Genomic DNA, 72,089 nt, shown 5'->3' on the forward strand with positions numbered 1-72,089 from the left:
AGCCTCTGAACACCAGGGGCGGTGTCAGGAACATTATGCCATGTGTTTTACAAGAACAGCGTCCTTATTGGTCTACAGTACGGGCTATCTGCCCATCGCCAAGGGATACGTTTCGGATTGGCTGAATCGGCTACCTCAGATTCACCCTTGCGCGTGCACAATTCTCAGATTCTCTATAGTGGTTTATTTGCGTAACCCTGTCGCCACGCGCATCTACACATAAAACCAAGGCTCACAATTTACGCAAATAGCGTTACAAAGGTCCGTAGTGACAAAGACAGCGAGCTGAGGAGGAAGGAATAAAGAAGAATTTCAGGCTTGGACTGCCACTTCCCGAAGAACGAAACGCACAGGGTTTCCTCAATACCCGATACTAGAAGAACCGTATTTGGACGTCGCCGTGTATGTAGTTGGGACAAATTTGAAGGGCCGTAGAAACCGTTCACATATTGATTGGGCAACTGGCAGATTTTTCCGTTTGAATTGTCCGTAGGGTAGGAGAGCGAGCAGCCATGGCGGTCGGGTCATTGAGTCTTCACATCGGAATATAAAGAGGAACTGCATGGCCCTGCATCTATAGGAATATACAGCAACCATTCCCCATGTCTGATCGTCTCACTTTTGTCGTTTTGTGTTCAACTGTGACCACGTAAGAGAAATCAAACCAGCAGTGCAGTGGGTTTATTGCGGAGGCCAGCTTCATGATTATTTTAGTTGGAAGACGTCTCTCCAAGGCCTAGCAACTGAAGGAAAACGAGGGCTCAAAGGGAAATAGGATGCTTTGAATTACTGTTAGTGGACGAAAAAGGGTGATTGATAGACTAAATAACGGCTGCCAAGGCTCGTGGACAGAGGAGTTGATTTAAATATCATATTGTGAATAATCAAACATTCAGATTAAGGAACTGTTATTCTTTGGATGCAAAGGTTTAGAAAGATAAACCTACCAAGACATCTACACTCACGTAGTCTACAGTATTTGATTCGGGGATTGCCATGTCTGGTCGGCCCAGAACCACCTCCTTCGCAGAGAGCTGCAAACCAGTGCCGCAGCCCTCGGCTTTTGGCTCTATGAAAGTCAGCAGTAAGTCTACCATTTTTAATCATCTAACTAACTTGCCAGCCTTTTGAATAAAACCAATTTTAAACTAACCTAGCATTCTCATTGTTAAGCACATTGACTCGATGCTAGGTCTGAAAGGACAGGCAGGCTTTTCCTTCTGTGTCCTTGCTGAGATTCTCAGGCATAGAGTGACACCCTGGTTTCTGTGGGGAGGGACCACTGTGACGTGGGGGAGAGGGGCAGGGCTGGCAGCCACCCAAACCAGCATCGTGGCAAGTGGGTCAATCTGATTTGCTTCATCATTTGCAGATTTTTCAAAGTGTCTAGTCCATCAGATCACCAGATTTATGCTAATCTCCAGATCGACCCAGCGCCAGGATAAAGTCACTAAGGGGGCAGTTGAAATTGCAAATGTGTTTCTAGGATTTGAAGATATTTGGTGCTTAGCCCAAAGCCGGTAGGGGGGTCCGGGGGCAATCTCCCCCGTCAAAAAAGAAAAGGGAATTTCATCAGTAAAATGCATGAATGTGGTGCACTTTGAGATTAACATTGGGAAGAGAAATTACAACAATGAGAGATTTGATATTTTTCAGGTAACTTGCACCTTCCCACCTGCCGCAGCAGACACTGCCAGTACTCAGTTATAATAGCTACTGTGGGTCTCTCTTCTCTGGAACACATACATATACAGTGTATTGCCAAAAACCACTCAACAACTTCAGACAGACTCTGACCTGTCCCTCTGAGCCAAACTGATTAAATAATCCCACCGTACCCAAACACCCTCTCTCACACACACTGTGCAGTAATTAGAATCCATAGAGCAGATTTAAGTTATGGTCTACTGTGTGCTCACCCCTCCTCTGCCTCTCTCCATCACTTTCTCTGTGTTGTCTGTTGCTGTCTCTTGTCTACCCTCCTCTCTCCTCTTGACCTTGTAAAAGTAAACAATTGTTTTAATAGTAATTTCACAGGCCTTTTCACCTCACCTTCAAATTCTTTGTAATCCATGTTTTATATTTTCACAGTCTGTATTTCACCTGTTATAAATTGTATAAATAAATACAACTAATTTAGAATATATAGAGCAGCTTGAAGTGATAGTCTACTATGTGTTCTGTTCACTCTCCATCTGCCCCCTTCTTTTTCTGTGTCTTGTCTGTTGCTGTTTCAGGTTCTTGTTTGCTACTGTCTCCTTTGTCTATCCTCTTTTGTTTGTTATGGCCTGTTCTGTTCTTCTGGTGTCCCTCCATCATATTCTATTCATCTTTTGCGGTCTCTGTCTTGTCTGGTGTCTCTCCATCTACTCTTCTGTCTCTGTCTTTTTATGTCTTTTTAGTTTTGCAATCCTAAACGTTCAAGGGGATACTGGGGTAGCTTAACTTGTTTTGGGCCGGTGTCTGGGTCACCTAAATCATCCTCTACCCTACCAGTTGCCCCTGGCTGATGATTAAAAAAAAAAAAAAAATCACCTTTATTTAACCAGGTAGGCCAGTTGAGAACAAGTTCTCATTTACAACTGCGACCTGGCCAAGATAAAGCAAAGCAGTGCGACACAAACAACAACACAGAGTTACACATATAGAAAAAGTTCATACACAGTGTGTGCAAGTGACGTGAGGATGTAAGGCAATAAATAGGCTATAGTAGCCAAGTAATTACAATTTAGCAAATGAACACTGGAGTGATAGATGTGCAGATGATGATGTGCAAGCAAAAGTACTGGTGTGTAAAAGAGCAAAAAAGTAAATAAAAATAATATGGGGATGAGGTAGGTAGATTGGATAGGCTATTTACAGATGGGCTGTGTACAGCTTCAGCGATCGGTAAGCTGGTCAGATAACTGATGCTTAAAGTTAGTGAGGGAGATATAAGTCTCCAACTTCAGCGATTTTTGCAGTTAGTTCCAGTCATTGGCAGCAGAGAACTGGAAGGAAAAGCAGCCAAAGCAGGTGTTGGCTTTGGGGATGACCAGTGAGATATACCTGCTGGAGTGTGTGCTACAGTTGGGTGTTGTTATGGTGACCAGTGAGCTGAGATAAGGCGGAGCTTTACCTAGCAAAGACTTATCGATGACCTGGAGCCAGTGGGTCTGGCGACTAATATGTAGCAAGAGCCAGCCGACGAGAGCATACAGGTCGCAGTGGTGGGTGGTTATGGGGCTTTGGTGACAAAACGGATGGCACTGTGATAGACTGCATCCAGTTTGCTGAGTAGAGTGTTGGAGGCTATTTTGTAAATGACATTGTCGAGGATTGGGCAAGTACTGGCGGGGGGTAAGGAGCTGTTGGCCGGGGTTTGGGGTAGCCAGGAGGAAAGCATGGCCAGCCGTAGAGAAATGCTTATTGAAATTCTTGATTATCGTGGATTTATCGGTGGTGACCGTGTTTCCTAGCCTCAGTGCAGTGGGCAGCTGGGAGGAGGTGCTCTTATTCTCTATGGACTTTAGTGCCTCAACTTTTTGGAGTTAGAGCTACAGGATGCAAATTTCTGTTTGACAAAGCTAGCCTTTGCTTTCCTAACTGACTGCGTGTATTGGTTCCTGACTTCCCTGAAAAGTTGAATATCGCGGGGACTATTCGATGCTAGTGCAGTCCGCCACAGGATGTTTTTGTGCTGGTCGAGGGCAGTCATGTCTGGAGTGAACCAAGGGCTATATCTGTTCTTAGTTCTACATTTTTTGAAAGAAGCATGCTTATTTAAGATGGTGAGGAAATTACTTTTAAAGAACGACAAGGCATCCTTTACTGACGGGATGAGGTCAATATCCTTCCAGGATACCCGGGCCAGGTCGATTTCAAAGGCCTGCTCGCAGAAGTGTTTTAGAGAGCGTTAGACAGTGATGAGGAATGTTTGTTTAACCACGGACCCATAGCAGATGCAGGCAATGAGGCAGTGATCGCTGAGATCCTGATTGAAAACAGCAGAGGTGTATTTGGAGGGCAAGTTGGTCAGGATAATATCTGAGGGTGCCCATGTTTACGGATTTAGGGTTGTACCTGGTGGGTTCCTTGATCATTTGTGTGAGATTGAGGGCATCTAGTTTAGATTGTAGGACTGCCGGGGTGTTAACCATATCCCAGTTTAGGTCACCTAACAGAACGAACTCTGAAGATAGATGGGGGAAAATCAATTCACATATGGTGTACAGGGCTCGAACTATTTGGGCATAGACCTGGAAAATATGACAGAACTTTGCAGGCTAACTCCTCCCCCTTTGGCAGTTCTATCTTGACGGAAAATGTTGTAGTTGGGGATGGAAATCTCAGAATTTTTGGTGGCCTTTCTAAGCCAGGATTCAGACACGGCAAGGACTTCAGAGTTGGCGGAGTGTGCTAAAGCAGTGAGTAAAATGAACTTAGGGAGGAGGCTTCTGATGTTAACATGCATGAAACCAAGGCTTTTACGGTTACAGAAGTCAACAAATGAGAGTGCCTGGGGAGACGCAGGGCCTGGGTTAACCTTTCTAGGACACACGTTCCGCTAGCGACAACATTCCGCTGAAAAGGCAGCACGGGAAATTCAAAAATATTTTTTAGAAACATGTAACTTTCACACATTAACAAGTCCAATACAGCAAATGAAAGATAAACATATTGTTAATCTACCCATCGTGTCCGATTTAAAAAAAAAATAATAATAATAAAAATAAAAAAAAATATTACAGCGAAAACACAACATATATTTATGTTAGATCACCGCCAAGTCCAAAAAACACACAGCCATTTTTCCCAGCCAAAGATAGGGGTCACAAAAAGCAGAAATAGAGATATAAAATTAATCACTAACCTTTGATGATCTTCATCAGATGACACTCATAGGACATCATGTTACACAATACATGTATGTTTTGTTAATAATGTGCATATTTATATCCACAAATCTCAGTTTACATTGGCGCCATGTTCAGAAATTCCTCCGAAATTGCAGAGCGCCACATCAAATAACGGGAAATACTCATCATAAACTTTGATGAAAGATACATGTTTTACTTAGAATTAAAGATACACTTGTTCTTAATGCAACCGCTGTGTCAGATTTAAAAAAAACTTTACGGAAAAAGCACACCATGCAATAATCTGAGACGGCGCTCAGATATACACAACATTTCTCCGCCATGTTGGAGTCAACAGAAATACGAAATTACATCATAAATATTCCCTTACCTTTGATGATCTTCATCAGAATGCACTCCCAGGAATCCTAGTTCCACAATAAATTGTTGTTTTGTTCGATAATGTCAAATATTTATGTCCAAGTAGCTACTTTTGCTAGCACGTTTAGTTCACATGTCCAAACGCTGGCGCCGGTCCAGGCGAACTCGGACGAAAACTTCAAAAAGTTATATTACAGGTCGAATAAACTGGTCAAACTAAGTAGAGAATCAATCTTCAGGATGTTGTTATCATATATATCCAATAACGTTCCAACCGGAGCATTCCTTTGTGTCTACAGAAGCAATGGAACGCAAGGCGATATCATGAGGAATGCGCGTGACCAGGAACTGGCATTCTGCCAGACCACTGACTCAAATAGCTGCCATCCGGCCCCACATCACACTAGAGGCTTCATTCAACGTTCTACATACTGTTGACATCTAGTGGAAGGTGTAGGAAGTGCGAACAGATCCATATCTTACTGGGATGTGAATAGGCAATGAGTTGAAAATCAACCAGCCTCAGAATTTCCACTTCCTGTTTGGAAGTTTGCCTGCCATATGAGTTCTGTTGTACTCACAGACATAATTCAAACAGTTTTAGAAACGTCAGAGTGTTTTATATCCAATACTAATATGCATATATTAGCATCTGGGACAGAGGAGGCAGTTCACTATGGGCACGCTATTCATCCAAAGTGAAAATGTTGCCCCCTATCCCTAAATTTTTTTAACCTCCACTTCACCCGAGGAACAGAGTAGGATGAGGGTACGGCTAAAGGCTATCAAAACAGGTTGTCTAGTGCGTTGGGGACAGAGAATAAAAGGAGCAGATTTCTGGGCGTGGTAGGATAGATTCAGGGCTTAATGTACAGACAGGGGTATGGTAGGGTGCGGGTACAGTGGAGGTAAACCTAGGCATTGAGTGACGATAAGAGAGATTGCATCTCTGGATGCACTAGTTATGCTGGGTGAGGTCACCGCATGTGTGGGAGGTGGGACAAAAGAGGTATCTGAGGCATGTTGAGTGGGACTAGGGGCTCCCCAGTAAACTAAAACAATGATAACTATCCTAAACAACAGTATACAAGGCAATTGGCAATAGAGAGAGACATAAAGCGAGGCATAAAGCAATCACAGGTGTTGATTGGGAGAGCTAGCTAAGACAATAACAGGTAAGACAACAACAGCTAATCAGCTAAGACAACAACAACAGGTAAAATGGCGATGAATGGGCAGAGAGGGTCAGTTAACTACACACAGGGCCTGAGTTCGAGCCTGCGGCCGACAGATAAACAAAATAAACAGTCCAGCAGGCATCAGCTATGTAGCCAAGTGATCATAGGGTCCAGTGAACAGCAATAGATGAAACGGGGAAGCCGCTAGGTAGTCGTTACTACGCTAGCAAGCGGGAGACACGGCGTTCAGAAATTGCTGTTCTAAGTGCTCCATTGACCTGCTGTTCTCATGTGGCCTCCTCCTGGCTCTTTTAAAGGTAGCACGTTGGAGGTGCAACATGTCATTAGTTTGTTTTTAAAGGGCAACTGCACTTCCTGATATGGCCTCGTTTTAGGTTTGGTTCATTACGAAATGCTAGCGGCCATGACTGACAAGAGTTGTTTTTGTGGTGTGGTTTGATGTGCGTGTCTCGTCTGTGTTCGCAGGTGGGAAGTGTTAGCCAAATGATTTAGCCAATTTCCTTCAGTCTGCTGGCGTGCGACCTGACATTGACTATGGATAGCCTATCTCCGGGTCTAGTTAGGGACCGTCAATAAATTACACAATGTAAATGAGACAATATTTTCATGTTGCATGCTTTCAATATTTGTATATGAATGTCTACAGTTTATATTTGGTTTGGAGCTATAGTATTTTAACATATTGTCCCATGTACATTGTGTAATTTACAGATGGTCCCTATCCACAGGGATATCCAAAGTCAACACAAATTTACGATACGCATTGCGATCAGGTCGTATGCAGCTGCACTCCGAATTGATGATTACTTGTGTTTTGTGGGCAGGATTGAAACAAACACAGCCTTCATTTACATTGTGATGCACATGGGGACAAAGATCGTACTTTTTGGAGAATTTTCCTCTGCTCTGATGAAACAAAAATAGAACTGTTTGGCCATAATGACCATTGTTATGTCATTATGGTCAGTCAGGAAGTTAAAGCTTGGTCGCAAATGGGTCTTCCAAATGGACAGTGACCCCAAGCATACTTCCAAAGTTGTGGCAAAATGTCTTAAGGACAACAAAGTCAAGGTATTGGAGTGGCCATCACAAAGCCCTGACCTCAATCCTATAGAAAATTTGTGGGCAGAACTGAAAAAGTGTGTGCGAGCAAGGAGGCCTACAAACCTGACTCAGTTACACAAGCTCTGTCAGGAGGAATGGGCCACAATTCACCCAACTTATTGTAGGAAGGTTATGGAAGGCTACCCGAAACATTTGACCCAAGTTAAACAATTTAAAGGCAATGCTACCAAATACTAATTGAGTGTATGTAAACTTCTGACCCACTGGGAATGTGATGAAAGAAATAAAAGCTGATATAAATTATTCTCTACTATTATTCTGACATTTCACATTCTTAAAAAAGAGTGGTGATCCTAACTGACCTAAGACAGGGATTTTTTACAAGGATTAAATCAGGAGTTGTGAAAAACTGAGTTTAAATGTATTTGGCTAAGGTGTATGTAAACTTCCGACTTCAACTGTATTGACCAACATGTTATGTCCATTTGGTGAATATATTGGCGGAGAAAATAAAGGAACATCATAGCAGTTTCCCCGAGGCAGATGAACACTTTGCCCCTAAACACTGTCCACTAACCTTTTGGCGATGCAGGGGCACAAACTTCCCCGCATGGGCCTTTGTTGAAGCAGGTAGGGGAGCATTCTCTCCCCCGAACAATGCAGTGGACACTGGGGTTGTATCCAGACCCCCCAGCAGTGACACACCTTCTGTGCCACATCCAGGAACATTTAGCTGTGCAGTCATTTTCTCTCCAAGTCCGGGGAAAGTGTCAGAGCACATCCTCTCCAGGCTCTGGAGAAAGCTCGTTCATAATCAATTCAGTGTCAGTCAATGTCAGGATGAATACCTCACACACCTCATCATAGGGCAGACACTCCTGCAGAGCACCCACAATAGCAACAGTAGACGAGTAGTAAGGAGGCCTCTAACACAGCGTCCTCACCAGGGCCTGACTGGTAAACTTGACCCTGCCCTAATAAATCAAATATTACAGGCGAAGACGTATCACGTTATTCACTCACGTAAAAAAAAATGTCTCCCTCTTGTTATGGGAAACCCAAAGGAGTCGTACTTAACCGCCTCAGTGGCTTTCCATAGCCCCCCCTAGACACACTGCGGCACGCTCTGTCAATTGTGCTGACGCAGCGGAGACACAGATTTTATCTTGCGCCAACCTGTCACTCAATCATTTGAACTTTTTTGCTATTTTTATATAGGGACATAAAACCGAGGCATTCTGCCTTATCCCAAAGGGTTCTCAGCTATAAGCACCGCTTACTGGTGGGACAATATGGACTACAATCCTGAGTTTTAATGTTGAGAAATGTCAATCACCGCTTGCAATACGGTTTTCGAAACATATGGGACTTATCTTTCATATCAGCGAGAAATAATATGTCAAATAAAAAATATACTTACTGTAGGAGGTTTGCACAGATGCGTACGGCCTTGAGCCTCCAGCCGACGAGCCACACTTCCTCTACACTTCCTCCCCAGTTACACTAACACATGTTGGAGCATGCTAGATTGAGGCGACCACCTGTGCTAATTAGCTGTCTTCCATCACAAACGATGTGTGTTACGAGCGTTGGGGCACTAAACAAAACTCCCACGGCCAGAAGATACCTTCATGAATAGACACTAAAGGTAGTTTGCGTCTATGAATGGGCTCAATTGGAGTAGGCCTATGTGTCACAATGTATAAGACTGAAGATGCTGCAATACATAGTTCAACCCCAGCCTTGCTCTACATACAGTACCATTAGGCCTGTCACCTTCTGCACTTCTGTAAGTCTGTGTGTGGGCTACTCAGAGAGAGGTGGGGGGCTCATGCTGTGGCAGTGGTGACGGATCTCAGATACTGTTTCACGATGCAAGTTTCCCTTTCACTGGATGATGTATGGAAAGTGTATGGTTGAGTGTATGGTTGAGAGCGTGCAGATGGGAGTTGGGATTAGAAAGCATTATTTAGCACTTACAGCGTTGCAGAAGAATGCCTTTCCCTCCCCTCTCCCCATCTCACGCTCCCTCTTTGTGCTCACACACCTGTGTTATGAATAGTGATGCGTGTTATTGGGGCGAGGCTGCAGGCTGAGACTCCTTTTAAGTCTCATCACAGAAAATTACCCACCGGACCATCAAGATTACACACAGCCAGACACCAGGCCTCTCTCTCTTTCTCCCCCCCAGGCACGTGCGCCAGTGTGTGTGACTAACTTGGCCGATGTTCTGAAGCAGCTATAGCCAGAGTGTATGGTCCTTGAGTGAACGTTTTCCCCCCCCCCCCCCAGCAGCTGGCCAAGAAAAATTAGCAGCTTGTTTAGCATTTCAAAGCTCTTTCTTTTTCTCTTTCTCATTCTCTCTTACTCTATTTCCTTCGGTCTCAATGAAGACCTGAACAAATTGAACATGATGTTCAATTTAAGCTGCCGGTTAATGTGCAAAAAAGGGCAGAGCGTGTTAAACCAACTGAAGAACAAACAGAAAGAAACAGACAGACTGAGCATCAGAGAACTGAGAAGAAAGAGCGAAAGGGAGAGAGGGATGTTAAATATTGGGTCTGTTATTACTCTAATGTAATAGTTATTACCTACACACTGACAACCCTTCTACTCCTCCCATTAAGGGCTGTGTTGATATCTAGGGTTGGGCCAATATATGATTAAATCGAATATTGTGATATTTGACATTGATGAAATTTCATTACGTTCAAGATGATATATCGTGAAGACTACTCTATTTTAACCTTTACAAATCAAAACGATTCAGTTTTATCAGTTAGGCTGTATCAGTATGTTGAAAATTAAGTCAAAATGTATTAACTAAACCTTATTTTTTTTCTCCATAATAATATTATTTAAAGTGAATGTGACTATAATATCATAAATAAGCACAAAAGTTGCACAGGCTGGATTTATCTAGTCGATAACAGCGCAAAATGATTATTTGGGATATCGTGATATTTGGAGTAGCATATCGTAGAAGAGGCCCAAATATTGCCCAACCCTAGTGATATCCAGATGTCAGATGTCTCTGCCTTAGGCCACACCCATTAGATAGTACTGCTCCACGGGTCTTCTTTAGGGGAGAGAGAGATTTGGATTAATTCAGAAAGTCTGCCTGCTTCCCAGACAGCCATACACTGGAGACTGTTGACCCGCTCCCACACCACTACAGTGAGTGTATGCTGTGTGTGTTTCAGGATTTTCATTAGGAAAATGTGACGCCGGACAACATGACCGGGAAGATTAACATTTACCGTCCATTTGAGAAATTTACCACACCCAATGATTGTCTGATTGTCTTAACTCACCACATCCACCACTAATAAGCTTAGCTTCTGTCATTTATTTTCTTCACCTCACACAGTGTCAACAAAGTCAGTTTTTTTAACGTCCATTGTGAATGATAAATATTTCCAACAATCTCTGCCTCTAATTACCAAGTCTTAGTGTGAAAGACTAAAATATCGATATCTGATGATCCCATATATCCAGTGGAAACATCATAAAATAACTGAACATTTTACCTTTGTGCAAAAACAGCTTGTCTGTCCCGAGCTCACTGATGCGGGAAACTCTGAGGCCCCAGAATAGGCTAGTTGATACAATGTTACAAGTACACTAGTGACAGCTTCTGGCCGGACCCACACTGAAAAAATATAAATTCAATTTAATATTGTGTTTTAATTAACTACATTTTAATAATATTTATTGTGGGTAATTCAACACTTTCTGCTACTTTTACACAACATTATCTGCAAGTATATTTATATATTAGTATTAAGTAGTTTGTTGTGCTATGAGGTATAATGGATCTTATTGAACGTATATCAAAACTGTCGTTCAACGATGAGACCACCAATTCCCACCATCAACAAGGTCACGTGCACAACTGCTTGCAACCCTTAATGCTAGAGGCACATACAGCATCATACAATGCTTGCAGTTCTACCTCCACTGACTGCTAGTGAAATGAGCACTGTGTTCAGCAATGCCTGCTAAAGTGGGTTAAAATGGCAAAGAATAGAAGACATAATTTTTTGGGGAACATTAAGACATGCTCACCCAAAGTAACTGATCAAGAGTATTATAATAACAGTTTTGGGTTTGACACAATTCTGTTGGATCTAAGCCGTCTTTTAGATTTTGGACCTAGTATATTAGTACAGTGCTCCAACCCTGTTCCTGGAGACCTCCCGTCCTGTAGGTTTTGGAGTGAAAACCTTCAGGAGGGTAGCTTTCCAGGATCAGGGTTGGAGAGCCCTGTATTACTGTTTGTGAAACACAAGGTATACCTCTTAAGGATCCACCCCCTTTTTAAGATTTTCGCCTAAAATGACCCAAATCTAACTGCCTGTAGCTCAGTCCCTGAAGCAAGGATATGTATATTCTTGGTACCATTTGAAAGGAAACACTTTGAAGTTGGTGAAAATGTGAATGGAATGTAGGAGAATATAACATGCTGCCTATGAAGTCTTTATGAAAGAATTGCCTCCACGTTTCAATAGTCTGATTTTGCCTAGGCTACTTTGAAGCAAGGTAAGACATGCTTCATAATATGTTTTCAAACAATTAGGCCTAAGTATGTTTTCAAAATGCATAGCTCACATTGTAAAGTGGTGGGTGATGTGCTGACAGCCTGCCTATCGTTGCCTTCACTTGAATGGGAGGCGTGCTTCAATTACCAAATAAAAATAGTAGCTCTTTTTAATCGTGGCCATCAAAACAGTTTTTAACACTTGATTGCATTTAGAATTGTTGCGCAATGACATGTGCGACATGTGCGCAAAGCACATGTTTCACCCAGCAGCAACCAGCTGAGGAGCTGCAGCAGAAATCCCGCTCAAATAGTCTCTGTAGGCCTATGCTGTGTGCGTGTGATAGTTGTATTGGATAAATGATACATGACGACTAACAAAAATACACATGCCAATTTAATTCCATAAAATTATGCAAATGGCCCAGTAGACCGATAAGAATGATGGTCAAACGTATGTGTGATTTGTGTCTCGTCTGTCTGTTTGTCTGTGTGAATGAACAGTGTGAAAGACTTCTCTGTGTAGTCTGTCATTTCCTGCTCTTGAATATGTGTGTGTGTGTGTGTGTGTGTTTGTGTGTGTGTGCTGCACTGTGATGATATTCCTACTTGGCACTAACACTATCTGCATAGATGGAAGTAGTGTGCTGAGTCGTACATTGTCCAAGTGAAAGTTGGGTCAACATGGCATCCCTCTTAGCAGAAATGTAGAAATAGGAGATGTGGGGGAAAGGGAGGATACCTAGTCAGTTGTACAACTGAATGCATTCAACTCAAATGTGTCTTCCGCATTTAACCCAACCCCTCTGAATCAGATAGGTGCGTGCGGGGGCTACCTTAATCAACATCCATGTCATCGGTTGCTGGCCCAACGCTCCTACCCGCCAGGCTACCTACCCGCCCCTAAGGGCTAAGGTCATGTGTTTGTGTGTGTGGCTGATGTGTACGTTTCTCACGGTTTCAGGAAGTGAAGAGGCGTTCATGAAACGATCCTGCTGGATTGTGTAGACAGTTCTATTCTCTCTCTCTCTCTCTGAGGGAGGGCGATACAGCGTGCATTAGTGTGTGTGTTTCTGCAGGTCTAGTTGCTAAGTGTGTGAGACTGCATCAAGGCTGCTGGAATAATTACTGCTGTTTAACCTTTCCTCTGACACACAAACAATTGACCAAGTGAGTGTACTCCTTTTTCAGCATAACATTCATCCACTGTCTCATTTTGACAGGTTCAGAACCAGCAGGCGTTTGGTATAGAGAGTCTGTCTGTTAGTGTTGGCTCAGCAGCATTAACACACCACAGACTCATCCAGCTGATGTTTTCATTGCCCGCCAGCCTTTCAGCACTGCAGCTACACTCACCACAGAAGCAGCTGACAGTAGTCCATGTCTTGCAGTAGAGTGAATTCTGCTTTGATAGTTAGAACAACTCTGTCATGTACTGTCTCCCAAGCAGGTTGGACAATGATCCAGACTAATATGGAAGTGTTATTTTATTTTTTATTTTTTTTAATCTTTATTTAACTAGGCAAGTCAGTTAAGAACAAATTCTTATTTACAATGACGGCCTACCCCGGACGACGCTGGGCCAATTGTGCACCGCCCTATGGGACTCCCAATCATGGCCATTTGTGATACAGCCTGGAATCAAACCAGTTTACACATTTAGCAAATGTGTAACCTCGTTTCCCTGGGTCTTGTGTAAGGGATGGGTCATGTTAATGGCATGTGACTGTCTGTGAGGGAACTATAGGCTATAGGAACCAAGGGTTTAGGTGGCTAGGGAGAGTCAATCGGTTTATGGATGTGAGTGGGATCGAGATTGAGTATCTATGTCATTGTAAGTGTGAGTGAGAGTCAGGAAATATGGACTGATTTTGGATTTTTTACTTTAATTTATTATCTTGGTTTTGACACCCATGGATGATAATAATATGAACAGATTTCACTCCTAGCTAAATGTGTGTTTGGTAGCAGGGGCTGAGGGTGGTGGTATGACTACGGCATGCACCACGGCACGCGACACCCACCACGGCACGCGACACCCACGGCACGCTAGGCAGGTCTGGTTATCCTTTAACAAGGAGTTAACACAGACTTTAACCCTGTCACAGACACACACACACACACACACACTCCAGCGCACTTCAGTTTAAACCCACTTAAACAGGAGTAGGCCTCCCAATAATCCCAAGGGAATGGGCTGCTGTGCAATTTACTGTAGAGGAAGGAAAGTGAGGAGAGGGGGAAGGGCAGAGGAGGAGAGTTATATGTGAATCTGTCTCTATTCCAGTTTATGGATCCTGACTGTACCAATCGTCTTGAATAATCTAATTCATGCAAGTCACTGGCTGAGATTCAAACCCAGTCCCACTGATGTTTAGTAATGTATGACTGTTATGTGTGTATCATATCTTAGTAATATGATCGTGTAATAACGTGTGTGTCAGGCTTAGTAAAATGACCCTAACAGTGTGATCATCTGAGTGTGTCGTATCTAGTCTCACTTAGTTCAGTGACCGTAGGGGAAATCAGTATCTCCCCTCCTCCTCTCTTTGTCCTCCCTCCAGGGGACAAGGATGGCAGTAAGGTGACGACGGTGGTGGCCACCCCAGGCCAAGGGCCCGACAGGCCCCAAGAGGTCAGCTATACAGACACCAAGGTGATTGGGAACGGCTCCTTTGGAGTGGTCTACCAGGCCAAGCTGTGTGACTCTGGAGAACTGCTGGCGATCAAGAAGGTTCTGCAGGACAAGCGGTTTAAGGTGAGCGAAACTGCAGTCACAGACACACACACACAGTTTCTCTGATCTCTCATGAAACTGTAACATCCTTCAATCATCTTTCAATCTTTTTCTTCTACCTTTTCTTTGTAACGGATGACTTTCATTCAGAGAGTGTGTGAGTGTGTTCATCTGTGAAGCATGACTCCATCAGTTCACACTACTGTTGTCTTGCCTTTTGTGAATGGGTCACAGGCACCACGTTAGCAGAGCAGAGCGAGACAAACACACACACTAAGTGTCAGTCAGTTCACCACCACTCTCACTGACTACTACAGAAACAAACCCCTAAATCCAAATCTGTTCATATCTGCTCAGTTGTATCAGTGAATGCAATGATGGCTGCTCTGCGTAGCATTGTGTGTGTGTGTGTCAAGTTCAGGATTGTCGCCATAGTAACCGAATTTCTCCTAGGCCTCAGGATACCATCACTATCCCCATGTAGGTCTGTGAATAGGATTGACTGATGTGTTGTTGTTGTTGTCCCTTAGAGGAGGGAACATGTCCCAGCTCCTTGTTGTGTTGACAGCCAGGCCTGTTGGTGATGTCACCATTAGAATGGTGGCACTGGCCAGTGTCCTGCTGCTAGCTGAGAGCCTGAGGACAAAGACACAGACAGACAGTCCTAGAGAGAGAGAGAGAGAGTCTTCTTTTGTCTGTTTACATTAGCATTAGTTACTAGCTTGGGATTTTCATTAAAGTCACTAGCTTTGGAGTGTCATTGTCAGGTCATTAGCTTTGGCTTTGGTGCAGTAGATGTACTGAACAGTTGGACAGAAGTGATATGTTGGTTTGAGGTATTGTCTTTTTCAGAGTTCAACATAGGCTAAGATTAGCAGCCTAGCTAGCAGTCTCTGCCAGACAGGCTCGTAAGGCAATAGCAGACTTAGCTTCTAACACATTTTTCTCACTCTTTAGGTCTTCTGTTTTCCCTTTATAGCAGCCAACCCCATCTTTTTCTCTCTCTCCCTATGTAGGGGCTGTTAGGAAGAGTGAACTCGATGACTGTTGAGCGCTAAGTCTCCTCACATGACTGCTACACACACACACACACACACAGTTCATTTGGAAAGTATTCAGATGCCTTAATGCCTTAACTTTTTCCACATTTTGTTACGTTACAGCCTTATTCTAAAATTGATTAAGAACATTTCTATTTAATCAATCTACACACAATACCCCATAATGACAAAGCAAAAACAGTTGTTTTTAAATGTTTGCTAACTTATTAAAAATAAAAAACAGGAATACCTTAATTACATAACTATTCAGACCCTTTGCTATGAGACTTGAAATTTAGCTCAGGCGCATCCGGTTTCCATTGATCATCCTTGATGTTTCTACAACTTGATATGAGTCCACCTGTGGTAAATTCAATTGATTGGACATGATTTGGAACGGCGCACACTTGGCTATATTAGGTTCCACAGTTGACAGTACATGTCAGAGCAAAAACCAAGCCATGAGGTCGAAGGAATTGTCCATAGAGCTCTGAGACAGGATTGTGTCGAGGCACAGATCTGGGGAAAGTTACCAAAAAATGTCTGCAGCATTGAAGGTCTCCAAGAACACAGTGGCCTCCATCATTCTTAAATGGAAGAACTTTGGAACCACCAAGACCCTTCCTAGCTATGGCCGCCCGGCCAAACTGAGCAATCGGGGGAGAAGGGCCTTGGTCAGGGAGGTGACCAAGAACCCACTCTGACAGAGCTCCGGAATTCCTTTGTGGAGATGGGCGATCCTTCCAGAAGAACAACCATCTCTGCAGCACTCTACCAATCAGGCCTTTATGGTAGAGTGGCCACTCCTCAATAAAATGCACATGACAGCCCGCTTGAAGTTTGCAAAAAGGCTCCTAAAGGACTATCAGACCATGAGAAACAAGATTCTTTGGTCTGATGAAACCAAGATTGAACTCTTTAGCCTGAATGCCAAGCGTCACTTCTGGAGGAAACCAGGCATCGCTCATCACCTGGCCAATACCATCCCTACGGTGAAGCATGGTGGTGGCAGCATCATGCTTTGGGGATGTTTTTCAGCAGCAGGGACTGGGAGACTAGTAAGGATCAAGGGAAAGATAAGCGGAGCAAAGTACAAAGAGATCCTTGATGAAAACCTGCTCCAGAGCGCTCAGGACCTCAGACTGGGGCGAAGGTTCACCTTCCAACAGGACGACAACCCAAAGCAAACAGCCAAGACAATGTAGGAGTGGCTTTCGGACCATCATTTTCACTTGTCTGACCGCTTGCATGATGATGAATTTCTCACACGACTGGCCTATCTGGGTGATGTTTTTTCTCGCCTGAATGATCTGAATCTAGGATTACAGGGACTCTCCGCAACTATATTCAATGCGCAGGACAAAATTGAGGCTATGATTAAGAAGTTGGAGCTCTTCTCTGTCTGCATTAACAAGGCCAGCACACAGGTCTTTCCATCATTGTATGATTTTTTTGTGTGCAAATGAACTCAAGAATATGGACAATGTGATATAGCGAAGCACCTGAGTGAATTGGGTGCGCAATTATGCAGGTACTTTCCCAAAACAAACGACACAAACAACTGGATTCGTTATCCCTTTCATGCCCTGTTTCCAGTCCACTTACCAATATCTGAACACGAGAGCCTCATCGAAATTGCAACAGGCAGTTCTGTGAAAATGTAATTTAATCAGAAGCCACTGCCAGATTTCTCGATTGGGCTGCGCTCAGAGTATCCTGCCTTGGCAAATTATTTGTGCCCTGGTCTTATAAGAGTTCTTTGTCACTTCCCACAAGCTGGGTTGTGACAAAAACTTACACTCATTCTTATGTTTAATAAATGTATCGAATAGTGTGTGTGTGGCAGGCTTACAATGATGGCAAAAAACAAAATTTGAGAGTGCGCTGACCCTGGTGCTAGAGGGGGTACGCAGCTGGAGGTTGAATGTTTGAGGGGGTACGGGACTATAAAACGTTTGGGAACCACTGATCTACACTGATGTGGATTTAACAAGTGACATCAATAAGGGGTCATAGCTTTCAACTGTATTCACCTGGTCAGTCTATGTCATGGAAAGAGCTTAATTCTTCATTTTTTGTTCACTGAATGTATTCTGTCAATAAAAAAACAAGTGCCATTTAAGATACAGTTTTTGAAACCATAATATCAACTGGTTATATTACACCGTGGAACACGATCTTCAAAAGGCAGTAACCTCAGCAGTGATGCTTGTTTGTCGAAGCCTTAGGTTGTGCAATGGCATAGCCTTGTTATGTTAATTTAGCAGACAAGAGGCTCTAATTTTCCGAGCCCTTATCACAGTCAAGACACACCTATTTTATCTTTGTATATATTAAAAAACATGATCTATTATAACAGAATAAAATGGAACAAAATATTTTTCCAAATGAAAAAAGTTATCACTGCGAAGTGATGCTCATCTAGCGTCTGGAACAGGTTTTCTCAAAAAGTGATAATTTAAAACAGGGCTCTGTTAGGCGAGTTGAAAGACAGTTTCTTCAGGGTTACAAACCAAAATATTTTTTATTTTTGACATAGTCGTGCAATTTAGTTTATTCTGCCTGTTCTTTGGAATTTTAAACATAGATTAACAATTCCACATTGAAAACTGTATGTTGATGAATTATTGTGACGACATCTGTCTGAGTAGACTTAATGATTCTGATGAAAATACGCTCTTTGTCTTTATCAAACTAATGTTGTAGCATATTTTCAGTGTGGAACCTGTCTATAGCCTAGGCCAGGGGTCACCAAACTTTTCCCAAATTATGTTTTCTCCGTTTTATTTTGTTTGGGTTTAGATTATATATTGGTTACAATGGTTCATAGAGGTTCTTTGGTCTGGAAGAAAACTTTTTGTGTAATTCCCCTTTAATTGTGGTACTGGCCCTTTTTAATTGCGCATTTAGCGAGTGAAGAATATGCCATCTAATGTGCTGGTCTAGCAATGGTTTTGTACTGCTGCTGCTCATTTCATGGCAAAGTTAGCAAATAAAAGATACAAATATACGTACTCAAGTTATACTTCTGTCAGGTAAGCCTACTTTGCAGTTAACATTTGATTGAGAAGGTTAGGGGGAAAGTATTTCTGTCAACCCACAAGACGGTTGTCACACCAACTGGCTACACATGGAGCGATAGAGAAATGTGCGCACCACACAGACAGGGGCAATGTTACTAGAAATTAATTGACAGATATTGTTAGGATTGGTTTAAGCCAATAATGGCTAACCAGGGGTGGGATAATGTCAATGTTGCTTACATTAGATCATAGCCGGGAGCTTGCGGTGTCTGATACTGTGAAATGTGTTGATGACAGTTTGCGGTGGAACACGTGAACATTTCATGTACTTTCAGAGTTGTTTGGTGAGCTACTCATAGGTGGGCTGCGAGCTACTGGTAGATCACGATCGACCTGTTGGAGACCCCTGGCACTAGCAGTTGGCAAAGTAGCTTAAAGGGATACTTAGGGATTTTGGCAGTGAGGCCATTTATCTACTTCCCCAGGGTCAGGTGAACTCGTGGATACCATTTTTATGTCTCTGCATCCAGTATGAAGGAAGTTAGAGGTAGTTTCGTGAGCTAATGCTAACTAGCTTGCAGATACCCATAGACTTCCAGTCATTGCGCCAATGCTAGTTAGCAATTGTGTTAGCAACTTCCTTCAAAATGAACGCAAAGACATAAAAATGTTATCCACGAGTTCATCTGACTCTGGGGAAGTAGATAAAGGGCCTCATTGCCAAAATCCCTAAGTATCCCTTTAAGCGGAAATAGACAGGATGCAATTATTCCAAAACTGCAGCTCGTTGTTAGAACACATTATTTCCTACTTCAATCAACCAGTCCATTTTGAATGTGTGATAAAACTGTTTTTATTTGTAGCTTGTGTGTCACATCAGTTAGATACGTTTTTTTAATAGGCATTTATTTCTGTAGGCCTATGGGAGCTTGCGTGCAGACTCAGCAGCACGAGTGTATAGAGGGAGTGGTCGGAACACAAATAAGTGAGACATGGAGGGGAAAGGGAATTTAGGTAGAAGAACTGTGTGATGCTTGGCTTGGTTTCTTTTTTGGTTGTGCCCTGCCAATGCACATGTACAAATGGAACACTCGAGTCAAAACAAATGAATGTTGTCTTCAAGACATTTCAGTTGCCCGTTCGGGCAGGCACAAAGCACATTCCACCAAATAGTTTTACACTATTTAGAAAATGTTTTTATCTCTGGATAAAGATAGAGTTTTTGACGTCCGTTCGAGTACTTGATTACTCATGCCCATCCCTAGTGCGTGTGTTTGTAGGATGTTCTGATGTGTGTGTACTCTGCTTTACCATCCTGTTAGTGTCACTGTCTGTATGACAACTTCCATGTTGGTTGTGTGTCATGATGTCACTGTGGTTTACCAGTCTCTGTCCCAGTGCAGTATATGACAGGTCAGCAGTAATGACTGCAGTGCCATCTTCTGCTCTGCTCCATAGGGCACTACCGCCTCTCCCTGGCGCTGGGAAAGAGGGCGTTGCCTGTTTGCAATGCATGCTTGTCTGTCTCTGTCTGTGAGAAACAGGAAACCACATTGGAGGATGGTGATGATGTCACTGGCTAGTGAGGGGGTGTCTCAATGGTAGATGAGATTAAAGTAGTAGGCTAACATTGCTCATATGTGTCCATCCATACAGTACCCTATGCATGTAGTTTGTGTTTGTCAGAATATAAGATGGTTTTGTCTCTGTCAGTGTACTGCCCGCTCAGTGGTCCTGTTCTTCCTTAGTTACAGGATTACATCCGAGTCATTCCCAACCTCCACTCCCAGTCACCCTCAAATGGCTGCGTATCCCAGGGACATTTCTGTAGTTCTGTTGAACACTCCTGGCTTTCCCGCTTTCTCTCTCTGCATTCCAATGTGGATCAGAGCTGTAAGCTGTGGCTACTCATCCTCTGTGGGTGGCTACTCCTTCTTTTGGCCTGTTTTACCTGGAGTTCTCCAGATTGAGGGCCAATAATTATCGTATATTGATGGGAGTCAAATCTCTGCTGTGTTTCTGTAGTCTAACCTGACTCTCTATCTGCTGTAGACCTCGATGTTGTACTTCTCATGCTGTGTATCCTGTTGAAACAGTAAGTAGTATTGACTGACATCTGTCTGTCTCTCTCCCCGTCAGAACCGCGAGCTGCAGATCATGAGGAAGCTGGACCACTGCAACATCGTTCGCCTGCGCTACTTCTTCTACTCCAGCGGAGACAAGGTCCCTCTGTCTGTCTGTGTCCCTCTGTCTGTCTGTGTCCCTCTGTCTGTCTGTGTCCCTCTGTCTGTCTGTGTCCCTCTGTCTGTCTGTGTCCCTCTGTCTGTCTGTGTCCCTCTGTCTGTCTGTGTCCCTCTGTCTGTCTGTGTCCCTCTGTCTGTCTGTGTCCCTCTGTCTGTCTGTGTCCTTCTGTGTCCGTCTGTATCACTGTCTGTTTATCCGTATGGCTGTTTGTCTGAATGTCCTGTTCCGTCGGAGTATTCCTTCTCTGAGTATTCATAACCCATGAATGGTTGAGTTCGTATAAGCTGTCATTCACATGGTGATAGGGAGAGCACAGACAAATATAGACCACACTTGTGTGTCCAATCTGTCAGAGTGCACGTATGCAGCACTCACAGAATCAGGTCCATGACAATGCAGTAATGGATCCTCCCACCTAGGAAACCTAGTCTGGACTGGGGTTGGGGTGCTCATGCGTGAGGATTAGGGAGAGATGCTGGGGGAGAGGGGAGAGTGCACGGAGCAGGGGGGTTGCCTGACTAAAGGCCACCTGCTAATTTTAGGAAACACCAGCTGCTAGGGGCCCTCTTGTGAGCCTCACTCTTCTCATCTCTCTTCTCCATCTCCTCATTTCCTCCTACCCCCTTATTTCTCTCTGTTCTAATTGTGAATAGCTGGCATAGGGTGATTCGGCTGGGGATTACAGCTTTTAGCAGTTGTGTTAGCAGTAGCAAAAGTGTTAGCAGTAGCAGTAGCGTAGCAGTAGAAATAGTGTTAGTAACAGCAGTAGCGTTAGCTGTTAGCAGTAGTATTAGTATCAGCAGTAGCACTAGCTGTAGCAAAAGTATTAGTAGTAGCAGTAACGTTAGCTGTTAGCAGTAGTATTAGTAGCAGCAGTATTTTTTTATTTAACATTTATTTATCTAGGCAAGTCAGTTAAGAACAAATTCTTATTTACGATGACGGTCTACTTGGGAACAGTGGGTTAACTGCCTTGTTCAGGGGCAAAACAACATATTTTTACCTTGTCAGCTCAGGAATTCAATCCAGCAACCTTTAGGTTACTGGTCCAACACTCTAACCACTAGGCTACCTGCCACCCCAGTAGTGCTAGCTGTAGCAATAGTATTAGTAGCAGCGGTAGTGTTAGTAGAAGCAGTAGTAGGAACAGTAGAGTTAGCTGTTAGCAGTAGCTTTAGTAGTAGCAGTAGCACTAGCTTTAGCAATAGTAATTAGTAGCAGCAGTAGTGTTAGTAGCAGCAGTAGTATTAATAGCAGCAGTAGTGCTAGCTGTAGCACTAGTATATTAGTAGCTGAACTAGTGTTAGGAGCAGTAGTATTAATAGCAGCAGTACTGCTAGCTGTAGCACTAGTATTAGTAGCTGAACTAGTGTTAGGAGCAGTAGTATTAATAGCAGCAGTAAAATTAATAGTATTAGTAGTATTAATAGCAGCAGTAGTATTAATAGCAGCAGTACTGCTAGCTGTAGCACTAGTATTAGTAGCTGAACTCGTGTTAGGAGCAGTAGTATTAATAGCAGCAGTAAAATGAATAGTATTAATAGCAGCAGGAGTATTAATAGCAGCAGTACTGCTAGCTGTAGCACTAGTATTAGTAGCTGAACTCGTGTTAGGAGCAGTAGTATTAATAGCAGCAGTAAAATTAATAGTATTAATAGCAGCAGTAGTATTAGTAGCAGCAGTAGCACTAGATGTAGCAGTAGTGTTAAAGCAGCAGTAGCATTTGCTGTTAGCAGTAGTGTTAGGATTATGTGGAGTTATGCAAGGTCTGGAATCTGGACTGATTGAACACTTCTCTGGTTCACTCTTAACTCACGTACACAACACACCTCAAACACAGTTCAAGGGCTCTATTTTTGGCTGGCGTTAAGGTGGCGCTAGTGTCAAACGCACGTTAGTTTGCAATTTCGTCATGTAAAAACTGCCGCACTGGCATTTTCCAGCCATAACGCCAGGTTACTCCATTTCACTGTTTAATATCAGCAAGCTTGTGCTCAGATGGAAGGGGTGGATATATTTGAAGTGTGTCCTTAAAAACATGAGCCAAAGTGCTCATTTCAGGCAGCGCTGGTAGGGATATTTAAACCAACCAAAGCAGATTTTAGCGGTAACGCAGTTGGTTATGGCATGAATTTTGACAACGGAAATCCGTGACGCACACTGCCCATATGCGCATGGAACAATATGTGGTTTCGGTGCCTGTGTACTTCATGAAACACTTAATGTTTTTTCCCCATTTTGCTTTATTTGATTAAAAACCAAGCATAGCCTTGTCTGCTTGGGGATTTGATCCAGCAACCTTTCGGTTACTGGCCCAACGCTCTAACCACTAGCGTGTTTGGTTTGTGAGACCGCTTGGAAATAATTCTGAATCACCAAAGCTGAATTAAAAGATCACGTTTGAGAGGAGCAAAACAGTGAGCTGACGTTCCCCTTTTTATGTATTGTAGGCAGGCCTGCATTATTTTAGCCATGCTTTGTACGTACATAAATCCCCCATTATGTAGGTTACATCTGTCCATGCCCATCATGAAATGAGAGATGAGAACCTTGGTGAACTTCGCATTTAGAAGTTATTTTCCTGTAATAAATGTTTGTTTTCCGTTTCATATTTTTAAAACCCAAGCCTCTTGTAGGCTACTCTTACACTAGCCCTACTATAACGGAGGTTGATTCAACAGCAATGCCTCATGTTTTTTATTTTATTCCGGCGATTTTATGATATCATTACATTTTACATGTATTTATTGTTGTTGGAAATACTTAGTAGAATAATTCACTGGTTTTATGGTGAGAACGGTCGTGGTGCGCATGCAATGACAGTGTGGATGCGATCTGTAGATGGTTCCAATATGCCTATAAAACATTCTATTTGAGAGCAGTATAAGGGTGAGTAGACATTCTCCCTTTATCTTTATATTGGTTCTTTGTCCAGCTACTGTGAAAAGTTTGGATGTGTGTAAAACCCTCCATAGTCTGCGTTGTTTTAATATGATATGCCCACGGGAAGCAATTATGGTGCATGTACGTGTATTTAGACATATCAGAATTATTCACTCTTTTTTTAGGCCTTATCAATAATGAATTGAATCTTGCTTATTGACAACGTTTGGGATGTCCATGCTCAGCCATAATGCAATTTACAGTAGGCCTAGCCACTACATCAGTGTTAATGCTATGTATATATGTCCACATTGAAGCCATGAAATTACATAGAACAATGTGGACTGCAAACAGGTTCATGTTAACATTAGCAAAGATGGGATAGGTCTACATTTAGTTATTTTGTGTCTGTAAGCTGTTTAACAAACTATAATGGACTAACATCGGAGTTGATTCCAAGGCAGTACATAAAAGACTGTAAATACACAACTTGAAGCAACCACATATTTAGCCACGTTCTGATTGACCAGTGAGGGGCCAAGCCTTGACACACTCACAACTTGTTTGTTCATCTACACTACCGGTCAAAAGTTTTAGAACCCCTACTCATTCAAGGGTTTTTATTTATTTTACTATTTTCTACATTGTAGAATAATAGTGAAGACATCAAAACGATGAAATAACACATGGAATCATGTAGTAACCAAAAAAGTGTTACACACATCAAAATATACTTTATATTTGTCACGTCTGCTCCTCATCATTACGCGCACCTGTTAGTCATTATGATTCACACCGGGACTCCATTACCGTAATCATTTCCTCACTCACCAGTTGGTATTGTTCTTGTGTATCGGGGTACTGCCTTATGTTAGTGTCGTGGTCTTGGTTTTGTTGTTATATTAAAACGTTTCCCCTGCACCTGCTTCCTACTCACCGTCACACCATTACAATATTTGAGATTCTTCATAGTAGCCACCTTTGCCTTGATGACAGCTTTGCACAACCTTGGCATTCTCTCAACCAGCATTCTCTCAACCAGGAGTTCCCACATATGCTGAGCACTTGTTGGCTGCTTTTCCCTCGCTCTGCAATCCGATTCATCCCACCACACCATCTCAATGTGGAGGCCAGGTCATCTGATGCAGCACTCCATCACTCTTGGTCAAATAGCCCTTACACAGCCTGGAGGTGTGTTGGGTCATTGTCCTGTTGAAAACAAATTATAGTCCCACTAAGCCCAAACCAGATGGCAGTGCTAATATCTTTATATGTCTTTGACAGGATGCCAGGCTCATGCTTTTTAACAGCGCTCTAGTCTTACTAGTTGAATATGTACAGACTTGTAGTGTGAATTATTCTGAAATGAGTGCTAGTGCTCCCTCTCTCTCTCTGGGCTCTCTCTGTGATATCTCTTTCACTCTTTCTCTGGGCTCTCTCTGTGCTATCTCTTTCTCTCTGGGCTCTCTCTGTGCTATCGCTTTCACTCTCTCTCTCTCTCTGGGCTCTCTCTGTGCTATCTCTTTCACTCTTTCTCTTTCTCTCTGGGCTCTCTCTGTGCTATCTCTTTCACTCTCTCTTTCTCTCTGGGCTCTCTCTGTGCTATCTCTTTAACATGTATTGTCAGACTGGATGTGTGTGTGTGTGTGTGTGTGTGTGTGTGTGTGTGTGTGTGTGTGTGTGTGTGTGTGTGTGTGTGTGTGTGTGTGTGTGTGTGTGCGCGACTGTATGTGTGTGTGCGCGACTGTGTGTGTGTGTGTGTGTGTGCGCGACTGTGTGTGTGTGTGTGTGTGTGTGTGTGTGTGTGTGTGTGTGTGTGTGCGCGACTGTATGTGTGTGTGTGCGCGACTGTATGTGTGTCTACGGTATGTGTGAGAAAGAGAAAAGGGTCAGTCCAGACAGATCTATTCTAGTAGACAGAATTGTGTCAGATTGGCAGTCTCTTCAGACTCCATGATAACACTAGCTCACATGAACAGCCAGCTAGCTTCTCACGCTACAATCTGTCTCCTCTGGTTAGTTTGCTGACTGGCTCTGCTAACAGATGGAACAGGGAGAGGAGTCTAGTAGGTGAGCGAGAGAGGGAGAAAGTAGTAGAGGAGTGGAAGATGAGTGAAGTAGAAAGGAAAAGTTGAGTTGGGTTACATGGTACTCATAGACCTGCCGCTTCGCTCCGTCCTCCTTTGGGCACCTTCAAGGGCAGTATGGATGAAGTCTGAGCTCAGAGAGGAGGAACGGCTGGCATGTGACCTCACGGCAGACTGTTGACCTCCACCAATCAGATCCGAGGAAGAGGGATTGAGTGGTAGGCTTGCTATAGGGGTGGGGTGCAGCGCCCAGCCCCCTGGTGCCCTCGGCAGGAAATGACATCACTGTCTGCGGCAGTGAGCGAGAAAGAGTCACTGATAGTCAAACAATAGTTACATTGTGCGTGTGTGTTGCCTAACCCCCCCCCCCCCCCCACCCCCCTCCCTCTCTGTTTCTGTGTAACAGAAGGATGAGGTGTATCTGAACCTGGTACTGGACTATGTTCCTGAGACGGTCTACAGAGTGGCCAGACACTACAGCCGAGCCAAACAGACCCTACCCATGGTCTATGTCAAGGTACCTGTGTGTGTGTGTGTGTGTGTGTGCGCGCGCGTGCACACTGTTTCCATCAAGTGTGTCCTTGTCCTCTGCTCTCCATTTCTAATGTGTGCATGTTCTCCTGTGTGTGTGTTGTAGTTATATATGTACCAGTTGTTCAGGAGTCTGGCCTACATCCACTCGTTTGGGATCTGCCATCGGGACATCAAACCCCAGAACCTGCTGCTGGACCCCGAGACGGCCGTGCTCAAACTCTGTGACTTTGGCAGGTCAGTTTAAACTATGTGAAAGAATCTGCAGTTCTCATTAGCTTTGATTGGTTTTGATGATGATGATTATGACAGTGATGTTATTGATAATGAAAATGATGATGATGATATGACTGATGACGAGGATGTTGAACATGGTGATGATATTGATGACTATGATGATGAAGAGTGACTGACAGTGTGTGGTGGTGATGTTGTGTCTCCAGTGCTAAGCAGCTGGTACGCGGAGAGCCCAACGTGTCCTACATCTGCTCTCGCTACTACAGAGCCCCCGAGCTTATCTTTGGTGCCACCGACTACACCTCTAGCATAGGTAGGCTAACTGCTAAACCCCAATTTAAATTAATATACACCCTAGCATGGATAGGCTAGGGTGTTAAATTACATCTCTAGAGGAAGTATGCAAATCACAACATCTTCCTGTTTATGCTCCGCCCCCTCTACAGATGTGTGGTCAGCTGGTTGTGTGCTAGCAGAGCTGTTGCTAGGGCAACCAATCTTCCCCGGCGACAGTGGAGTGGATCAGCTGGTGGAGATCATCAAGGTACTGATACCTGCCTGTCAGTTCTGGTGTTTGCCACCCAATTCTCTCTCTTTCATCGAATGAAAGTTGTCTCTCTCGCTCTCTCTCTCTTTCCCTGTTGTTCGCAATTGACCCTCTCTTCACGGCTCACGCTCTCTGTCATCTTCTCTCCCTCCCTTGTCTCTTCTTCCCCCTGTCTCCCCCTCACCCTCTTCTCCTGTCTCTGTGCTGTAGGTTCTGGGGACACCTACACGGGAGCAGATCCGAGAGATGAACCCCAACTACACTGAGTTCAAGTTCCCTCAGATTAAGGCACACGCATGGACTAAGGTGAGTCAACAGGTACAGGAACTATTTTACTACTCTACAATCCACCCCCTCCCCTAGCATCATTTCTCTGTGCTCGCCTCGTCAGCCTGCCAGGCATTCATCTCTGCCATCCCATTTAATCTGTATCCCCCAATTATGAAAATCAATTCACCTAGGAACTTCATGATGGGCCCCACCTAGATCTGTAAGGACTGGATAGGTGTAAGCAATATGGTAACAACTCCATCTATCCAGTAGGCTAGCTGGGGTTTCTACCTAATTGCTTACAACCATCAGGTTCTTTCTAATCTGCAAGGGCACATGAAGTCATCAGGGCCCGGTTTCCAAAAAGCATCTTAATGCTAAGTTCATCGTTAGAACCTTCGTAGGAGCATCGTTAAATCTCAGAGCTGTTTACCAAAACCATCGTTATTAACGTTGCACTTGAAAACGCTCGTAATCTAACGTCTGCCTCAAATCACTCGTAGAACAGCTAAGTGCATTGTTAGATGCTTTTTGCCCTCCCGCATCACTTTATACACAGAAGATCTCTGCTAAACATAGAATCACATGGTTTATCGTCTCTCTGCGGCCACCATAACTGCAGAACAAAGTTGATTACAAATACAAAGTTACCAGTGTCTTTACAATTGATACAAACAAGCAACGTATAAAAAGATGCTTCAGATGAATGACTGCATTCAAATATAAACAGTAGGCTATAGGCCTATTTCAATCATATTGAAATAATGTACATTTCATGCTCAATTGATTGCTATTTCTAGGTTACTGTCTGTAATTTATCTTAATATATTTCATGATGTGTAGGCTAAGGTGTGCAATGATGTGCCGAATTGGTGCATTTTTATTGGGTAAGCATTAGAATAAGCTGTCTTCGATTTGCAGCCGTAGGTTTTAATATCTCTCTATGAGCTGATTCGTCATCAGTATTGTGAAATATTTATAATGTTAAGGAATGATTTAAATGTAAAAAGCTGATCCGAGCGCAGCGCCCCCTTTCTTTCCATCCTACAGTATCGATACATGCTCCAACAACGTACTTAGCGATCGTTCTCTATGCGTGGTGTTTTGGGAAACGCATGTTACATCTTCATCTGTTGTAGGAAAGATGCATCGTTAAAACTTCTTGTGAATAGGGTGCGCTGTTTTCACTTTGGGAAAAAATTGTGCCCAAATTAAACGGCCTCGTACTCTGTTCTAGATCATACAATGTGCATATTATTATTACTATTGGATAGAAAACACTCTGAAGTTTCTAAAACTGTTTGAATTATATCTGTGAGTAAAACAGAACTCATTTGGCAGCAAACTTCCATACAGGAAGTGAAAATTCTGAAAATGAGGCTCTGTGTCAGGGCCTGCCTATTCAACTGGCTTATATTTATGGATCTGTATGCACTTCATACGCCTTCCACTAGATGTCAACAGGCAGTAGAAGGTTGAATGGGGTGTCTAGCTTGATGTGAGGCCGAATGAGAGCTTTTGGAGTGACAGGTCCGCTCTTTTGTCAGTAGTCAGCTGCGCACAAGGGAACCTAACATTGTCTTCTGAAATGCGTTCGGTTTACATGACGAAATGCTCCGGCTCTGATTTTATTGGATACATATGAGAAAAACATCATAAAGTAGGATTTTTCAACCGAGTTTGACCAGTTTATTGGGACTTTTGGAATTTTTCGTTCCATGCGCAAACATTTATTGGACACGTGAACTCCACATGGCTAGCCAAAGTTGCTAATTCGACAGAAGAAATGGACATTCTAAAACCAAACAACGATTTATTCTGGAACTAGGACTCCTTGCACAACATTCTGATGGAAGATCAACAAAGGTAAGAGAATATTTATGATGTTATTTCGTATTTTTGTGGTAAATGTTGGCTCCAACAAGGCGGAGAATATGTGAGCGCTATCTCACAATACTGCATGCTGTATGTTGTACTAAAGTTATTTTTTAAAATCTAACACAGCGGTTGCATTAAGAACCAGTGTATCTTTCATTTGCTGTACAACATGTATTTTTTTAGTAAAGTTTATGATGAGTTCTTTGGTTAGATTAGGTGACTGTCCAAAATATCTCCGGAGAATTTTGTGCATTATGGCTACGTATTCACAATGTAAAACCAGGATTTGTAGCTCTAAATATGCACATTTTCGAAGAAAACATAAATGTATTGTATAACATTTATAAGACTTTCATCTGATGAAGTTGTCCAAAGGTTAGTGATTAATTTTATCTCTATTTGTCGGTTTTGTGAAAGCTATCTTTGCGGTGAATAAATGCGGTTGTGTCTTTGGCTATTGTGTTGAGCTAATAGAAATATATATTGTGTTTTCGCTGTAAAACACTTAAAAAATCGGAAATATTGGCTGGATTCACAAGATGTTTATCTTTCATTTGCTGTACACCATGTATTTTTCATAAATGTTTTATGATGAGTATTTATGTATTTCATGTTGCTCTCTGTAATTATTCTGGCTGTTTTGGTGCTATTTGTGATGGTGGCTGCAATGTAAAACTACGATTTATACCTCAAATATGCACATTTTCGAACAAAACATAAATGTATTGTATAACATGATGTTATAAGACTGTCATCTGATGAAGTTGTTCAAGGTTAGTGATTAATTTTATCTCTATTTGTGGGTTTTGTGAAAGCTACCTATGCGGTGGAAACATGGTGAAAACATGGCGTTGTGTGTTTGGCTATTGTGGTGAGCTAATATAAATACATATTGTGTTTTCGCTGTAAAACATTTTAAAAATCGGAAATGATGGCTGGATTCACAAGATGTTTATCTTTCATTTGCTGTATTGGACTTGTGATTTCATGAAATTATATTATATGATATCCCTGTCCCGTTAGGCTAGGCTATGCTAGTCAGCTTTTTTGATGAGGAGGATCCCGGATCCGGGAGGGAGACTCGTTAGAGGTTAAAACACTTGTAAGCCTAAGTTCCATCACTATTGGGAAAATGGGCCCTGGTCAGGTCAGTGATAAATTCAACGAAGGGAGTTAGGGAAGAGGACATTGTACAGTATTTGAACAGGGCCCAGCCCTGCCCATTGCGCCAGCATTGGATAACCCCTTTAGCCAATAAGCAGGCAGTGTTGTAGAGCAGGTCCTCATGGTGGCGTTCCAGACTCCACCTTGTGGTTGTTCTGTAGTACTGCAGCCCCCTAGCCACCCAGTCTCAAATCAAATTGTATTAGTCACATGTGCCGAATACAATAGGTGTAGACCTTACAGTGAAATGCTTACTTACAAGCCCTTAAGCATGAATGCAGTTTTAAGAAAGTACCTAAAAAAAGTAAGAAATAAAAATAACAAATAATTAAAGAGCAGCAGTAAAATAACAAAAGCGGGGCTATATACATGGGGTACACAGTCAATGTGCGGGGGCACTGGTGTCGAGGTAATTGAGGTAATATGTACATGTAGGCAGAGTTATTAAAGTGACTATGCATAGATAATAACAGAGAGTAGCAGCAATGTAGAAGAGGGGGGCAACGGAAATAGTCTAGGTAGCCATTTGATTAGACGTTCAGGAGTCTTATGGCTTCGGGGTAGAAGCTGTCTCTGTGCTGATCTAGAGTCTCCTACCCTGCCGATGTAGGGCTGGGCCCTTTACATTTGAACTGAAAAAATATAAAGGACAATTTATGGACAAACTATTTTAATATAATGTATCCAAGCGTACTAACCCCAATAGTTAGGTTTATACTATATTTATGTATACCACCCTCACCTTTGTGATGACCTCAGTCTGTTAAGATAATATCTGTAACATAGGAAGTAATAATGACATTCTCCATTTCATATCAATAAGCAGAAACGGATAAATTGATAACCGAAATCCATAGTCTTTACACCCCTCTCACACCTGCTATCATGACAACATACATCTTTGTGTGCATGATACTTGCTTTCAATTGATTGGTTAACTGATTCCAGTCTTGTCTTTGTGATTTAGCTCCTTGACTCTTGTCCTTGCGTGTGATTGGCTGCTAGGTGTTCCGGCCCCGTACGCCGCCGGAGGCCATCGCCCTGTGTTCTCGGTTGCTGGAGTACACGCCCACCTCGCGCTTCACCCCCCTGGAGGCGTGTGCACACTCCTTCTTCGACGAGCTGAGGGATCCCAACGTCAAGCTGCCCAACGGGCGAGAAAAACCCTCCCTCTTCAACTTCACCACGCAGGGTACTGCACTCTGTCTGTTCTTTTACCTTTCTTTCATCCCAGTTTCATTGGTAGTACAGAGAGACTTATTTCAGTGTTTGAGTTGACTGAAAGACAGTTACTTCTCCTTTATGTATAATGATGTCTCTGTACTAATGCTACCTGCTGTCATCTGTGTGTGTGTGTCACCTGTGCTTGAGGTGTGTTTTGATGTGTTTACCTGTGGTGGGTGTAATCTGCTGTGATCTGGTGTATCCTGTCTCTCTCACAGAGCTGTCCAGTAATCCCTCGCTGGCCAACATCCTAATCCCCGCCCACGCCCGCACTCAGGCCTCCGCCTCCACCCCAACCAACGCCACCACAGGTCAGACCCACACTTCTTCATTCCTCCATCCCTCTCCATCTTCCCTTTATTTTCTCTCTCAGGAAAATGTCTTATTAAAACACCTGTTTTATCATTGATAAACATATGAATGGATGTGTAAATTAGTGAACAATCTTTGTCTCTCCTGTCCTCTTCCCTAGATGGTAACAGCACAGATCGCAGCCCTAACACCATTACTGCCTCGGCCTCCGCCTCCAACTCCACCTCCTGAACCCCCCGCCCCAGCCAGGGGTGATGCCAGTGGAGGGATGATGACATGGCAGGGTTTAAAGCAGATGACAACTACAACAACAACTCCAAGTCACCCATCTAGGTGTTTGATTTCTGCAACCTACTCCACTGTGGACATCTTTATTGTCTGTTAGAAGGAAGGAGTGGTGGGGGACAGGGGGAGGCTGATGAAATATAAGAGTATTCATATATAAACGTACCCTATATACACAATACTAGCCTGCTAATGTTTCCAAGAGGACAATCCTACGTATCAAAGTAGTTAGCTGACCCCACACCCTCCTCTTCCCTGTCCACAATGAAGCCCCCCCCCCCCCCCCCCCCCCCACACACACACACACATTCACATGAGGGATCAGTCCCTTCCTCATGCCCTCTCCATACCCTACCCCTTCATGTTCTCATCACTTCCCCTCTGACCCCTTACCTCTGACCCCCTGCTTGGGATGTCTACCCTAGCTCCTCTTCCTGTAGTGCATGGCTTGAGTAAGGTTAGGAGTGCCTAGAGTGACCTTTCACCTTTTACCGCTGCATTGACCTCCACACTTCTGCTAATTAGGCATAAGACACACACACACACACACACAGACACACACACACTTAACATTCTTACAAAGACACCCCATGCATGAAGGTCCTGATATATGTGGACACGGATGTCAGAGGTTTGCTCTGGGTTATTTTTAAACGGTTAGCGAACAGTTCTATTATGTTTTTATTTTTGTTTTATATTCTCTGGGCTCGGGTTGGGTGGGATCATTTAGATTGATATGTGTGACATGTCTCTGGTTCTGTGTGCTTGTGTTATATATATATATATATACACACAGTATATATATTATGTTGCATTATGTACAAAAATATATATAGATATATGAAACTTCAATGGTTCAGAATCCATAACGGTAAGTTGTTGGCTCACAGAGCAGGGGCAATATTTGCTGCTGCCTAAAGACATGAAGAGGCAAGGTGGTGTGATCTCTATGGCTGGAAAATACTTTTTTTCAGCAGTCACTTTACTATTTCCCTGTGTGTCATCATTTGTATGTTAAGGCTGTAGACCGGACTACATATTGTTCTATTACTGAACTTTCTCTCTCCATTGATCATGTCACTGTGTAGTAGTGCTGTCAGTGTCTAGGGGATGTCTCCCCCACACCTGCTCTGTCTTTAGATGAAGACATTTTAAAGTCATGCATACTTTTTCTTCAACTCATGTGCCAAATTCCAAATCAACAGCTAGCGTCTACCCTCTAGGCACTTGATTTGGAATTTCAGACATGGTTTCTGGCTAGATTGCGAGAAGTGTTCTTATCTAGGCCTCTGTCACTCCTGGCTCTCTCTTATTGTGACCACTGACTCAGTGTTTGTCTAATATTAATCTGTTGGTCCAACGTTAATTTAACGTTAGTCTAGCGTTCTTCTCTTTCTCTGTATCTCTCCATCTGGACCACACAACCACCTCACTGGTACAGGCTCTGAGTCGAGCGTCTTACTTACCCAGACATATATGAAAACACAACTACACAATGTGTATATGTACAGTTCATATGCTCCTCACCAAATCCTGACTTATGTATGTTGTATTTTATGTTGTGATCGTGGTATGTGTGTATATGCAGACCCATGTACTGTTTATGAGCAAAAACAAAGATATGGGGGAGAAAATAAATGAAAATAAGAAAAAATCAGGGCAATATGTTGGAGATTGTAGATGATGATGATGCTATATGCAGCCATATAGTTCAACCTTTACCTGTACAGTACAGTAGATAACAAGTGTATTGTAACAATAACTAGTCATGTATAGTGTATCTATAGTTTGGAGTGCCTTTGCTTTCATACACCTTCGCCTTGCCCCCTCACCTCCTACCCCCTTCCACAACATAACCTTGCATCCCTCTTAGGTGCCGTTGAATGACTTGCTGCCCCCCTCTCAGAGCTCAGTTTCAGTCTAGCGTTGTACCAATGTTAGATCAACTTTAGCATTTTTCTCTTTCTCTGTATGTACACATTCTCCTTGGTGTCAACATGTCTTCTTCATCCTCTGTTTTCTCTATGTTAAGGTTATGACAAATCTGTAAAAACATATATTGTTTGAGATTATTGACCTGATTTGAAGCAAAGTTTGCTTGAGTTCAATGTTTTTTTTATGATTTCACTAGGATGCACAAATATTTTACACACACACGCACACTGTATCCAGTGTTTAAGTAGGGGTATGGGGATTGCCTTTTAGGTCAAGTGTCATATACACATACATTAGAGTACAGTATGTATTCAGTCAAAATGTTGCTTCTGGTATCAAAGCCATTAAGCCAATTGATGATATTGATTTTGTGACAAGCCATTCTCAGAGGAAATGCAGTACATTCTCTTTTCTTTACCTCCTTCCCTCCCTCCATCTGAGGGATATTCAGTATCACCCAAGGGGTTTGTCATGCCTCACACCAATCCCGTCCCGCTTGCTGTAATATTTGCTTTCATTGACATGTTGCTATCTATCCCATCACCAGGTCTGTGACCACTCCCCCAAATCCAGTTCAACCAGAGTGAACCATGTCAAATCACACCAAAACCGTTTCAAACAGTTACCAAAAAAAGAACAAGGATAGTGGACTATAAAATATACAGACTATGGCTTCGCACACACTCTCGTGGCAGAAGAATATGCTATCTGGATTTAAAGAAAAAATAATAAAAGATAAAAACCCTGTATAACAATACTACTACTAGTACTACTTGAATGCCTCTGTTTGTGACTGACATTTTTATTTCATTTTGAAATGTTTGTTTTTATTCTGTGAAGGTATGCTAAATGTCCACCCCTGTAAATACTTTCCCTTGCGTGCCCTGAGGAATAGTTCCCTGGTACTGTCATTTGCATTAAATAAAGAGTAGGAAAGCCTGGAAATGAACTAGTCTTTGCCTCTGTCTGTTTGTTCTCTCACTCTGTGTGTGTGTGTGTGTTGTTTGATCCAGTGGCAATGCCCTGTTGTGATGTCTGGTGTAGAACCAAGTATGTTCAGTAGAACAGCAGGCTATAATGACCAACAGCCCAATACATGACTTCCCATCCACTTGATCCAGCCACACATTCTACACTTCTGTGATAGTCAAACTTGCTCTTTATTTGAGGGTTAGATACAATAGAGCACTTCAGGTTGATATGACACTTTAAATATAGAATTCATTTTTGGTCACGTGTTTTACATATAACAGCTTTCCAACAAAAGAGCGTAAGGCTAAGGCCACACAGACATTCAAACGCATTTTGCATTTTTGTCGGTCAAAAGTTCTACTCATCTCAACTGTTTTCCAGACATCTTGTGTGTTTTTTGACAGACACTCATCTGGGTTGTCCATCATCCACTAACGGATGACTTTCATTGAAAAATTGTCACAATCAGTACATTTCAGACAGAGTAAAATCTCTGTGTGGCTATACCCTAAATTCAACACACCTGGTCTTCCACGTTGGTTAAATCAAAAACATGAAGTGTATGCAGCACTCCAGGAACAGCGTTGCCTACCCCTGGATTAGATTGATGATTTTATCTCACATTTAACGCTGGAATCCATAGTGGTGAAACTGCCACGTCCATTTCGCAATATTACAACAACAAAGACGTTACTTCAAACAACAATGTTTTTTCCCCCATGTTATATATTTTTATTACTATGATGCTGGATGCTCATTTCTTCAAAACAAAAATACTAGTGCCACTGGGGCGGCCAGTGGCGATGTTTCGCCTATCGCGGATCTCATCTTTAAGGAGGCACTTGACCAGATTTATTAAGGAACGAGATTACAGCAGCCAATTAGTGTTTTTCACAGTAAACAAAATCACTCCTTAAATTCTGTAGGAACAATAGGGCACAGATAAATCCCTTTGAATACACATCATGTACTGAACAATGTCCTTTGAGCATTCCTGTATAAGAGGATTTTGGATTAGTGCTTTAAAAACAAGTCGTTGAAAATTGTTTTGTATTGGCAAGATGCCTACCGGTAATTGAATTATGGCTAATAGAAAAATAGAAAAAAACATACAAGCATGCACACAATGAATATGAAACGCATAGCTCTTTTTTCGAGCATTTTCACAAACAGTCATATATTTTAATTAAATAAAAGCTTAATTCTTGCCACATAGGCAGTTTTACAGATCTTTGGATCCATGGTTTAGATGTCTCTGTTGATCCCTGTTACATTTTTTGGGCATCCATCCTATATCAGTCTGAGGATGGATGATTTAGCTAGCTGTCAAAGTGATTTAGGTGTCCTTGTTGAAACCTGTCTGTGTGCGTCTGTCTCAGGGGTCCTTGCTGACCACCTGCAGGATGAGTGGGTCAAATGAGTTGTCTGGCTGGATGTTCAGAATCTGCAGGACCTGTTTGGTATACTCCTCATTCACAGTCCTCATATCTGTCAGACACACCAGAATGTTAGGGTACAGCAGGCTAGGGGGACAGGAGGTCACTATGAAGACATAGCATCACTACCCACTGGTCACAGATGTCAATTCAACGCCTATACCATGTTGGTTCAAAATCATTTTATTGAAATGAAGTGGAAACAACGTTGATTCAACCAGTGTGTGCCCAGTGGGGAGGCGCATTATCCAACGGAATACTTTACGACACATGACTCTGTCTCATGTCTCAATGAAATCCAATATTTCAAATGAGACTCACTGTTTCTCAGGCTTGGGCCTCTTAGAGTCGACGTGGACCTTCAGCACGATAGCCAGCTTCTCCTGCAGTCAGTCAATCACATTGTGACCGATCACACCCAGGCGATCTGCCAATCAGGACACAGCATTTTCAACCACATAAGCATTTAGGGAGCAAACTACTACTGTCTCTGAAAGTCCTTTATAATTTAAACTAAGTTCACTGTCTTTCTTCACTAGTTTGGATGTACTTAAATGTATTGAAAGCAGGAAGAACGAAGTCAGAGCATAGTAATGAGTGTGTGTGTGGCCTAATGTTTCCTGGAGAGAAGAGGGAGATGAGAACACTCCTGCAGCTGTAGGTTCCTCAGGGTGTAGTGGAACCGCATTAGAAGGTCCAGCAGGTGGCGCTGAAACCCAACTACTACAGAGAAAGGGGGATGAGGGGAGGAAGAGAGCAAGAGAGGGAGGGAGAGAAGGGGGAGGAGAGGAAGAGGGAGATTTGGAAAGGGGTGGGAGTGAGGAGGGTGAGAGAGGGGGAGACGGAGTGTGGGGGGGAGAAAGAAAGAGAAAAAGGGTTCAGAGGGAAGCGGTACAGAGAATTGAGAGGATGGGGTGTGTAAGGTGATGGAGAAAATGGAAATAATAGACAAGAAAGAGAAAGTGTGGGAATGGGGTAAAAAAGAGAGACATGCAAGAGACAGGGTATTAATGATCTACAGTCATGTGATGTGATAAAGAAACTACATCAATCTAATAACCCTCACTATGGGCTAGATTCAATCTGCGCTATAGCGTGATTGACATTTAAAGTCAACGTTTCTACGTTCGCGTAGACTGCACTCACAGTAAACACTGCATGTTGGTTTAATCTGAAATTACTTTTACATTTCAACCACGCTACAATACAGATCTTCCAGGCTTTGGATTGAACCGAGGAAAAACAAAAAGGAACACTGTTTTAGAAAAACACATCCATGAACTCCTGAGTCAAGCACTAGGCTACATGGTACACCAGAAACATCCAGTAATAACAGGGACAACACGCTGAAATGAAAGTTGGCTCTTCGCCTACCTTGATTACATCTACCTTGACTCTACTTGTTTGTTTACCTGAGAAATCTTCATCACATTATCCTGATACTCTGACAGTTACAAGGGGTCAGTGATTGGCCAATTATTTATTTTCAAGTGGAAACCACTTTTTCAGATTGGAAAACATCAGACAGCCTACAGCTGTCTCTTAGCTGACCTCTTAGATCAGTGATGTCCAAGTCATTTTGCCCCGGGGGCCGCATTCAGTCTTCAGCGAGGTCAGGAGGGCTGCATAGATTTTTTAAATACATTTCCTCGCCGTCAAAATGTGCAAACATTTTTTAATGTCAGTGCTCCCTGACTGTCTAGCTTTCATTTAGGTGATTATTAGCAAGCTGGACACAGTCAAGAAACTGCATGAATGTAGGTCTATTATCATTTCTACACAATTTCGAAACTCATCCATGCCTTCATCTTCTCTCAGATCGGCTATGGCAATGCACTGTTTGATGGCCTCCCAGCCACAGCACCATATAGACTCCAACTTATCCAGAACAGTGCTGCCAGGTTCCTGGCCAGGACCAAGAAGTCAGACCACATCACCCCGATCCTGGCCCAACTCAACTGGCTACAAGATCGGCTAAAAAATCCTCCTGCTTGTATTTAAAGCCTTGAATGGATTGAGCTCCACCTACATCAGCATCCTCATCTCAATCAGCAAGCAACCTAGCACTCTCCGCTCAAGCCACTCTCTACTGCTTCAAGACCCCAAAATAAGCCTTCCGAATATGGAGGACCGAGCCTTGTGCTCCTTGCCACTCACCTATTGAATGCTCTCCCTGACCATCTGAGAGCTCACTCTGAACTTTTAAAACGGGCCTTAAAACCCACTTCTACAGAATGTATTTTTTATAGTGCTAGTCCCAATATAAAATGTATTTAGCACCTAGCCCACTATTGCTATTTTATCTGCCTTGATTCTAAATGTGTTGTTTTTATTGCCAGTGGCAACGGTAACCAGGAGGCTGTTGTCCTCATCAGAGCCATCTATAACCTCATGAGGGGCAGCCCAATTCTGATCGTTTGCCACTAATTGGTCTTTTGACCGATCAGATCAAATCTTATGCCAATAATTGGGCAAAATATCAGAATTGAGGCTGCCTGTGTAAACGCAGTCATGGAGACGTAAACAAACAGATTGCCTGTTGGAAGGGGAGGGGATCATTAAACAGGAACCTTCCCACTAGCCATGATTGGCTGAGATAATGGTTGGGCTGGACATGCCAGTAAATGAGTTTGGATTGGTCTCCCATATAGTGTGCTTCTGTCTATAACGTGAGCTGCTCAGTATGTGTTGATAGTCCTTTCTACCTAACTTTAGCCATCAAGAACTACAACATTTCTGCTACTTTTCTCAACAACATTGATGCCCTGAATTTAGCAGGTGCTATCGACAGATCAGTTGGAGAAAGTGATGGGCTACTTTCTGCACACGCCATGGTCAGTGTGAACCAGAGTGACTTGACACAATGCTGTCCAAACAAGATGTGGCTACAAACAAAACTGAGTTAAACGGTTCCAGTTTTTTGGTCTTGATTTACGGCTAGGCATAAGCTTAAGGGTAAGGTTAGGTTTAGGTTTCACATTTTAAGAAGATACATTGTAGAAATAGGTGGGGTTTATGACAACCACAGCCTCCCCCACACTATACTCATGGGACGACATGTTTTGTAGACAGTAGCCTGTAGTAAGAGCCTTTAGTAACATGACCCATACAATACATATATTTGATCTAGTCAACTTCTGACCCAATGACCCATGAAAAAATATCTTAGACTCAGCTTTTTCAAAATTCTTATCAACTCACTTTATCAAGCACAGCACGTAAGAACAAGCCAAACACAATGATAATGAAATACAGTTTTATTTTAGCAAAAGCATGACACTGAACTCTTTGGAGATGCATTGCTTGAAGAAACACTAAGTGTTTTCTCTACTGTTGAGAAATGAATCTATTCTCAGATGGTTATTTTCTGCTGTGCCTCTCCCACCTCCCTGCGTTCCTCCTCTCCCCTGCCTGCTCCCTCCAGCTCCTGCTCCACATGGATTAGCATCTCCTCCAGGAGCTGGCTGGAGGCCCTGTCCGAGGGCGAGGGGGGGCGCTGGGCCCCAGGGGAGCCAGGAGGGGCCACGGAGCTCTCTTCATCCCCGTGGATGATCTGGTGAGCCGCCTGGAGGTGCCTGCGCTGGCTCTGACGCACTGGAGGAAGGAAGGGGAGGGAGAGAGAGAGAGAGAAAGAGAGAGAGGAAAGGAAGGAGAGACAGAGAGAAAGGTAGATGAAGAGATAGAGAGAAAGACAGAAGAGACTAAAGGATTATTATGTAATTATTATTGTGTTACTACGCTATCATGTATTATCAGCATGTGATGGTACTGGGTGCTTTGGGAATAAACGGCCTACCTCTGTCTCTGACGTTGATCTTCTGCACCTCAGGGATCAGGAAGCTGTACACCAGCTCTGCTACGATCTCCTCTGACTGCAGGCTGCTCCGACTACACACACACACACACACACACACAAGGGGACAGCTTTTACATTGTGCAATACAAAGATACAGAGATACAGTGTGTATGGATGGTATGTTAGATGGCGTGTGTGTCAGGGTTTCAGATAGGAAAATGTGGCGCCGGACAATTGAGAAATCTGCCGGACCCATATGCAGTGGGTGCATAACCTGATTAGGGTGTCCACCCACAGCGCTCAGAATGACAGAAATCACATTTAGATTATAGTAATTCATATTAACAGAACATGCAAGTCGAGGATGCAACAATGTGCGTCCTTCTTACTGAATTCTGATGTGCACTTTGAAGATGTTAGAATAACTGTCCACATTTACTTTTCCTCATCAACAAGACCAGTAACCAACAGCAACATCACCAGCCTGTCAATCTAATATCCCCAGAGTAGAAAGGTTTACATATTCTATTGGTCAGCTTGTGGAGAAAGAAATAGCCTATTCAAACAGACTACAATAAAAAGCAATGAGCCTAATGCAACAGATCAGAATGTTTAGCTTAAAATGTTGATAAACTATTATTTCTTCATATTATAAGCGATGTGCACAAGGCAGTAGGCTACGTGTGAATGTTCATTCCATAATGCAATTAGCTGGAAAACACTGTTGTCTAAAGAGCACCGCACATGCGAGTTGTTTCATGTGACAGAGATTAAAATATCCGTTAGAAATGTAGAAAGAGAGATCTAACAGGGTACTTTGAAGCAAGGTAAGACATGCCTCATAATATCTATTAAAAAGTTCAGGTTTCAAAAAATTAAGTACATTTCCAAAATGCATAGTATACTGCCTCCAGCTCACTGCAAGGTGGTGTGTGAAGCGCTGATGAAGCTTGCCTTCCGTTGTCATTTGAGATGCTGACACAGCAGCTCTCGTGCTGTCTGACAGATTTTCAGCTCAAAGGCTCTGTATGTGTACGCTGTATTCGTATGATAAATAAGATACACAACAAATATACTGTAGCCTATACACGCCAATTTAATTCCACTAAATTACGCAAATTGACCTATAGACCGCTAAGTATGACCAGTCAAATGTATTTACATTGACTGGTATTTCCATCAATGAATAGGCTAAAAAGCATTATATCACAATGGTATTTTTTATTATTCTTCTGGACAATTGGCTAGGGACAATTTTAGTTATCAGCTTTTCTATGTTTTTATAGGCCAAAAGCCAGCTATTACCGGCTAACGGAAACCCTGGTGTGTGTGTGTGTGTGTGTCGTACGTCTCCTCCATGGCGTAGGCGATGTTGTTGACCTCCTCTGCCACTCTGCGTATCTCCTGTCTGGCCTGTTGGTCTGCTGTCTGGTCCAGAGTCCCCAGGATGATGTCCTCCAGGTACAGATCTACTGTCTCCTGATGAACCCTCATCACCTACAGGACAGTACAGGCATTACACACACACACACGACAGACACACGGGCGTGCGCATGCAGGCAGACACATGCACACATACACGCAGACAGACAGACACCTGTTTGAAGATCTCATCCTCCTCTCTACGTCTCCTCTCTTCCATCTGTCTCCGCCCACTCTCCTCGGCCTCTCGGAGGCGCCTGTCTCTCTCGGCCAATAAGGTGAAGGCATGGATCCTGCGTTCCTCCTGTAGGCGAATCAGCTCCTTCGATAGGAAGTCCAGCATGTCCACAAGCTCCGCCCCTGCCACACCTGCATGGTAACCCTCCACTAAGGATGCCTGGGACAGAAAGATGGGAGAGTGAGGGATGGGGGAGGAAGAGGTGTCTGTACCTGTCTGTGTGTGTGTTTTCTCTCTCACCTTGTGTGTGTGTTGCTCTCTCTGTCTCTGCAGAGCCAGTGTGAGCTGTGTGTCTGCTCTCTGGAGCTCCTGCTCCTCTCTCTGCAGGGCATGAGTGGTTCTCAGCTCCTGGATCAGCTCTAGACGCTTCTCCTTCCCCTCAAACATCTGACACACACACATACAGATAGACAGCAGCGCACAGAGATGGCATCCCATAACATCAGACACACACAGAGAAAGGTTGGTTTATCATAGAGCTTATCATTCTCTTCATAAAAACACACCTGGTTCTGAATGCTTCTTCCCCTCAGCAGCTTCTGCAAGTAGATGACAGCCAACTCTCTCTCCTCGTCCCCCTGGAAAAACACCAGAATGACAGGGTGAAGAGAGAATGAAGAGATGTGCTACAGACCACATAGTGAGTGAGGGGGGATAGTGTACATCTCCAGACGGTGTGTTGAGACAGACTGTACTGTACCTCAGGGGGCTCGTCCACCACTGGGGTCTGTGGTCGAGGAACAGATTTCTCTGTCTTAAAGAGGAAGCGCAGGGTCTTCTTCTCCTCCACACGAGTCTTCTCCTCCTTCAGAGCCTGCAAATGGAGGGACAAAAATAGTATTATACATCTTTTGAGAGTGTGTGTGTGTGTGTGTGTGTGTGTGTGTGTGTGTGTGTGTGTGTGTGTGTGTGTTTGTGTTTGTGACCTGGTGTGTCTTCATGAGCTCCATCTCTCTGCGTGCAGAGCGTTTGACGAAGCCCTTGCTGACTTTGGGTACGGGGGCTTTGATACATGGCTCTGTCACTGAGACCGGAAGTCCCGCCTCCAGCTCCAGCAGACCTGTGATTGACAGATAGGAAGAGAGCTCACTACCTTCTATCTTAGCCATTTTGATGATCTGGCATTATTAAAACACCATCACGTTGAGATTCAGGGCCTGTATTCATTTTTCTCAGAGTAGGAGTGCTGACCTAAGATCAGGTCCCCCATGTCCATGTAATCTTATTCATAATGATCTTGAAATATCAAACTGATCCTAGATCAGCACACTCAAACCTTCGTAGGTATCAAGGTAGCGGCTCTTGACCATGTTGCATTGGGAGTGGCGGTCAGGGAACAGGCCGATGCGGGACAGAGGGGCGTACGTCTGAGATGAGTAGTTGGAGTAGTCCTTGATGATGTCACGGCGCTTTAGCTTTCCCTCCACATTCTTTCTTTTTGCCGTCAGCTTCCTCATTGCTGAGAGAGGAGAGAGAGGGAGGGAAAAGAGAGAGAGAAAGGGGGAAGGAGAGAGGGAGAAAGAGTGGAATAGAAGGAGAACGATAGAGAGACAGTTAATCTTTAAGCCCTACTGTTCTCATCGTATTAAATCAAAGTTAAAGGGAAGGTTAGAGGCGTTTGAACACTTATCAGAGTATATCACAGTGATTTATGACATGCAAAATGTAAATATACGCAGAATTTCTATGCATCATTGCCTTAGACAAAAGTCAGACATTGGGTGTTCCTCAAAATGCATTCTACCGTCCTCCGGGCACACAAATTGGACCAAGAGAGGGTTGGAATATGAGTCCAAATCAAAGTATGCTAAACGGAGCAGGGAGGGCACTTCTCGAATGCGTACTCCGTTTGTACATATTTTTAAGCATGCAACGATGCAGGCTTCAAAGGAAAGTATACAAAGAAATATGACACAACCACGTAAAAAATTACGCAAAATGTATTGACAACACTGGTAGCCATTATTTGAGCTGAAGCGAGAGAAAATACACTTCAACTTCAGAATGAAATGTTGCCTATTCACATCTCATATGTTGCCTGACTACAATATTTTATCTTGATACGTTAATAAATACATGCTGTGTTAATTTTGGCATGTTTACCTGCCTACGTACCGTAGATCACAAACCCATAATAAGTCAATAGGGCTAACTGGCTAGCTACTACTCTTTGAGTATATCTTGTTTTGTCTCCATTGCCATTGTCCTAGCTGGAAGACGGTTAAGTGAATGAGTAAGTCCCAAGTCCATATTAAGTCAATAGGGCTAACTGGATAGCTAGCTAGCCACGAAGAATTGGTAGCTACCCACATAACATTAGTTTTAGGTTCTTTTTGCCTGTTTAACTAGCTGGCTAGCTAGATTATTACGATGTACATATCTAGCTGATAATTACGAAGTAAAACGTTTGCTTTGTGTATATCTTGCTTTGTCTATTGTTGCCATTGTCGTGGCTGGAAGAAAGTTCAGTGAATGGGGAGGTGCAGCGTGAGTTAATACAGTAGGGGGAGTGCGTGTGCTCCTCAAATGTAATGTTTTATACATTCTCCACACTCTCATCCTCACAAGTACTCAAAAGAAAGTCGTCGGAGAATGCACTAGGAGCACGAGAGTGTGGAGCACGGTAGAATGCATATTGAGAAACACCCATTGTCTTACAGATGATGTAGTCATTGCGTATCTTGCTCAGCTTGCTCTCCTTGTCTCTCTGGTGCTGGGAGTACTTGAGGTCCAGCCTGTCCACCGTGGCCTCTTGCTGAACCTCCTCCCTCTGCCTCAGTAGACCCATCAGCAGGGCCAGACGAGCCTCCTGCAGCCTGGGGTAGAATGACAGTGGGGCAAGGGGAGGGAGAGCAGGGATGGGTGGACAAGGGCAGGAGGGAAAGAATAAAAAAAAGATGGTAGAGTAGTTGAAGCTGCTTGTGTGGTGCACTCCTTCCTTTATTCTCTCGTTCCCTCACTTCTGGATCTCGTCCTCCCTGAAGGCCCACTCCTTCCTCTCCATCTCATCCATCATCCTCTTCCTCTTGTCCAGTTGACTCAGGTCGTCCATGGGGGGCAGGGTGGCCTCCCATGCCCGCTTCACCCTGGTTCGCTCAATCATCTCCACCTCCGCCAGTCCCGCCGGAAGACCACGACCTGTGGGGGTAGAGGGAGAGAGATAGGGTCAGAGGAGTCAAGGTGATGAGGCTAGGGTAAAGGGAGTTGTGTAGTGTTGGAACATGTGTGAGGATGGGTCAGAATGGCCTGTCCTGCAGTATAAGTATTGTAGAGGTGCAACAGGAGGTGAAGCGGTAGGGTCTCTGAAGCTCGTATGTACCCCATGTCAGTGTGGCCAGTGTCAACAGCTCTGGGGGGGCCGTCCCGGGCCGTACCACGTATTCGGGGGTGTAGGGGTCCGTCTGGGCCTCACTGTCCCTGTAGTCAGTCTGCACTCCCATGGTGCGCTGGAATGGAGTGGGCAGCTGCTCACTACCCCCCTCCACTGTAGAGTATGGGTTAGCTCTGAGTGGAGGGAGGAAGGGAGAGAGAGTGATAGAGAAGAGAGGGGTTCCTAATATGTTTACAGCATTTTTCAGGGGACTTTGGCAGCATGACTTACTTGGGCAATGCAAAGACCACATCGGGGGGAACCTGCTGTGCAAAGGGGATCAGGGGGCTGAGGGAGGGAAAGGAATACAAAAAACATAAATCAGAAACAATCAATGTTTTACTTTATTATGGGATAAGGCTTCAACACTACACACTCAAACAGAGTCAAATCCACCTGAACTGATACAAAAATCATAACTACTGGTTTTAATTGGTTCTATTTTTTACAGAGAAAGATAACACGTTGGTCTGCTGACATTCTATCCAGTGACCATGCCGTTGGTGCTACAGTGAGGATAATGACGGTTGTGTAATTTGACTCTCATGATACAAATGACCTCTGATGCTGTCATGACTTGATGCCTGAGTCTTCCTTCAGGCCCTGGTGTCCTCTCTGACACCATTCATTCTTTAACCCTTGATCCCACAATGTCCTGCTGCCGCATTACGGGTATGTGCTCTCTCTCACCACTTGAAAAACTTCCAACGATCAATGCCTGAAACGCTGCTGTCTTTGTGCCCTCTGACCTGAAACTGAGCACCAGGAATGACCCTAACAAAGAACAAAAAGACAAACATATGCCTTAATAATCAAGTAAATCAAGTATATGAAATACAGTACATTACCAAAAGTATGTGGACACCTGCTCTTAAACATCTAATTCAAAAATCATGGGCATTAATATGGAGTTGATCCCTTCTTTGCTGCTATAACAGTTGTTGGAACATTGCTGCAGTGACTTGCTTTCATTCAGCCACGAGAGCATTAGTGAGGTTGGGTACTGATGTTGGGCGATTAGGCCTGGCTCGCAGTCGGCATTCCAATTCATCCCAAAGGTGTTTGATGGGGTTGAGGTCAGAGCTCTGTGCAGGCCAGTAATGTTCTTCCACACCGATCTCAACAAACCATTTCTGTATGGACCATGCTTTTTGCACGGTGGCATTGTCATGCTGAAACAGGAAAGGGCCTTCCCCAAACTGTTGCCGCAAAGTTGGAAGCACAGAATTGTCTATCATTGTATGCTGCAGTGTTCAGGTTTCCCTTCACTGGAACTAAGGTGCCTAGCCCAAACCATGAAAAACAGCCCGCAACCATTATTAGTCCTCCACCAAACTTTACAGTTGCCACTATGCATTGGGGCAGGTAGCGTTCTCCTGGCATCCGCCAAACCCAGATTCGTCTGTTGGACTGCCAGATGGTGAAGCGTGATTCACCACTCCAGAGAATGCGTTTCTACTGCTCCATAGTCCAACGGCAGCAAGATTTACACCACTACAGCTGATGCTTGGCATTGTGTATGGTGACCTTAGGCTTGTGTGCGGCTGCTCGGCCATGGACACCTATTTCATGAAGCTCCCGACGAAAAGTTATTGTGCTGACGTTGCTTCCAGAGGCAGTTTGGAACTCGGTAGTGAGTGTTGCAGCCGAGGCGATTTTACGCGCTACGCGCTTCAGTACTCGGCAGTCCCATTCTGTGAGTTTGTGTGACCTACCACTTTGCGGCTGAGCTGTTGTTGTTCCTACACGTTTACAATTCACAATAACAACACTTACAGTTGACCGGGGCAGCTCTAGCAGGGCAGAAATTTCACGAACAGACTTTTTGGAAAGGTGGCATCCTATGACGGTGCCACGTTAAAAGTCACTGAGCTCTTCAGTAAGGCCATTCTACTGCCAATGTTTGTCTATGGAGATCGCATGGCTGTGTGCTCAATTTTATACACCTGTCAGCAACGGGTGTGGCTGAAATAGCCGAATCCACTAATATGAAGGGGTGTCCACATTCATTTGTATATATAGTGTATGAATTTAACTTGAATCTATCTACTTCAGTATCCAAATATGTATTTACTGTAGGGATAGCATGTGTGTGTCTGTGTGTGTGTTACCTTGCCAGCTGCTGAACTGCCTCTCTGCGCTGCTCTGTGTACCCTCGCCAGCGGCGGTCAATAAAAGTGGGCACAGGGTCAGTGGTGTCCAGACGCAAGGTGTAACGAGGGTGGTGAGGTAGGTGACTGAACATGGACCCATACTCTGGAACCTTCCTCTGAGCAGGGGGACATGGAGAGAGGTCTTTCACAGGGTTAGGGCTGTTACGGTGACCGTAATTTGGGTTACAGGGTTACTGTCAAATTATTGGGTTAATAATATTAACATTATTTCACCAGGTGTGAATTGAATTTCTTCTCAAAATAAATCCTTGCAGTTATGCACGATATGAAAAACTGTCATGGGAACCAGAGGTCAGGAAAAGTCCTATTAGGTATTGCATTAGAGTCATGGACACATGTGACATTACTGACGAATGAAGAGAGCGATAAGCATTGATTGTGAATCTGTAATCACATGAAAGGTCATTTGAAAGTAAGGGTTTAGGTCGAGGTTGCTATGCTAGCTAGCTAACGTTGATTAACTTACCACCCGGTCCACGGATGCATGTGCCTTGAAGCTGGCCCTTGCATGGTCCATTTCCCCGGACACAGTATATACGGGGTCTGTAATGCAACATCCACAACAAAAACAGTTCATGTTCGGTTGCAAACTGTCTAGATAATTATTGCAAACCAGCTAACTTACCTAGCTAACGTTAGCTAACTCACCATATAGATAGTCGTGTACCCGCTGTTGTGTAAAACCTTTGTTGGTTTCATTTTGCTTATTAAATGTTCGAGTTACTGATATACTCATTTTTGCACCGGTTTAAAACCACTTCATCAACAAACAAAAAAATAGTAAGAGGATAGATAGAAAGCTATCAAGCAAAGTAGCTAGCTACTATAGGCAGCTGTCAAACTTCAAGATCTGAGCCACATCGTAACCATGGAGATTGTAAACTGCCCTTCCTCGAGACGCTAATCATTTTTGCCAGCTTGGGGGCAGTATTACACATAATTGCAGGCTTGTGTTTTGGCCACCATTTCATCACTCTTGGTTAATTATCTTAATTTAAAATCAGATGCGGGGGAATTGTATATATTTTTAAAATTATATTATATTATTGAATAGGCTTCTCTTCGAACTTTCATTCCTGTACATCTGATGTCAGAAGTTGTATTTGTGTATTTGGGTCAGTGATGCCTTTGTCTTTCCCACAGTTTGGCTAAAGTAATCAGGAAAGAAAAGCTGTCAGTGCAAAGAAAAAGGAGGCAGAGTGGCAACCAAATGGAAAACATGACTAATTAGGGTTTATGCATCTCTGCAACACCACATATGGCCTTTGTGGCTCATGTGTTTGAAAAGAACAAACACACACAACCACCTACTCACCCACCCACACAAAGACACACCATATGTTCTACTATCCTTCTGGGGACCTACAATTGATTTCTACTTACAACTCTTACCCCAATTCTAACCCTAAGCCTAAACCTAACCCCTAATCTTAAAACAGCTTGTGGGGGTGTGGGAAATGTCCCCACGAAGGAACATTTTCAATGTTTTACTATCCTTGTGGGGACTTTTGGGAATTTCTGGTACGAGGATAGTAATACAAGCCGACACACACACACACACACACATTTTTCCACTAACACTTTACCAACAAACGCTATGCAATTACTGTAAATGACAACACATAGCGGTGATCGCAATCAAGGACATCAGGGTAGAATTAGCATAGCCTGTCCACAAGGCCGCGGTCGGAAGTCATCGTTTTGACAGTTTGCTCCGTCTTATTTTCTTTTTCAGAAGTTATAGGTGCTTGTGATAGCTGATTTCAGTCCACCGTTTATGTTAGCTCCTTGGGGACTCTCCCCATGTCCATGCAGTCACTATGGCTTTTGTGATTGTCACGGCAGACTCCACTCAAGGCACTGTGTCAGTTCTGGGAATGGACTGTGACTCTGCCTAACTGACAGGAAACTGCCAAGCTCTATCAGAGAAGAGCAGAGAGCATCCACACACACGCATGCACACATGTACCCAAATGAATGCGAGCAGTGATCATCGTTAATGAGAATGTGTTTACAGCACTGTTAGGTCCAGACTGATCTATACAGGACCAGTCTCAACACAGACTTGAAACCCTAAAAGAGAACTGAGCGTCAATACATACGAAAAATGATGTTTGAAACCTGCTGATTCTAAGACATTGGTTTGAAAAGTGGTCAGCAAGAACAAAAATGACAGCCAAGTTTACTCTAATGAAATTAATATCTTCATCTGGTTCGGTTGGTCAATTCCTGTATGCATAGAGGATCAAACGATACCAAAAGTACAGCCAAGGAAAGGGCTTAGGACTATATAGTAATGGTCTGATGTGTTGGTGGGTATGTGTGCGGTCTACTACAGAAACATTTCCACAGGCCAAATTACATTGAACAGTTCAGCCACAACAACATTAACACCACAAAATCAAACCACAAGGTCAGGAGAGTCATCTCTGTAATCACATGGACACACACCAACCGGACAAACAGTTTATGTGAGTGAATGACGTGTGTGTCTGTGTGTGTGTGTGTGTGTGTGTGTGTGTGTGTGTGTGTGTGTGTGCCATGAGTCAATCAGAGGAAGCTGGGGGAGGAGCTATAGGAGGACGGGTTCAATGTAATGGCTGGAATGGAATCGATGGAACGGAGCCCAACATGTGGTTTCCATATGTTCGATGTGTTTGATACCGTTCCATTAATTCCATTCCAGCCATTACAATGGGCCAGTCCTCCTATAGCTCCTCCCACCAGTATCCTCTGGAGTCAGTATACCATATAACACAATACATTACATGGAATTGTAGTGATATCAGTGTAAGGATAATGCCTGTATTGTTTTGATTTGATATGCCTATCTAATTTATTTTCAAGCTACTGTACTGCAGATAATAGCCTTCAACATCACTAAGACTATGCACAGCAAATTCTTGTGTAAAAAAAATTATAAGTGTGTTAGACAGAGTGTTAAATCAACACTGAAAGTGTTGAGTCTGTGGACCCACACCGGAACAGTGTTAAACTAACACACTGCTTAGTCGCAGAGCTCTCCAACCCTGTTCCTGGAGAGCTAACATCCTGTACATTTTCACTCCAACCCTAATCTAGCACACCTTATTCTAATACTTAGCTGCCTATAAGACAGACTATAGAACAGCAGTCTTTGAAGATGTCAGAGGATTCACCAGCAATTTTAGTGGACACAGACTGTCCACTATCTGAAGCTCTTTTCCATCACACCTTGATCACACCGCTACTTTTTAAACCTGGTCGTGAGACTTCTCAATTTCAGGGCAATGGCAACATACTATAACCAAACACAGGGAATCAATTATTTAACATTGTGTCAGTATAAAGTGTCGATAGTAAGGGGACTTTTTATTTACCCCTCAGAACTACAGCTGTGGATCTCTAGGTCTGTATCCACAAAGCATATCCGAGTGGGAATGCTGATCTAGAATCAGTTTTGCCTTTTTTAAATCATAGTGAATAAGATTATGTGGACAGATCCTGGATCAGCACTCCTACTCTGATGTTTTGTGGATACGGGCCCTGATCTCCACAGGTTAGCATTGCGTTGAAGAACTGATTGATTAGTTGGTCTAGCCTGTTATGATGAACTGTATAAACCTCAGATTTGTTCTAGGCCTATTTCTAATGATATTACATGTTAAATGTATTTTACTGGTATTTCAAGATGGGCAATATAAACCAGTGACTTGTCACTGCCTCAGGTTTCTACATGTGTAAATATGTATTCTAAAGGATATGTGTTTTCTTATTGTCAAGAAATATAATTTGGAAGTTTGATGTAAGTGTTTGTAGTAAATTCAAAAATGGGAAAACGTTTGTGATTAGTTTTACTCAAGTCAATTGCCAGCAGCATACCACCCTTGCCCTGTGTAGAGTGCAGTCTTGGATGTTAAATGGTTGTCCTGACTCCCTGGTCATTTAAAAATGGCACTTATCTTACGAGTAGAGGTGTTAACCCTGGTGTCCTGGCTAAATTCCCAACCTAGCCCCATTCCATCAAGGCCACCTAATCATCCCCCTCATTTCTAATTGGCATATCACTGTGGTGGTGAGCGTTGCGGCATAAAAATGGTCGCTATGCATCACCCAGGGGCATCATTTACATTTACATTTTAGTCATTTAGCAGACGCTCTTATCCAGAGCGACTTACAGTAGAGTGCATACATTTTATTACATTTTTACATTTCATTACATTTTACATACTGAGACAAGGATATCCCTACCGGCCAAACCCTCCCTAACCCGGACGACGCTATGCCAATTGTGCGTCGCCCCACGGACCTCCCGGTTGCGGCCGGCTGCGACAGAGCCTGGGCGCGAACCCAGCCCAGCCTGGGCGCGAACCCAGAGACTCTGGTGGCGCAGCTAGCACTGCGATGCAGTGCCCTAGACCACTGCGCCACCCAGGTGGATGGTGCACGTTGGAGGTGGGCGAGGTGATTGTTTTTTTCCTCGTACTATATGAAGTGCTCAGTTGGTAGAAAATAATTATATAAATCTAATTCAAATATCTCCCAGAGTGCCTTGCCTTTTGAGTAAACAGTACAGTTTCCACCCATGACTGTAGCTGTTAGTGACAGAGACATTCTTATTGCATTCATCCAATTCCAGTTCTATTGACTTCACCAAGTGAGATTCTAAGTGAATATGTTATGAATAATAATAGAACAATATTTCACACAATACCATATCTACGTCATAAGGCCTTATTTAAGGGCCTAGTTTTACCCTAATACAGGGTCCTGAAACTGATACACATCACTTTGAACCAAAACTATTCCCATCATTACCATATTCTCCAGCATGCAACCCTTACTTAAATGTTTGTTACAGTTTAAATGACTTAGATAGTCTAAGTCTTCTCACAATGTCACGCATTCTGAATGCAGGTTGCAGATGAACTGTTGGATAGCCTAACTTCGGCTAGATTCTAATAGGAATTTCACATCACCAGAGAGGATCAGGCTAGGGATGGGAAGTTCGGCTCATTTTACTGACTCTGTTGTTATTGACTCGTTCAGTCCAAATAATGAATCTTCACTCATTTTTGTTAATTTGAGTCAGTAATGCACAACGCAGGCAGGACCCTCTAACGGTGAACAAGAAACTGAAAACTCAAAATATATACGATTCTACAAGCCTCTCGTTCACGTCGTTCACCATAGGAGGCTTATTGGAGCTGTCACTTGAGATCGAGACTTGTAAATGTGTGCTTTAAACAGCGTAAGCCTATATATATTGATTGCTATGCATACAAATAAGATTATTTATTGATACATTTGAAACGAGGTCTAGTTGTGGCCGCAACCTGACTAGATTGTGAACGACTTTTGGTAGAATGCATTGCTTGACTGCCGTGAGGGTGATAAACACAATGTAGTTCGTGAACTGCAGCCCCCCCAAACGCTGCGTTTTCGAGTTTGAGTTTGTTGAGCAGAAGTAGTATATGTTTTGGTTCTACCAAGCTGTGTCCACCATAACATTCAATAATCAATTAATTTAATTTACTATTGCACCATGCAATCAATTATCAGTTCTAAACGTATTTTCTTCTCTATGCTCATGATCTATTTCCCTGCCCGCATATAACCGCATATAACAGATGGTGGTCAGAGGCTGGGCGCATGTCTCTGGAGCCGCTGAGCCAGTAGTGGCATGTATTTGTGGATGACAAGGGAAGCCAGACTTCCCTCAAAAAATGACCAAGAAAAAAATATACAAAATAATTTTTTGTCTCTGTGTTTCTGAATTTATCTCATCGGAGCAAGCATTCAAGCGAACGAAACAGCACCCCTCTGTCTCTGTATGTCTATGCAGTCTGGTCTAAAACAGTATAACATTGTTGCCACCAAACTGAACTTAGCTCAGCTGTGAATGGTCCTGGTGCACCAAAAAAAGGTTAAAGGGAAGCCAGTTTGGATTTGGCAACACACCAATCCCCTCACATTAGAAACCAAACGTCACTGACAGAAAACATTAATTGTTGCATCTCGTTGTGTGTCCTCCGGTGGCTAGCTAGCCAGCTAGAAGTGTCCCTTTCCTAAATTAGCCATGGATGGAGATAGGGATTTGGACTTCTGGTTTTACTTAAACCTCCGTACTGCCAATGACTATAATGGAGATTCTGATCCAGCCATAAATTCATACATTTTGCCCTTGGCCTGAGAGGATGGAAGTTCAACATGTAGCTAGATGTAGTTGGCTGGCTAATGTTAACTAGCTGGCCGTTGTCCATGAAAGCAAGTTAGGCTAGTGAACTAGCATTTTAGTCATGTAGCCTAGGACAACAAAAATGTAACGCGTATGACAGTCAGTATGACAGAGTCAGTAATTAAGCTAGTAATTCCTATTGAAATCCTGCCAGTGTGGGGATATCCAACTGTGGAATTTGAATCAACAACATCCTGTATTCAGAATGACTGCCAGGGTTGGGAAAACTATTGCTGCATTTACACAGGCAGCCCAATTCTGATATTTTTCCCACTAATTGTTTTTTTGCCTAATCACTTCAGATCTTTTTCAGATGTGATCTGAATTGGGCTGGCTGTGTAAATGTAGCCTTAGCTATGTGACTACCTAAAGCATCTAAACTGGAAAAAACATTTCAGTAACCGGTGCAATAAGTCCAAGTAACATATTGGATCAGTTTAGAAAATGTTTGTAATTTATATTTGAGTAGCATAAGATTAATTAATTAATCAATCAATGTACATGCACAAACATACAGTTGAAGTCGGAAGTTTACATACACCTTAGCCAAATACATTTAAACGACATTTTTCACAATTCCTGACATTTAATCCCAGTTAATATTCCCTGTCTTAGGTCAGTTAGTAGAGAGAAAGATTTATTTCAGGTTTTATTTCTTTCATCACATTCCCAGTGGGTCAGAAGTTCACATACACTCAATTAGTATTTGGTAGCATCACCTTTAAATTGTTTAACTTTGGTCAAGCATTTCGGGTAGCCTTCCACAAGCTTCCCACAATAAGTCATATGAATTTTGCCCATTCCTCCTGACAGAGCTGGTGTAACTCAGTCAGGTTTGTAGGCCTCCTTACTCACACACGCCTTTTCAGTTCTGCCCACACATTTTCTATGGGATTGAGGTCAGGGCTTTGTGATGGCCACTCCAATACCTTGACTTTGTTGTCCTTAAGCTATTTTGCCACAACTTTGGAAGTATGCATTTGGAAGACCCATTTGTGACCAAGCTTTAACTTCCTGACTGATGTCTTGAGATGTTGCTTCAATATTTCCACATAATTTTCCATCCTCATGATGCCATCTATTTTGTGAATAGGCCCTAAACATATATATTTTGATAACATATTTGTTTAGGATCTCACTTGGTGAAGTCCATAGGACCAACAATGGATAAATGCAACAACCATGTCTCTGTCACTAACAATTACAGTCTTAGGCGGAAACTACAATTTAGTCACAAGGCACTCTGGGAAATATTTGAATAAGGCTTTACACTAAGCCTTGTGTTAAATTAACAATGTTCCTTCCAGTGTCTATATGGGTCCATAGACTGAACACTCTCAGTGTTCTGTTTATTTTTAATACTGGAGGATTTGCTGTGTGGGCAAAAAATGACTTCCTCTAGGTTGCCAGCTCACCCTCGTCTGATCTACAGCTATGACCAAATCTTGTCATAGCAAGACTCATGTTAATCCACTGAAGCAAACCAGGAAGATAAAAACAGACAATAGTTGGATTATTAGTTGCAGTAGCTCTTCACAATGTGGCTCTCATGTAGTAAAAACACAGGCAGGTGACATTTTGTGAAGTGCTTAAAACAAAATTCAGGGCTGCCAACTTTTCAAGAAAGCTTGGAGTGAGATTTGCTATGTGATATTCATTGCTACCTGGCAAAACCCCTAGGGGGGGGTCTGGGGTTCCTCCCCCAGGAAAATGTGTTTTAGAGCTATTTTCCTGCAATTCGACGTATTTTGACGTGGCTTAGACCTATGACCAAGGTGGAATGTAAATGTAAACCACAGGTCAGGGCCCGGTTTCCCAAAAGCATCTTAATGCTACGTTTATCATTAAAACCATATCATTAAAATCTCAGAGCTGTTTCCCAAAACCATTGTTACTAAAAGTTGCTCTTGAAATGCTTGTTATTTAACAACTGTCTCAGACCACTCATAGAACAGCTAAGTACGTCATTAGATGCTTTTTTGCCCTTCCGTATCACTTTATACACAGAAGCTCTCTGCTAAAAACAAAATAAAGATGTTTATCTGTCTTTCTGTGACTGGTGATAACTTCAGAACAAATGTGACAGTGACTACAAATACAAAGTTTTCCATTTCTTTGCATAACAAGTGAAGGGTATAAAGACTCTTCAAATGGAAACAAAGATTACTGTATTACAAAATAAATAGTTTAGGCTACATAGACCTATATATGAATGATATTGAAATATATTTAATGTTAATTCAATTGAGTTTTATTTAGCTATTTGTACGTCACTGTCTGTACATTTTTCTTCTATATATTTCAAGAGGTGTAACGTGCGAAATTATGTGCCAAATCTTGATTTAGAATGTTAAGGTAAGATGGAAAGGGATAACGCTGATCCGAGAGAAGTGTTTCCTTTCTTTCCATCCTATCAGTATCGACACATGCCTGAATGACGCACTTAACAAATATTTTCTCTGCGTGGTGTTTTGGGAAACACATGTTACATCTTCGGCCGTTGTAAGAAAGATGCATCGTTAAAACACTCGAAAGCCCTAAGTTCCATCGCTGTCGGGAAGCTGGGCCCAACTGTATTCCTGATGCTTTGAACATTAAACGAACACTCAAAATTCAATGACTTTGTTACTTTTAGATTTTGGGGGGGATTACATTTTAAGTATGCTAATATTCTTTAGGTGGTTTGACACTTTATTCAGACAGTAATGAAATGGGGAGACAGGCAAGTGGGAGAAACAGTGGAAAGGTTGGAAGCAGAGATTGATCCCTGTTCTCAGGTGGAAAGTTGTATGTGACACATGTTACCACTACACCAAGGCTCCGCACAGGAAATACTAATACTAATGGTGTATGGCAGTGGGTAGCCAAATCATAGATTGCAGTCCTGTCACGGCTTTCTTCCTGGGATGAAGGAGAGGACCAAACTGCAGCGCGGTTAGTGTTCAACATGTTTAATAAGACGATAAATGGTGAACATCAACAAATAACAAAAATAACAAACGTGAAAGCCGAGACAGTCCTATCTGGTGCAGAACACAAACACAGAGACAGGAAACAACCACCCACAATCCCCAACACAAAACAAGCCACCTATATATGATTCTCAATCAGGGACAACGATTGACAGCTGCCTCTGATTGAGAACCATATTAGGCTGGACACAGAAACAGACGAACTAGACACACAACATAGAATTCCCACCCAGCTCACGTCCTGACCAACACTAAACAAGCAAAACACATAAGAACTCTGGTCAGGACGTTACAAGTCCATAGACTGCTTACAAGGTAAGGACACAAACATTTTGTATTTTGTAATTTGGGTAAACTATCTCTTTAAGATATGGCTGGAAGAAAATCCTGTTTCCTCTCCAGGAGTGTTGGCCACCCCTGATCTATGTTTCCCAAGTGCTGGGTGTTTGAAAATGTTTTTGTTATAACAATTAATTTCTCAAATCACCCAACCATCAAGAAACATCTAATTAATCAACATTCAGGTGGTTTATGCCTACAAGTCCTTACCATCAACTTCCTCTACATAGACAAATTAGGATGCATTTATGTGATGTGAGTCCACTTACCATCTCTGCCTAGCATGTGTACAAAGCTAAAATGTCAAAACTTGTATTTGAGGGCTGGAGCATTTCCTATCCAATGCATAACTGTCAATGAATGGCTGCAAAAATACATAACCTCATATAATTCATTTTCAAAGACCCAAGTAGGCATATCAGACTTCAACTATGTGATTACACTGGAAAAATTGGGAAGAAGTGGAATAATAAATTAAGTGTGGGGAATAACAGTAGTGTTCTTGCTGACAAGCACAGCAATTACCCTGTATTTTAACACCCATTTGGTAATAATGAATATTGTTCCACTGATCAGACTAATTAAAGTAAATAGATAATAAAATCTCCTGAAGACAAGATTACATAAATCTGCCCCTGGACACTACCCAAATACATTTTCGATGTATTGTCCCCCCTCTAGAATCAAGTTTACACTTTTTGGTTTACAATCTGTTTGGCAAAATTATTTTCATTGTTAAAAATCAGTTTACCCTACCAAACATCCCTGCTTAAACATACAGTACGTCTGTCTGCTGCCTTTGAGTTGTCACAGACTAAATGCCAATCACCAAACGATGAAACTAATGCATTTGTGGATTACATCGAACTTTATGCTGTCAAAGGCTGCATTCTGCAATACGGACGGGAGTTACAGCAACCTACATTTGTTGACATCCTTGTACATAAGACAGCGCTACAGTGCTGCTGTTTTTACGGTTTAATAAACTCAGAAGAGAAAGTTCTCTCTCCATTCAGCTCCACTCTTCTTGAGGAGCGTTTGTTTAAAACGCGCATTCAATCCCCTTGATCTCTTACACAACTAGCCCAATCATATGCTTCAATGTGCCGCGATTCACAGTGCTTTGGCAGGACATGACAATGACAGAGGTTCCGCTCGTGATGTTAAATTGCAGGCGCAGATGCTCCGATTTCAAAACGATTTGGAGCACAGTTGAAAAGTTAACACATTGACTATACAATGGACTAATTAGACAAATAAAAACAGTACTTTTCAATGCTTGAGGTATAAGCGGTGTGGCGTGTGAGCGTGAGAAGATGGTCTAATGCGTGTCTCACCGCCAAAGCGTGAGAGTTGGCAGCTCTGCTGCTTTGACATCTGTGACATCTGATCGATATGCACTATATTACTGTAATGTACTGAATCTTAAATCATGTACGTGTATTTATTTATAAAACAGTTTTACATTAAGTATCCGTTTTGAACACAGTGCCACAAGGCATATTATTGATATCCAACTTTAATCCTACCTATACCCATCCTTAGTTAGAACACAAGGCATTGTTGAACATTAGTTCACATACAATATAGTATTCGAATTGAGTGGCCATAGTGTTCAGCTTTTGATCAACTTTAGATTCATTCATTATCATCAGCTTTTTTATTGTCCTTTTTTGCTAGCTTGCACATAATTAAGTTTCCAAAGAACATACAGATAAGTGGCACAGACAAAACCAATGCCCCCTCCTCCCCACATCCTCCTCATCTCTCCCCTCTGTGGTTCAGAAAAATGTAACCGATGTCAACAGGATTGCAAGGGGTAAAAGGTTGTTGTTCTGCTAGACTACATCATATCTGTTTGGGGGTATTTGTTCGACCACACCCTGAATGTGCTAAATGTTTGTTCATGTCAGTTAATCTCCCATTTGAAAAGCTCAATGTGATGAAGGAGTCATCAACATCTTCCCTGTTGAGTGTGATGGCATCTCTGCAGAGCGAGATCATTACAGTCATATGGAGAGTGTTTGTTCAACACAAACACGTATAGCACATAATACAGACCATCTAAACATCTATTAGCTGGTAATGAGTGCTCACTCTGAGCCGATTAGTAATTATAAAGCCGTACCAATAATTATGTATCAACATGAAACTAGGAACATTTTGACTTAAAGTAATGTAAGGACCTCAAAGACCTGTTGGCTGTTATGCCACCCGCACAGCACATTATCCAGTGTTAAATCAACACTGAACGCTAGTCCAGTGTCCATACTAATCCATACTTTTCAATGTTACATTAACACACTGCTTATTTCCCCCATTGCCTTACCTTTCGAGTAAATTGTAGAGTTACCACCCATGACTGTATTTCTTAGTGGCAGAGACATGGTTGTTACATTCATCCATTTTTAGTCCTGTGGCCTTCATCGAGTGAGTTCCTCAGCAAATAGGCTATCATTCAAATTCAATTCTTAAACACAATACAGGTTTTAAAAAGGTATTACTTTGAGGGCCTAGTTTTATCCTAATACAGTGGCATGAAACTGATGGTTTTCAGGCCTGCAAGTCACATTATGATGGCTTGCAAAGTGATGTGTAATTACTATTGGAATCCAACCAGCATGGGAATATGCAACATTTGGAATATTTACTCACCTGCATTCAGAATGACTGCCGGGTTGGGAAGAATAAGAAAGGAGACTATCTAAACCATTTAAACTGGAACAACCATTTCAGTAATTGGTGCAATAAATCCAAGTAACAGATTGGATTAGTTTATTGGACAAATTAAAATCCCTGACTTGGAACAGAATGACAGTAAGAAGTATGATAACCAGTGTTTTAAAGAGTTTTGGCAGGGCACCTGCAGTTATTGCTGTTTCAGAGACTTTAAAGGCTGTGTGGCACTCTGTGGTCATGTGACAGGCGGGAGAGGAAACATGTGTCTGAGTCAACAACCGTCACCGTGTGTGGGAGAATGAGAGCGAGAGAGCTGTACAGAGGAAGTAGGGGAAGAGAGAGGGAGGGATTATTTAGTTTATTTAGGGGCTTGTTACAGTAACATCAGTAAAGGAGTCAAATGAGTAGATCAGGACAGAGACAGAGAGCAGATATCAACTAAGACTTAGAGTTTGCAGGAAAGAGAAGAGAGCATTGAGAGAGTTAAACAGTACAGTTATAACACATTGAGACAAGAGGAAACAGAATGGAACAATAATACAGCCAGTTTTAGGGTTCAGGGATAACGGTATAGTGTCCAAGGGGGGAGTTTACGATTTTGTTTTTAGGGGGGGACAGGTGGAACGAGCAGCAGTGTCTTGAGGAGTACAGGAGTATTGTCAGGAGCCATATAGAACAACCAGAGAGATGGGGAAGACATGGATTATAGGAGTCATCTCTCTCCTGGCTGTTTCTGCAACCTGGAGCTTAGAAACAGGTTTGAGAATCTCATCACTTCATTTTGATCTCATCACTTCATTTTGTTTATCCGGTTGGTTTTGGTTAATTTTGAGAACTGTGTAAAGCAGTGGTCACCAACCTTTTCTGAGTCAAGATCACTTTCTGAATCAAAATGCAAACCGCTCTGTTTAAAAAAAACATGACTTAATAAACGTAAGCCTATTCAACATTAACTAAATAAATACAGTTCTGTATCAACAAGGTTTGTGCAGTAGGCTATAGGCCCAATATATTACCACTGCATATTGGCTATGCTTGAAATGACCTGCCAATGTTGTTCTTCTCAGACCATTTTGAAATTATATAAAAACAAGTTAGGCATATGATCACTCTGGTAATATATTATTTGTTGTATTATTATAAATATACTGTATATATTTTTTACTGAACTAATGGCCTGAATCTAATGGTCAGTCTGAGGGGAGGGAGGGAGGGAGCAGCAGTGAGGCTGCCTGTCACCCGACTCACTGTCCCTCTGCTCTCCCTCCGCTGAGATAAAAGGCATACAGTCTTCAAACTGATGTCAAAAATCAAGTCACATTGCATTATTTCTGACTCATGCACCAATTCATGTTGTTACTCCTATGACCAGAGGAAGTGAAATATTGCTCGATATTAAACAAACACAAGCTGCTAATAATAACAATGCAAGCTTATTAGAACACTTTGTTATACTGTACTCCTTCATTGCAGCTGCAGTGCTGGTTGTAGCGTGAGTGGAAGTAGGGAGAACATGCATGTTATGGCTTAAATTGTTGACAATGCTGAATAACAACATAAACAGGAACTTACTCATAAAAACAGCACTCTCTCTCTAGTCATGGTTTTAATCGTTTTTAAATCTCACAGTATCAACTTTGCTGTGCATCCAATGCTTCTTTTTACAATCTATGGCTCAAGGTAACTGTGCAGACACGGTGATCTGAGCTATCTGATTGGCCAGTGGTAGGCCTGTAGGTGCACTTAATATACTCTCCACCTACCGCCAACAGTGCAGTTAAAAAAAAAACATAAATCGGAAGTCAATTATTTGCTTTGGGTTTTTTACAAAAATGTTTGGTGATCGACTAGGAATGCTTTGGAGATCAGTTAGTGACCACTGGTGTAAAGGGTTAAATTATTCATACGACATTCAAAGCATTTATCCATAGATACCCTAAAATAGAGATGATTATATCATAGTCAAAATATTTATTTTATGACCAAAAAATACTGATCAAAATAGATGTTTTATATTTTCCTACTGCTCTGACTAAGGAGTCCCCCGTTCTAAATTGTAAACTCTGTCGGCTGCTGGTAGAATCCCCAAGGGCTCTAGATTTCTATGGCATGTGTATCGAGAGTTCTGTTCTGACTACTCTGTTGTGGTCAAACTGAAGACAAAGTCAGTGGAACAGATTTGGGTGATTATATAAAGATGTTTTAAACAAAAGGTTCCATTGTTTTCTACCACGGGAAGGAACATGCAGCGTATCACACGCTAGAGACTTGTGTGTGTTGGTGTGGCATGGTTTACAGATTACCTAACATATTTTCCCCTGTATTTGAGAGGAGATTGATTTGAAGCACATTAGGGGGAAAGTGACATTACTAATCAGGCAGTGTATGGGGGTCCTGTGGGTTTCTGTAACCACCACAGAAGTTATATACTTGTCTAAAGTAAACATCAACAAGAATGAAAGAGCAGTGTGTGACCCAGAAAACATCCCACTTCAGAAACTTCAGTAACCTAGCAGTCATCCTCCCATGATATCACATCTTATGTATAACATTGGGAGGTGTTTTAAGAGCGGAAAGTTTTATGTGCTGCAATTTTTTTAAAGTAAAACACTTAACTAACAAACTGAACTTTCTAATAGTGACTATAAACCTCCAACTGTTCAACTATCACTTTTTTGTAAGACCAATTTTATAAGACATTGGCTTTCAGATGACCAACAACCCACTTTTCTTCCTCTAGACTGTTTTGCTGATCAACTAAGACATGCTTTTCTATTGATTGAACTTACACTTGATGAAATCATGTTTAACTGATGATGTTGAATGCTTAACATTTTCCTAACATGATCTGCCACTAACATGCACTTTGATCATTCTCTCAGGATATAACCACAACATTTCTGTGATCTCTCACACTTCCCCTTTCCTCACCTTCGCTGTGCCTCTAGGCCTACAACACGGAGTCATTGGTAATTTTTTTTTTTTTTTTACCAAACCTGTTTAATCGCCACTAGCATGTTGCCACATTTTTGGTCAGAGAGAGATAGGGCTTTATGTTTCAGGAGAGGAGAAAGAGGAAATTATTCAAAAAAGTTTCCTGTTCCTTGGAATGAGGCCTGATAGTCTGCATGACTCAGAGATAGGTCTGAATATCCGACATAGCCACATCAAGCTCCTCTATATATTGTATGTATTGTAAAAAGATAATGATACATATACGTAGGCCTATAATAATACTCATACAACTGTATCACACATGCATTTAATATGAAACCATTTATTCATTTACCGTCCATTTATCCAAAAGTCATTTTTATTTAAATAAGTACAATTCTTTGAAGTAGTTATTTTAATAGTATTTCTTTAGCTGCCAGGAGTGAACATTTCCACCTGGGGAATAATGCCATCTTAAAGTGCAGCAATAAGACTTGGAGTGAGATGATCTACACCATCTGGAAAATAAAACTGGATGGAATAACGTGTCAAATATCATCTAGTAATGATAACCAAAATCTGAACACATGCAATGATGGAAAAGCCATGCTCAACACATCCAGGGGTGAATCCTACCTACAGATTCCAGAGTTCTCAAAGAGAGATGAGGGAATCTACCAGTGTGAGTCGGTGTACAAAGCAGGAAGCTACGCCTCAAACATTGATGTATCACTAATAGGTAAGAAACCTTCATAGATCTGTAATGTTTAGCATGACTTCTGTGTGCTTTCATTTCTCTATATTGCAAAATACAAAATACATGTGTTGTTCTCAATATGCCCATTTCCCCCCTCTTCCCCCTGTGTGCAGCCCCTCCCAGTGTGTCTGCCTGGCTAGAGTGGGAGGGCAGTAGGCAGGTGGCTGTGTGTTTGGCTGAAGGGGGGAAACCAGCTGCCTCCATCTGCTGGAGTGAAAAATGGAACTCTACTTCAACCACCACATTGAACCTAGATGGCTTCAACACAGTAGAGAGTCGATTGGTCCTGCCCGAGGGGATTGCTATGGGCAACCTGACTTGTGCTGTCATACATCCCTCCTGGGAGGAGGTGCATATGGTGACACCAGGTATAGACTGACTGTTTAGAATTTAGAAGGACACTGTATTTAGAAGGACACTGTATGACTAATATCTCACTCTTTTAGAATAGGAGTGAACATCGTAGCTTTTTTAGTCAATAAAATCCTTCAGAGTCTATTGACAAAGTTTACTAGATTGAGTGTAAATGAAATAGGATGGGATGATGGTAACCCACTGGGCACAAGCTGGTTGAATCAACGTTGTTTCAGAGTCATTTGTCAACGTATTGTGACGCGGAATCTACATGGAAAATACATTGGATTTGAAAAAAGTAATCAACTTGTTTTGAGGGTGGAATTTCAACCATAGAATCCCCAAGAGCTCTAGTCATCATTGTAACCAATTTTCAGCATAAACAAACCTTGTATTAAAATATGTTGAATATGTACCTTTGAAACAATGTCAGATCTTCAACGTTATGTCCACTATCAGAAAAAAAAACTAAAGGCTGGGCAGCACCTACTGCAGAGTTGATCTATCTAACATCTATTCATTTTGTCTCCCATCCAGGGTTTTAACCAAACCCAGGCTTGCTTAATTAAGCTTTGATATTTGCCATTGACTACTACCAATGTGCTACTGTGAGAATGATTATAAGGAGATCTCTTCATAACTAAATATTTTCATTGTTGATATCAGTCATTCCAAAGGATAGGCGTGACAGAGCAAATGAAATGTAACCATACTTTATACGTCATACACTGTATCATAAAAAAATTGATTTAGGCATATATATATATATTGATATATATATTGTATAGCATTTGCAAAGTCATCAACAGCTATTGTTTCAATGCAACCCAGCGTTAAACAAAAAATAGACAATACATATAGGCCTTGGGTTTCAATCTTGGTTTGATTTCAAATTGAATCATTAATGTGTTGGATTCACGTCTCCATCTCAACCAAAAATCAAAGTTAAAGAATTTGACTGTATCAAATTAAACTTTAAATGCACTTTAAATAAAGTTTGATTAGATTTAGTCCTTTTCTTTAACTTCGATTCCTGTTTGAGATGGAGACATGGACCCAACATATCAATTATACCTTTGTAGACCTACTGGAATTAAAGACAGACCTTGGGCACTATTCAATTTGTAAAGCTGAAGCGTTATCCACTCTGCACTATAATTTTTTATGTAATTTCCGATTGAGCCAACATATGCAGTGCTTCCTGTGCAATCTCAGCTAAAGTGGGAACATTGCCTCTAAATTTCAATCGCGCTGTAAAGCTGAACTTCCACAATGCGGATTGAATAGAGCCCTAAGTCAGTGGCACAAAATATACACTGCCTTCGGTAAGTATTCAGACCCCTTGACTTTTTCCACATTTTGTTACGTTACAGACTTTTCCTAAAATAGATTAAATAAAAGAAAATCCTCTGCAATACCCCATAATGATGTTGCTAAAACAGAAATGTATTAAAAATAAAAAGTATTCAGACCTTTTGCTATGAGACTCGAAATTGAGCTCAGGCGAATCCTGTCTCCATTGATCATCCTTGAGATGTTTCTACTACTTGATTGGAGTCCACCTGTGGTAAATTCAATTGTTTGGACATAATTTGGAAAGGCACACACCTGTCTATATGAGGTCTCACAGTTGACAGTGAATGTCAGACAAAAACCAAACCATGAGGTCAAAGAATTGCCCGTAGACCTCCAAGAAAGGATCGTGTCGAGGCACAGATCTGGGGAAGGGTACCAAAACATTTCTGAAGCATTGAAAGTCCCCAAGAAGACAGTGGCCTCCATCATTCTTAAATGGAAGATGTTTGGAACCACTAAGACTTCCTAGAGCTGGCCGCTCGGCCAAACTGAGCAATCGGGGGAGGGAGGGCCTTAGGTGAACAAGATCCCAATGGTCACTCTGACAGAGCTCTAGAGTTCCTTTGTGGAGATGAGAGAACTTTCCAGAAGGACAACCATCTCTGCAGCACTCAACCAATCAGGCCTTTATGGTAGAGTGGCCAGACAGAAGCCACTTCTCAGTTAAAGGCACATGACAGCCCGCTTGGAGTTTGCCAAAAGGCACCTAAAGACTCTCAGACCATGAGAAACAAGATTATCTCGTCTGAAGAAAGCAAGATTGAACTCTTTGGCCTGAATGCCAAGAGTCACTTCTGGAGGAAACCTGGCACTATCCCTACGGTGAAGCATGGTGGTGGCAGCATCATGCTGTGGGGATGTTTGTCAGTGGCAGAGACTGGGAGACTAGTCAAGATCGAGGCAAAGATGAACAGAGCAAAGCACAGAGAGAGATCCTTAATGAAAATCTGCTCCAGAGCGCTCAGGACCTTAGACTAGGGCGAAGTTTCACCTTCCAACAGGACAAAGACCCTAAGCACACAGCCAAGACAAAGCAGGAATGGCTATGGGACAAGTCTCTGAATGTCCTTGAGTGGCCCAGCCAGAGCCCGAACTTGAACCCGATCGAATATCTATGGAAAGATCTGAAAATAGCTATGCAGCAACACTTCCCATCCAACTTGACAGAGCTTGAGAGGATCTGCAGAGAAGAATGGGAAAAACTCCCCAATTACAGGTGTGCCAATTTTGTAGCGTCATACGTAAGAAGACTTGAGGCTGTAATCATTGCCAAAGGAGCTTCAACAAAGTACTGAATATTTTTTTTTTTTTTAATTTTAGAAATTAGCAAAAAATTTACATTTTTGCTTTGTCTTTATGGTGTATTGGGTGTACAGTAGATGTATGAGAGGAAAAACAAGTTAATCAATTGTAGAATAAGGCTGTAACCTAACAAAATGTATAAAAAAGTCAAGGGGTCTGAATACCCCTCAAATGTTGCGTTGACAACCAAACACAATTCACTTTTGCAATACAGTAAATAGCCTATTAAATTGTTGACAGGTTAACAAATTATATGTTGGATTTACGTCCCCAAATAAACCAAAAATAATAGTTAAAGAATAGAATTAAGCCAGTTGCTCAGATGAAACTATCCATTCTTTAGATTTTCTTTAAATCAAATCAAATGTTATTTGTCACATGCGCCGAATACAACAGGTGTAGACCTTACAGTGAAATGCTTATTTACAAGCCTTTAACCAACAATGCAGTTTTAAGAAAAATACCACCCCCCACAATTAAAAAAAAAAAGTTACAAATAATTAAAGAGCAGCAGTAAAATAACAATAGCGAGGCTACATACTGTATTGGGGGTACCGGTACAGAGTCAATGTGCGGGGGGCACCGGTAAATCGAGGTAATTGAGGTAGTATGTACATGTAGGTAGAGTTATTAAAATTACTATGCATAGATAATAACAGAGAGTAGCAGCGTAAAAGAGGGGGGCAATGCAAATAGCAGAGAGAACAGTCTATGACTAGGGTGACTGGAGTCTTTGACAATTTTTAGGGCCTTCCTCTGACACCGCCTGGTATAGAGGTCCTGGATGGCAGAAAGCTTGGTCCCAAATCAAATCAAATCAAATGTTATTTGTCACATACACATGGTTAGCATATGTTAATGTGAGTGTAGCAAAATGCTTGTGCTTCTAGTTCCGACCATGCAGTAATATCGAACAGGTAATCTAACCTAACAATTTCACAACAACTACCTTATACACACAAGTGTAAAGGAATGAATAAGAATATGTACATAAAAATATATGAATGAGCAATGGCTGAACGGCATAGGCAAGATGCAGTAGATGGTATAGAGTACAGTATATACATATGAGATGAGTAATGTAGGGTATGTAAACATTATATAAAGTGGCATTGTTTAAAGTGGCTAGTGATACATTTATTACATACATTTTTTCATTATTAAAGTGGCTAGAGATGAGTCAGTATGTTGACAGCAGCCACTCAATGTTAGTGATGGCTGTTTAACAGTCTGATGGCCTTGAGATAGAAGCTGTTTTTCAGTCTCTCGGTCCCCGCTTTGATGCACCTGTACTGACCTCGCCTTCTGGATGATAGTGTGGTGAACAGGCAGTGGCTCGGGTGGTAGTTGTCCTTGATGATCTTTTTGGCCTTCCTGTGACATCGGGTGGTGTAGGTGTCCTGGAGGGCCGGTAGTTTGCCCCCGGTGATGCGTTGTGCAGACCTCACTACCCTCTGGAGAGCCTTACGGTTGTGGGCGGAGCAGTTGCCGTACCAGGCAATGATACAACCCGACAGGATGCTCTCGATTGTGCATCTGTAAAAGTTTGTAAGTGTTTTTGGTGACAAGCCGAATTTCTTCAGCCTCCCGAGGTTGAAGAGGCGCTGCTGCGCCTTCTTCACCACGCTGTCTGTGTGGGTGGACCATTTCAGTTTGTGAGTGATGTGTATGCCGAGGAACTTTCCACCTTCTCCACTACTGTCCCGTCGATGTGGATTGGGGGCTGCTCCCTCTGCTGTTTCCTGAAGTCCATGATCATCTCCTTTGTTTTGTTGACATTGAGTGTGAGGTTATTTTCCTGACACCACACTCTGAGGGCCCTCACCTCCTCCCTGTAGGCCGTCTCGTTGTTGTTGGAAATCAAGAGGGCCACCATTGTTCCTGTTCCCAAGAAAGTGAAGGTAACTGAGCTAAATGACTATGTACTGGGCTGTGCTCTCTACCCTCTGTAGTGCCTTAAGTTCGGAGACTGAGCAGGTGCCATACCAGGCAGTAATGAAACCAGTCAGGATGCTCTCGATGGTGCAGTTGTAGAACCTTTTGAAGATCTGAGGACCCATGCCAAAACTTTTCAGTCTCCTGAGGTTTTGTCATGCCCTCTTCACAACTGTCTTGGTGTGCTTGGACCATGTTAGTTTGTTGGTGATGTGGATGCCAAGGAACTTGAAGCTTTCAACCTGCTCCACTACAGCCCCGTCGATGACAATGGGAGCGTGCTCGGTCCTCCTGTTCCTGTAGTCCACAATCATCATCGTCCACAAGGCACCCCGATCTCTTTCCGCGAAACCTCCGTCTCTTTCTCCTGAGAATGACGCCTGTTCGGGTGTCTGGAGTAAATCTCTCCCGTCCGCCTCATTAACCTTTCTAGGGTAGGGGGCAGTGTTAAGACGCCCGGATGAAAAGCGTGCCCAAAGTAAACTGGGATAGGATATGCATGGTAGTATTGGATAGAAAACACTCTAAAGTTTCCAAAACTGTTAAAATAATGTCTGACTATAACAGAACTGATATGGCAGGCGAAAACCTGAGGAAAATCCATCCAGGAAGTGGCATTCTTTTGAATTGAGTGTTTTTCCATTGAAAGCCTATCCACCATATAAATGGATGGGACCTAGATTGCAGTTCCCATGTCTTCCACTAGATGTCAACAGTCTTTAGACATTGTTTCAGGCTTTTATAAAACGCGCCAACAGAACTGAGTTTTTTTGGATATAAAGAGGTACTTTACCGAACAAACAAACATTAATTGTGTAACATGGAGTCTTGTGAGTGCAAACATATGAAGATCATCAAAGGTAAGTGGTTAATTTGATTGATATTTCAAACTTTTGTGACTAATCTACTTGGCTGGAAAATGTTTGTATGCTTTTGTAAGCAGGGCGCTGTCCTCAGATAATCGCATGGTATGCTTTCGCCGTAAAGCCTTTTTGAAATCTGACACAGCGGCTGGATTAACAGGAAGTTCATCTTTAAACCGATGTATAACACTTGTATATTTTATGAATGTTTATTATGAGTATTTCTGTATTTTGAATTTGGCACTCTGCAATTTCACCGGATGTTGGCCAGGTGGGACTCTAGCGTCGCACCTACCCTAGAGATGCGACTTTTTCATTTAATTATTCGTCCAGTTCAAGGTGAGTAATCGCTGTTCTGATATCCAGAAGCTCTTTTCGGTCATAAGAGACGGTAGCAGCAACATTATGTACCAAATAAGTTACAAACAATGCGAAAAAACAAACAAAATAGCAAGGTTGGTGAAGAGCCCATAAAATGGAAGCCCTCCCCTGGTTGCGTTGTCAATCAAACACTATTCAATATAACTATACAGTAAATACATAGCATACAGTTAAGGCTGTCTTACAAACTAATGTAGGCCTAACAGTATTTATTCAACCTTAAAATGAGTAGTACATCCATTGCCTACTGTAGCCTAACTATAAATATATTCTTACGTAATCATAGAAAGCGTGCATGATCGAGATAGCATGCAAAGATCACAGGTCTGTGGAGATCTTCACAATTGCTATAATAATCTGGGCAGAATCTCAAACAGCAATAATCACTTGCACTGTGTACTTTTGTATAAATACAAAATATCTGACATTGTATTCCCATTTAAATGGTTGAAAGCGCAGTGATAACACATTTAGATGACAACGAAACCAAAAATCAGACATTGTTTTCCATTGGAATTTGGTTGTGCTTTTAGATGGTTAAAAGCATAGTGATAACACATTGGGTATTCATCAAACTTATGGCTGTCTTTTTGAGTAGGTGAATAATCGTTGAAATCTCATTGATCAACATCTCAACCAAATATTACCCAAATTTCCATGTTGAAATTACGTGGTGCGCCCAGTGGGAAATGTATTCTGATTCTGATTATTTATAATTTTCTCTCCCTGTCAGGAGTCGTCATACCCTGGCGATTAGTCATAATCTCCATGGGAACTATAAGCTTCATCATGGCTATTCTGGGGGGTTTATACTTCACACGAAAACACCCCTGCAGAATTAGGTATGAATATTCATTATTCTAATGATTTTGATATTTTATGATAAAAATGATTTGGTTCAATGTTATTGCTTGTATAATAAAGAGCTTTATCTGTGTATTCACAGCCCCGAGGCTCCTCCGGTATGTATGAGCTATATCCTACGTTGTGTTACGCTACATTACCTTAATACCTGTATGTTTTGCGTAGATAGCAGTTTACTGTAAATAGTGATGAGTCTGTTTCTCTCTCAGTCACAGGACTATGTGGAGGAAGTAGAACCCTACGCCATCTATACACAAAGTGTCAATTTAATCTACAACTCCTCTGCAGACATGTTGACATAACACACACACACACCTCTGCACGCCACTCTGAGAACATTGAGGTTGAAGAAACTGATCCAGTAAACAGGGGAATGATGGAGGACATGACACAGGGCTTCTGTTACAAAAGGAAAACCTCACAGATCTGATCACTCCTGACTGACGTGAGAAAATGGCCAAAAACAGACTTTTCTACAACCAAAGAGATGTGGGCAGATGAGAGATGCTCTTTCCAGTTTAGCATTTTCATAATGAGAACTATGACTTGCTGTGTAGTCAGCACAACTGTATACCACTGCTCTCATAACACACGTTTGACTGTTCCCACACTCCTGTCATCTGCAAATCATGGGGAAGAGTGCAATTTTGAGATGTTTAATCAAAATCTCAATTTATATAATACTGATGTGTAATTACAGTGTTTTTGTTGAGTTTATATTTATGATTGAATTTAGATATCAAGTTTATTATATAATAAAAACAGATTCTTTACATTTGAAACCTACATCCAGAGTTAATGGGGAAAGGATTTGAAGTACACACAACATTCTCTGTGGTTACATTCATGAGACAAGAGTTTGACTCTGAGAACTAAGATAACAACTAAACTTTTGAATTTAATCAATTGCTTTTGAGTTGGAAAACGTGTGTTTGCAGTGGTGGAAAAAGTACTCAAATGTCATACTTGAGTAAAACTAAAGATACCTTAATAGAAAACGACTCAAGTAAAAGTGAAAGCCACCCAGTAAAATACTACTTGAGTAAAAGTCTAAAAGTATTTGGTTTTAAATAGACTTAAGTATCAAAATTAAAAGCAAAAGTATTAATAATTTCAAATTGCTTATATTATGCAAACCAGGGGCACACTCCAACAATCAGACATTAATTTACAAACAAAGCATTTTTGTTTAGCGAGTCCGCTAGATCAGAGGCAGTAGGGTGTCAGGGAAAATGTATGGAGTAAAACGTGCATTATTTTCTTTAGGAATGTAGTGAAGTAAAGGTTGTCAAAAATATAAATAGTAAA

At 42.3% G+C, this 72,089-nt stretch overlaps 3 protein-coding genes across 4 annotated transcripts; 2 read left to right on the top strand and 1 right to left on the bottom strand.

Moving 5' to 3' along the window:
- The first annotated feature begins 264 nt into the window (after positions 1-264).
- On the top strand, positions 265-35,369 carry LOC120064165 (glycogen synthase kinase-3 beta-like). 2 transcript variants are annotated; one of them, XM_039014548.1, is made up of 11 exons: positions 265-1,084; positions 14,588-14,781; positions 20,963-21,046; positions 26,444-26,554; positions 26,675-26,805; positions 27,012-27,118; positions 27,252-27,349; positions 27,563-27,670; positions 31,670-31,856; positions 32,107-32,199; positions 32,361-35,369. In XM_039014548.1, exons 1-11 carry the CDS (start codon positions 997-999, stop codon positions 32,429-32,431), a joined length of 1,272 nt encoding a protein of 423 aa, XP_038870476.1. In that variant the 5' UTR covers positions 265-996; the 3' UTR covers positions 32,432-35,369. The 2 variants fall into 2 exon arrangements, with proteins under 2 accessions (XP_038870476.1, XP_038870477.1); XM_039014549.1 differs by having other exon boundaries at positions 27,563-27,658.
- Positions 35,370-40,118: 4,749 nt separating this feature from the next.
- On the bottom strand, positions 40,119-48,345 carry cfap91 (cilia and flagella associated protein 91). The gene is made up of 16 exons (XM_039014215.1): positions 48,295-48,345; positions 47,766-47,923; positions 46,345-46,428; positions 45,886-45,942; positions 45,604-45,788; positions 45,245-45,422; positions 44,943-45,100; positions 43,561-43,743; positions 43,211-43,344; positions 42,985-43,098; positions 42,791-42,862; positions 42,525-42,671; positions 42,222-42,443; positions 41,973-42,121; positions 40,625-40,716; positions 40,119-40,422 (listed from the first exon to the last, which is right to left on the bottom strand). Exons 1-16 carry the CDS (start codon positions 48,343-48,345, stop codon positions 40,181-40,183), a joined length of 2,226 nt encoding a protein of 741 aa, XP_038870143.1. The 3' UTR covers positions 40,119-40,180.
- Positions 48,346-60,439: 12,094 nt separating this feature from the next.
- On the top strand, positions 60,440-71,440 carry si:ch211-214p13.9 (cell surface glycoprotein CD200 receptor 1-A). The gene is made up of 6 exons (XM_039014040.1): positions 60,440-60,792; positions 62,918-63,708; positions 63,840-64,094; positions 70,651-70,759; positions 70,864-70,879; positions 70,991-71,440. The coding sequence occupies exons 2-6, from the start codon at positions 63,474-63,476 to the stop codon at positions 71,081-71,083; spliced, it is 708 nt and encodes a 235-aa protein (XP_038869968.1). The 5' UTR covers positions 60,440-60,792; positions 62,918-63,473; the 3' UTR covers positions 71,084-71,440.
- Positions 71,441-72,089: the final 649 nt, after the last annotated feature.

This window comes from Salvelinus namaycush, chromosome 19 (genome assembly GCF_016432855.1).
Source record: "Salvelinus namaycush isolate Seneca chromosome 19, SaNama_1.0, whole genome shotgun sequence".
In the NCBI taxonomy this organism is placed as follows: Eukaryota; Metazoa; Chordata; class Actinopteri; order Salmoniformes; family Salmonidae; genus Salvelinus; species Salvelinus namaycush.

What these genes read in the sequence shown, in the direction of transcription:
- si:ch211-214p13.9 (XM_039014040.1), top strand. Translation starts at nt 63,474, where the DNA reads ATGATCTACACCATCTGGAAAATAAAACTGGATGGAATAACGTGTCAA. An exon ending in CATTGATGTATCACTAATAG is followed by an intron (nt 63,709 to 63,839) that starts GTAAGAAACCTT and finishes CCCTGTGTGCAG; the next exon opens with CCCCTCCCAGTGTGTCTGCC. An exon ending in GGTGCATATGGTGACACCAG is followed by an intron (nt 64,095 to 70,650) that starts GTATAGACTGAC and finishes TCTCCCTGTCAG; the next exon opens with GAGTCGTCATACCCTGGCGA.
- LOC120064165 (XM_039014548.1), top strand. Translation starts at nt 997, where the DNA reads ATGTCTGGTCGGCCCAGAACCACCTCCTTCGCAGAGAGCTGCAAACCA. An exon ending in TCTACTCCAGCGGAGACAAG is followed by an intron (nt 21,047 to 26,443) that starts GTCCCTCTGTCT and finishes TCTGTGTAACAG; the next exon opens with AAGGATGAGGTGTATCTGAA. An exon ending in CGACTACACCTCTAGCATAG is followed by an intron (nt 27,119 to 27,251) that starts GTAGGCTAACTG and finishes CCCCCTCTACAG; the next exon opens with ATGTGTGGTCAGCTGGTTGT.
- cfap91 (XM_039014215.1), bottom strand. Translation starts at nt 48,345, where the DNA reads ATGGACCATGCAAGGGCCAGCTTCAAGGCACATGCATCCGTGGACCGG. An exon ending in ACTGGCCACACTGACATGGG is followed by an intron (nt 45,423 to 45,603) that starts GTACATACGAGC and finishes CTACCCCCACAG; the next exon opens with GTCGTGGTCTTCCGGCGGGA. An exon ending in GATCAACGTCAGAGACAGAG is followed by an intron (nt 40,423 to 40,624) that starts GTAGGCCGTTTA and finishes TCCTTCCTCCAG; the next exon opens with TGCGTCAGAGCCAGCGCAGG.